This window comes from Mesoplodon bidens (assembly GCF_964165515.1).
Source record: "Mesoplodon bidens genome assembly, chromosome: 18".
In the NCBI taxonomy this organism is placed as follows: domain Eukaryota; kingdom Metazoa; phylum Chordata; class Mammalia; order Artiodactyla; family Ziphiidae; genus Mesoplodon; species Mesoplodon bidens.
Window position 1 is genome coordinate 1,733,444 of NC_138175.1, and position 70,248 is coordinate 1,803,691.

Sequence of the window (70,248 nt, forward strand, 5' to 3'; positions counted from 1 at the left end):
CTGACACCTGCGTGGGGGACTTGCTCACCTGCCGGCTCCTGGCTTCAGAGGCCGTCACTGCTTGGCTGGCTCGTGGGGCCCAGCGGCTGGGGTGCAGAATGCAGGGACAGGCTGTCACCCAAGGTGTCCTGGATTCTGGCTCTGTGTCCTTGAAGGCCGCCCTTCGGAGACTGGGAGTTCCCTCTGCACCTGGCTTTGACCCGAGGGCAAATCAGATAAGTCTTGAGAAATTGCCCAGACACAGTACTGAGGCCGGTGACGCAAGAAGCATCGCATGTGTGCTGTGCTGTGGGGCGGGCGTGGACTGCACTGCAAATAGTCCACGCAGGAGGCCCCACGGCGTGGCACTGGCTCCCAGCCGGCTTTCCTGTCCCACAGGTCAGTGGCTATGCAGCCTGGGGACAGAGCATGCGGTAACTGAGGTAACTGAACACAGGCCTCAGGGTCATGACCCCAGGCCAGAGCCCCACGCTGTGGCCTCCTGACTGCCCAGAGCAGGGCTCTGGGAGGCTTATCGTCTGCAAGGGCTCATGGAACTTGGTTTAAAGTCAGTCACCCGAGAGCAGAGGTGCCGATGGGGGGACTGGGCGGGGGCACTCCCAGGCCCTGGCACCACTCTGCAAGTTCAACCCACAAGAAAGGGTCCCCCCCCCGCCGTGGTCTTGGTCCCGCTGGGAGGAGAGCAGGGGCTGAGGAGGGCATTGTGGGCGGTGGCTCTCAGACTCAACGACAGCCTTTCCCAGCCTGCAGTGAGTGAGACGGCACCGTGGTCCTGGCAGGGGCGTCTCATGCTCAGACTCCTGCGTGTCCGGGTGGGGTCCAACTGCGCGTTGAGGCACTGAATGGAGAGCTGGCTTTCGGGCCGGGGTCACCTCTCTGGCTCAGGGCCCGCTGCTGGGGAAGCTGGGCTCTCGCTCAGGCGGAGATCTCGGTGTTCAGGAAGACCTGCCAGCCCAGCCCCCGCGAGGAAACCAAGGTGAGCGCTCCACAGGGTGGGGCCTCCTTCAGCCAGCAGCCCAGTGGGCATTGCCAAGCGGAGGGCCGAGGCGGGGGCCCAGGCACAGGCAAACATCACCACCAGGGCAAGACAGCTGTTTATCAAAATATTTTATTTTAGGAGACCCCTCAAAAAAAGACCCTCCACATCTGACAGATGCCCAACAATACCCTCGGCCTTTTTTTTTTGGTCTTTTCTGTATTTTTTTTTTTCTTTTTAAATCAACTAAAACAATTTGATGCTTAAAATAAAAGACAGGAGTATTTCCCAATCAGACTTTAGTCAAGAATATATATATACTTTTTGATCCTGGGGACGGCAGGGGCGGGGAGGACGCTCGGCAGACTTGGTGTTCCTGGCGACAGTAGGAGGGCGGGTGCCGAGGGCGCGACCGACCGGGTGGTGAGGGCGCCTGACTGACGAGCAGAGGGAGGACTCATCATTTACATAAAATCGAGCCGGTCCTCACCGCGCTGCCGCCCGCCCAGCCGGCTCGCCGGACTTCTGCTCTGGGAAGGGGCTGCTTCAGTCTGGGATTCAGCGTCATCTTCGTTATGTGTGTGGCTTCTTTTCCAGCTGAGAAACTTTTTTTTTTTTTTTAATTTTTAAAAAGAATCACAGCCAAAATAAGACATTAACTGCAAAATCCAAAATGGCTGCGCTTACCCTATTTATAAAAACAAGTGAGTCTCTGCCTCGCAGAGCAGAGCCCGGGCTACACCTTCCCGGGGATCTTGGCCCGCTTGCGGGCAATGGCGTCCTCCACGGCCTTCAGCTGCTTCAGCAGCTCCTCCCGCCGGGACAGCGTGCTGGCCTTCCCTGACTTGGTGCCCGCGGACGCGCCGGCGGCAGCACTGGTGTCCGAGGCTTTGCCAGGCACACTGGTGACCTTGCTGGAGCTCTTGGACTGGGGGGACAACGGGCGCTTCCTGTGGGGGTGGGGAGGCAGTCAGAGGGGCGGAGAGCCTCTCTCTATGAGCCTCGTGCCGGGGGCCTAGACCCCAGGAGCTGTACCTGCCAGGTGGAAGGCACCCCTCCCCACTGGACGAGGCCCCCCACGATGGGTAAGCGTGCGGGGCCCAGCCCAGCCTCCTGCCCCCAGCCCGGGTTCTGGCCACAGTCGAGGTGGCCTCCCCACGCCGCTCCCACGCCCCCCGATCATGGAGCAGAGACTGCGCGGGCGAAGGGGCACAGCGTCAGGGCTTGCCTGGAGCCACGCTATCCCGCCCTCCTACTCTGGTCCTCGTACGTGCCCCGCTCTGTGCTGACGTGAAACCCCACGCTGCTGACCCCGGCTTCAAGCCGTGCTGTGGGCCGAGGGCCGGGGGCTGTGCCCACCCTCCCCGCAGCCCCTCCCACCTGGCCCTCGACCCAAAGCCAGGGGTGCAGGTGTGCAGAGACTCAGCCCACTTCCTGGGCAAAGCGGATCCATGCCCCTACTTCCTGTGCCTGACGTGGGAGGGAGGAGAAGGGGTGCCACCATCTGGGTCCTGGTCCCCTGGCCAGGAGCTGCGCGCTCTGGGCCGTTCCTCATTCTAGGACCCACTGGTGGGGCAGAGTTAAGACACGGGCCGGACCGCCCTCTTGCCTCTGGATCTGAGCCAAGCGCCACACCCCTGCTGCCTCTGAGCCTGCCCCTGGCTAGTCCTGCTGGCCTCCACCTGGGGAGGGAAGCTGCGCCAGCCCTCTATGTGGGAAAGGAGCCAGCGTGCTGTGCCCAGGGCACGGGGGCCGGGGGGAGACACTCACCTGTCTGTCGGGGCCGCGGGTGCCTTGGAATTCTGGCCCCTCTGCCGCTCTGGCTTCGGGGAGCTGAGTCTCCCACCTGACTTTCGGTCCCGAGAACCTGGGTGACAGAGGACAGGTAAGACAAGGGTCCCAGTTCCACACGGGGCCAGCTGCGCAGGGGCTGGTGTGCTCAGACAGGGATGGGGTGGCCCCTCTGACCACTGGTGACCCCATGCCACAAAGCGGTGGCCGCTCAGTTCGGCTTCCTCATTTTCACAGAAAGACGTGAGGAGCAGGGCCAGTGAGAAAAAGGGAAAGGGGAGGATGGATGACACCGGAAAATGAAGCCCCAGAGAAACACGGAAGCCGAGGTCTAATTTCGGTTCTGGTTTCCTGAGCCGGCATCAAAACAGGCCACCGAGCTCTGAGCGTCCAACTCCAAGCAGACAAAACCCTCCTTCCGTGCCTTGAAGAAACTCACGGTGAGGGTCTTCAAATGGGGAACAAAAAGGCACGGCGGCTTAAAAACTATAAGCAAAACCAAGAACGGGAAGGAGTGCTTGCTGTCGTGCGAGTGTGGGGGCCCCGAGCGAGGGCAGACGGAGGGGGTCCCGCCCCGCAGAGGCATGCAGGCAGCCCCGGGGGGTGTGCTTCAGGGGCGGGCGGTGTCCACCTCCTGCTCCTGGTGGGGTTCGCGGGACCTCTCCATTTTAAGGGGGAAAGACGGCTTGGAAACACTCAGGCTTTTGCTTTACTAGTTAGAGCCAGTCAGGAAGAGGCTCTGCCTGGGCCAGTGGTTCTCTAGGTGCGGTCGAGCACCGCCGGGGCAGCAGCCAGGTGCGTCCTGCGACACTGAGATGCTGCCCGCCCTCCGCACGCTCGCGCTCACGGCCTCACAAGCCCGGGTGGGGTTTTCCAGAGGCCGAGTGATTTGTGTGACCAGAAGAGATGGGATCCCAGCCGTAAGAGGGTTGTAAAAAACCAAAGACCAATGCCACTCCTACTAACGTCTGTTTTGGAAGATAGTTATTTTCTATAAAAAATCTTACCTGTGTTATTTAAAGATAAGTATTTTATATAGTTTTAACTTCTAAAACCGTAAAGGTCGATAGACACGACCCACCCAATCAGAAGTCCCTGAGGCCCTCAAGACTTTTTAAGCGTGAATGGGGTGCCGGCTCCAGACACGGGAGGCTCACCTCGGTCCGGGGAGAGGTTGGCCCGCTTGGCTGGAGGTGGGCTCTGCCTGTCCTTGTCTGAGGGCTCGTAGCGCTTCCTGCCCCCTTTATCAGCAGCCTGGAACAACAGGGTGTGTGTGAGGAGGACCACGGCCTGAACGAACACAGGCCCTGGAGCAGGCGGCCACCTGCTCTCCGCCGCTGCAGGCACTCCTCTGGGGCTCCTGCGCCACGTGGCCCCAAGGGGGGCAGGGCCCACAGTCTCGAGGCCTCCACGCCAGGGGAGGGACTCAGGCCTTCCGGTCTCTCAGGGCATCGTGGATGTCACTCAGAGGCCAAGTCTGCTTTGCTCCCTGCCCCAGGTCCCAGGGCTGCCGTGTGGGAACCGGCCCGTCTCCCATCTACCCTATGCCCACAGGCACTGCCCACAGGGCTGGCCACAGGGGCAGGACGAGCCGGGTGACGTAGAGAGCTGCCCGCCAGCCCGGCCCTGGGCCCTGGAGCCCCAGCAGCACTGCACACGGCCTCACCTTGTTCAGCAGAGTCAACTTGATCTCCTTGTGGGCGATGAACGCGGCCGGTGGGGGCTGGCCGGGTGGCGCCTGCTGGGGGGTCGTGGGCTGCTGGGAGGACCTGCCGCCCGCGGGGGTTCTCGAGGGTTTGGGCGGCTGCGTGGACGGATCCCGCTTCCGCTTATCTGCTTTCACACCGTCTTCTTTCTTAGACTTTCCTGCCCGTGAGAAACGCCCATCAGAGCCTCTGTTCCGCTGAGGCGGCCGCCCGCGTGCCGTCTGGGGGAGGCGTCATCACTGGCAGCGTGGGGCCGCTGCACGCCCCCTCCCCTGCACACAGGCTCTACCTTTCTCCTTCTTGGTCTGGGCTGGGGTGGGGGACCGCGAGCTAGCCGAGGACACGGGGCTTGCCAGGTCCGCATACATGTCGTCCGAGTCCACGCTGTGCGCTGAGCTGCTGCTCGACGTGGCGCTGGACACGGAGGAGACGCTGCTCACGCTCAGGGACCTGCACGCACAAGCACGTCTGCACCGCGGCCCCAGCCTGAGACCCGATACCTGTTCCCAGGGAAGGGGAACCCACCTAGCCCGAGATCTGGGGGGCTCTGGGCACTCTATAGGTGCCACCCAGGGAGGGGATGCCCACGTGGCTGTGGCCAGGCCCTCGTGCTCCCAGGTGACTGTGCTATTAGCTGGGCAGGGACATATGGCTGAGTGTGACCAAGAGCTGGACACCCACCCTGGCAACGGTGCACAACAGAGGGTGGACATGGGCCGCAGCGTGAGCAGACGCTGTGCCAGACAACCCAACGGGCCCACTCAGGAGGCGCTGAACATGGCCGATATCCTAGGCCCTGGTCCCCTCACAGCCCAGGCTCCACAGGGACTCCCGCCCTCTGAGAAAACCGGCAGCACTGCGTCCTAAGGTGTGTGGATGCTGCAACGGGGAAGGGAAGAGCCCAGCCTTTTTGAAAGGTTAGGTCTTTAACACACCCCAGACCCACTCAGACAGCTTTGGGCAAATGTATACACCACCTGCTGCCCGCAAATGAAAGAGAAAACCGGATTCGAGGAATCTAAGGACTGATCCGATACTGTCTGCCTTCTAAACTAAACAGCAGCATTCTCTTCTGCCTGCTCTTTCCTCAGACCTTTTCGATCGGCCGCCCCCAGCTGCCTCAGCCCGTTACCACCTCCTCGCCGGAGCGGCTCGGGAACAGCTCCTCGGACCCACGGTGTTGCTACCCGAGAGAGGAGGGTGCTCACACCTGAGGTGGCCTCTCCCGGGGTTCCCTGGACCCTGACTGGGGGACAGAGGCAGGTGCTGATGGGACTGGGGCCAGAGAGACGTGATAATGACCTGGATCTGGAACTAGAGCCGCTGTAGCTGCTGCCGCTGCCGCTGCCGCTGACAGTCCGCCTACAACACAACCAAGAGTCCGGCTGCTCACGTTTCTGTGGCCTTGACGTGCGGGTGCTCCTCCAAGCCGGGGCTCGCTGGCCTGAGACCAACGCGCCCCCAGTGATTCGCCACCGACCGGGCAGCGGGCGGGGCTCTGATTCCCTCAAAGTGAACCAACCACAGCCCTGGCCAGCTCCCCTGACACTGTGCCTCCAGCGGGGGGGAACTTGGCACCGAGTGAGCACCTGGGTCCCTCACAACCATCGAGCTCCTGGTGACACCGAGGCTCGGTGACGTGCTGCGGTCCCCGGCCCCCGCTGCCTGGGAGCACCCCTCTGCCAGCCCTGGAGGCCGGTGCGCTCACCTCCTGGGCGGGCTCCTGGCCTGCCGCTCCCTCCTCCTGGCTTCCCGAAGGTCTCCGGGCTTGGTGGGCTCGGGGGCAGGAGCGGTGGTTTTGGGGGCCTGCGGTGGGGCTGGAGGTGGGGCTGGCTTCTTCAGCAGCTTCTCTCTGTGACGTGGGACAGAGGGAGGGTCAGACCTGGCTGGGCAGGTGGAGGCGGCCCTGCCGGCCGACCTTGGGGCGCGTGCCGTGCACGCACACACTCGCCTGTGAGGAGCTGTCTCCCGCAGACCCCACCCCACAGTGAGCATCCCTCGGCCTCCCCCTCCAAGAAAGGAGAGGGAGGAAGACGGGGCCGTCTGAAGAGCTCCGGAGCAGTGCCCAGAGCGGGGCTGTGCTCCCTCAGTAATTGGGGACCCCACTGCAGTCAGGAAAACGGCCCCCAAGCTGTTCTTCACTGTTGCGTGGGGAAGATACCCTGCCAGTTTGTTCAGCGCCCTGAACACGCACGGCGCAGATGGGCCACAGAGCAGACCCTGCCAGCAACGCTGACACCAGCAGGAAGCAGAGTCTGGGTTAAAGGAAGCTGCTCAGCACAGCAGCAGGGCTGAGTCCAAGCCTGTGCCGACCAGGAGGCAGACCCGCACTTACCCCCGCCCGACGCCGTCCGCGTGAAGCCCGGGGGCCCGAAGCGCCTGCACCGTGACCGGGGTCCCCACCCAACAGTACAGTTTAGGTGGATGCGGTGCCTGGGGCCTACGTTATATGCCAACACACCGCTCTCTTTCTAACAGTGAGCCGCCCAGGACTCCCTAAGCCTGAGGCCCGGGAGCCGACCCCGTTCAGGAGGAAAACCTGCCATGGGGGCTGGGGCCAGACGCACGTGGGGACGGCCAACGTCAGGATGGGCCTCGCCCTCGGCAGAGCTGCAGGAGCGGAGCCCACTCTCACCCGGTGGACCATGCACCCCAACCCTGCACGCCAGGTATTGTAAGGTTTGTGTGCTAAGTCCTAGATGCTTCTAACCCCTCCCATCGTCACATCTGTTGAGAAGGATCAACGCATGGATGTGGCCCGTGGCCCCGAGGCCCACACACAGGAAGCGCGAGGCCAGGCCTGTGCCCCGCGCCCCTGCCCACTTCCCGGGGCCGTCGCAGCACTCACCCTGCTTTTGCGGGAGGCGGAGCTGGCTCCCCCTTGGTTCTGACAGGTCTGTGCGGTGAGGGCGTCGGGGATGGGGACGGGGACGAGGAGAAGGACCGGGACCTAGGGAGTGAACAGAGGTGAGAGGAGGTGCTCCACCCAGCCCGCACCCCCGCAGGGGCTACCGATCGGCCTCGGACGGGTCTTGGTCGTCTCCTGAAATGCATGTCAGAGGGGAAAAGAGGTGCCAAGGGGCAGGCAGCGCCCCATCAGCCGTCACCTGGGAGCCAGCGGGGAGGCCCTGGAACAGTCAGTGGGGCTCGCAAACACAACCCAAGGGGAAGGTTAAGTAGCGAAGTAAGCATCCCCGACTTTGTGAGAACAGCTCACAGACAGGGCCTTCTTCCGTCTGTCCCCGTGTCATCCAGTGCTCACAGAGGGGAGACTGCAGGTAAGCCCCCCACACCCTGGGATTTCCAGAACCCCCAAATTTATCAGCTGGTTCCAGGCTTCTTCCCCACAGCTCACCAGCCTTATTTTTCACGTGAAACCACAGAAGGCTTCTCCTGCCATTGATGATCGATACCTTTGCTGTCTTCCTCTCAGCCTCCTACAAGCAGCCTTCCCCGACTGTCCCATGACAGCAGCCTTCCCCTGGACACCCAGGCACTGCCTACACTTCTGGCAGGAAGGCCGTGAGGCCACAGTGCCCACAGCAGGCCCTCTGGATACCCTTAGCAAAAGGCTGGCTTTCCTTTCTCACAGCTGTCACTCAGCACAAGATGACATTCAGGAAAAGCAGGTCCAGCTGTCATCTAAGTCCACAAACACAGGAACGTGGCCTTCAGATACAACAGCTTCAATGATCTCCTTGTGCTGCTCCCACCCACTCTACGCTGTCCTAGGGTGAGACAGCCTGCCAGGAAGGGGCACCACTGGGGGCCACAGACCCCGCAGGAGGACCCATCAGTTTACCCCAAGAACACTTTGTGACGGGCTCCCCAGGGAAGCGGTGGGCACGTGTGTCTGTGTGGGTGTGTGTGTGGTTTGAGTGTGAGCGCATAGGGGTGGGTCCACGCCCCGCTGCGGCCCTCTGGGAGAGCTGCGCCTGTCTGCGACTGCGGGGACAGAGCCACACAGGCGGCCCCCTTCACTCGCAGCCTCCCTCTGGTCCCAGACCTGTCCTGGGTGGGGCCCCACCTGCGCGTCTCAGGCTGGCAGGAGGCAGAGAGGGCGGGGGAGTGACTCTGGGTCTGTGTGCAGGTGGCACTGGGGGCAGAGGCGCACACAGCAGCCTGCACTGGTTGAAAAGGCTGAAGAGGCAAAAACGGTGTGAGCCGTTTCCTATTCCTCATGAGAACCAGTGACTCCTCCCACCCAGACGATGACCAGAAATTCTCTAACATTCCAAGCAGTTTGCCTATTTGCAGTTTGCCTATTTTCAGTGGGGAAATACTCCCGATCTTTCTGGAATAGGGCAGTAGCACCTTCTGTGAAGATGGAAACATTCTGTATCTGAGCACCCCAAACGGGTTGCACCCACTCCAAAATTCTAGTGTGCTGGAACGTGACCCGACCCACCACGTGTGGCCAGTGCAGGTCCCCAGGAGGTCACCCGAGCTGGCGCTGACCCTGTGGCTGCCTCGTTCATGGTATGAGCACGGCCCCCAATCAGACCAACATCGGTGTGGCTTGTGAGCCCTGACGTGCACCCCTGTGTTGGTTCCTTGGCCCCTCGCTGTGTATTCTTCAGAATTCACCAGGCACCTAACTTAGCGAGACTCCTCCTCAACCAGTGAGGACCTGGAAGGCGCCCGTCAACACAGAAAGCCGCCGTCACGCAGGAACCCGGAGGAGCTGGCGTTCTCCACACCTGCTGGGCCTCAGGGACGTACCTGGACCGGCTGCCTGAGAACGAGCTGTGTCTGGAAGAGCGGCTGGAGTAGGAGCTGTAGGACGAGGACCGGGACCGGGACCGGGAGGAGCCGGAGCCAGAGTAGGAGGATGACCGCGATGACGACCTGGAGCCCAGGAGAGAAGAGAAGGCGGAGTCTCCTTCTGCCCGCCCGCCCGCCCCCGGCTCACACACACACGCCCGCTCTCTGGCTGCCTTGCGGACACGCTGCACTCCAGTCCCCCTTCTCGTGGGAATGGTGCTTAGAAACCAAGACCTGGGTGCTGGGTGTGCTCACTGTCGCTGGTGACACAGCTCCAGGCCCTCGGGGGACAGAGCCAGAATACGTGTGTCCGTGTGTGTAGGTGAGTGTGTCTGACCCGGGCAGACACACGTGTGTGCATCTATGTGTCCACCAGTGCAGGCAGTGGAAACCCTGAGTCCATAGACACGTCCAGTCCCCGTCCACCTCCGCAGGCCCCTCCTGGCCCTCTTCAGGGAGAGCCCCCGCTCTCACCGCCCACAGCATCCTCACTTGTTTGTGCAGACCTAGTACACACACAGATTTCACAGCTGCCGACCCAAACTCACAGGTGACAGGTGGACCGACTAGACACTGGGGCCAGGCTGCTCTTCTGGTCTTCCGCCAAGCAGTGTCTCTCCCCACACTGACCCCTGCCCAGGTCTGTGCTCCACTCTGGGTGGCCTGCACCCCGGCTGACCTTGTTCCGGGGGGTATGTGAAGCCTCACCAGGTGTGAAGTGTCAGTTCTGTTACCCAGCAATGCTCTGGAACCCAGCCACGCCACAGCCCCACTGAGCACACAGATGCCGCTCAGTCCCGCTGACCTCCCTGCCTCCTTACCTGGAGGAATTAGAGGCAGAGGCCGATGAGGCTGATGTTTTTCGACGCCGTCGTGCCCGGCTAGGGGAGACCGATACCCCAAGTTTCTTCTTGGGAGACTTGGACCGGCGCCAGGGGTCCTTCCACTCGTCAGCTCTCTTAACCTGGGGCCCGGCAGAGGCCGTCTCCTTCTTTGGTGGCTCAGCTTGACGGCTGAAATCACAGAGGGGTTAGCAGGTCTAGGGCCACCTCCCAGCAGACAGCAATGCCGTTTGGTGAAAGAAACTGAGTCAGAGGAGAGACTGTGACCTGACGGCTCACTCCAGGAACGCCGGACACGCAGGGCAGCAGGCGCTCTGTCTACGGGAGACCTCACCTGGAGCCAGACACGTGGGGCTCTCTCCACGCGCGGTGCCTTCCAGGGCAGCAGGGCAGCTGGCCATCCGGCGCCATCCTCCCCCAGAACCCCCGCCTTCCCCGCTGCATGGGCTCCGGGAGCACAGGGAGGAAGGGGCCTGGCACGTTCTCTCTAGAGCTGGCGCACAGTGGCCACACACCAGCACTTAGGAAGCTCAAGGGGTTGAGGAACTCCTTGTCTGCAAATGAGCTAAACCCAAGCCTTGAACATTTCCTTTGTTCTCTTAGGTTTAATTCACTGAAAGAACATCATCTCCCAGCGAGAGGGACGAGAGCAGGACAAGTCAACGCCGTGACGAAGCATCAAGACCGAGGGCCAGCGGGTCAGCGAGAGCAGGGCCTGCTGGGCCCCGTGAGCAAGCCACCGCCACGGCAGGCTCCCCACGTGGTCACCACCAACTGCGAATGCAACAAGGCCAAACCGTGCAGGAGAGTGGGGGCAGGGGGCCGGCAGCAGCTCGGCAGCGCAGCACCACGCCAGGGCGCCCCGCACCCCACACCAAAGCACCCCTGCTTTACAGTGGCCAGAGCACAGGGTCCCACAACTGGCAGCAGTTCAGTATGAAGGTATCTGCTGGCCTTGTGATATTTATTAATTAAAAAATCACACAGAAAGTAAAAACAGAGAAATAAAAATCCCCGTATCTCACTCTCTGGGGTCAGCCACCATTTAGCAGCTCTGAATTTCCTCTCTGCCTTTATTTCATTCCCCACGATGAACCCTGGAGGCACAGCTGAGACCGCCTGGGGACTGCTCCACCCGGAGATGGCCTCTCTGACGGTGCAGGAGTTCACTGTCAGGTGTTACATAATTTAGACATTTCTCTACGGTTAGCTGTCTCTGTGTTTAAAAAACACAAAGAACAATAAAATCACCCTTTATATAAATCTTTATGGACACCATGCTTTTCCAAGGGCAAATTCCTAAGATGGGGAATCAGTGGCCCAAAGGAGGTGAGCGTTTAACAGGTTCTTGGTAAACCGTCACGTGTTCCCTGCAGTTAAAGCAGCTTGCACTCAGCACGGCGGGGGTGCCTGTTTTCCCTCCCTCTCATCAATTCTGGGCCCCCGTGTAACCGGCGGGGGGCGCCACAGCACAGCCCACGCAGAAGTAAACCTGAGTCCTGGCAGCTCCACGCACAGAAATGGGCTCCCATCTGTGCAGCAGCACCTGGCGGCGGGGAGGCCACCTGAGCTCTGGCTGTGCCTTGTTCTTGGCCAGTTTTCTGGGAACGCTTTTGCGTCCTGTATTTCTCCCAGGCCATTGGCTTGCACTTGCACTGGTGGTGCTAACCCTTGTTTCAAGTGTTACAGCTTCTTCCAGGCTCACAGAGCCTTCTCCATTCTAAGCCACACTCGCTTCTAGATGCTCTAGACCTGCTATTTTAACCCCCTCCCCCTCTCTGGTGCACGTTCCTGCCCACTAACCCGCAGGCCAGTGGACCCACTTCCATTCCAGAATGGCTTGTGGGCGATACCGTCTCTGGGGCATATAAATTCTTACTCCGAGGGGCTGTGCTCTCCCATTAACCTGTCTTCCCCTATTCTAGAATCTTGTCTGCACACAGAACCACAGTGTTGTCACAATTCCAGATACTCTGAATTTTCAGAGGGTTCTGGGCGTGTCCTGTCCGTTGCCCTAGAGAACAATGGTAGCCCTGCCCCCAACCTGCTGGGCTTCGGGTTAGAGCACTGTCAGACTTAAGAACTGTGTCTTGCCTTTGATTCCCACCTTCCATGGGTGCCAGCAAAACATCACAGTTTTATTCAAAAATGGTCCTGCCTTTTGAGACTAGATTTTTGGAATTACATACATTTTCTATCACCAGCGTCTACTTACATTACATCATAACGTACAACAACCAACACCTGTTGATATTTTCAGGACTTTTCAATCAATCCACCAACGAGCAAGTTCCATGCCTACTATCTGCTAAGAGTCCCACACCAGGAACACCACCCAACATTTAAAATCGCCCCAAGGGCACACTAAACTGAGGCATAAAATCCCTGTAATCTCAGCCGCAAATGCTGAGGGCCACTGCCCCATCAGCTCCTCAGTGAGTCCTCCTGGAAGTGTCCAGGAAGGGAGTGAAACCCGCCTGATGACCCTGGCCTGGCCCGGGCCATCCCAAGCTGCTTTCACCTTTACACTTCCTGTGTTGTTCTCATTCTAAAAATGCGACAGGAAATGGAACACCTTGGTCACTAGGTTTTTCATAAGTCATCAGAATGTCCCAGCTCTGTCAACCCGTGGCTCTTCTAACTCAGGGAAACACAGACGGATCCCAAGGGCGTGATTCACGATGCAGCCGTGTCAGTACGGGGTGTCAACAGAGTTCATTCACAATCCCGTTTTGGGAAACTGTTCCTGTACAACTGCGGAACGGCGGGGAAGGGGCAGAGCGGGTCTGCTCCCAACTCAGGCTTCGGGGCAGCCGTGACGGAGGATGGGGCCTAGGTCGGTACCCCTGACATGCAGCCTGTCCCTCTGCTTTCTGACAACACCCCAGAGGAGAGCCGAAAGAGACCTGGAAAGCCTGGCAGCCAGACAAGCAACTATACTGGACTGCAGTAAGAGCAGGCGTGCCAGGCTCTCCCCACGGGCCAGCCACCGAAGGCTGGCACACGGGCCGCTCCACGACGGGAAGCTGGGGATGCACGGGAGGAAACCCGAGGGAGTGGGGACAGCTGGGAGGGGGACGACTGCCAGCCATGCTGGCATCGAACGGATCTGGAATTTGCACAAACCCTTCTGAACAGAGAGGGGGAAACACCCTCTAGACAGCATGGCCACACAACAATCTTATCTTCCAGGCACCTGATCCTTTGTTCAAGGCCACAAGAGAGGGACTCTGAGGAGAAAGGGCCCCCGAGGCCCCTTGCGATGCCAGGGCGGAGGTGAGAGGCACGGCAGGCCACAGCGAGGGTGTGTGCAGACTCCAGCCTGAGCAGCAAGCCCAGTTTTGGGTCAAAGATAAGAAAAGATAAAAAGGAGGAAGGGGGCTTCCCTGGTGGCGCAGTGGTTGAGAGTCCGCCTGCCGATGCAGGGGACACGGGTTCGTGCCCTGGTCTGGGAAGATCCCACATGCTGTGGAGCGGCTGGGCCCGTGAGCCATGGCCGCTGAGCCTGTGCTCCCGGAGCCTGTGCTCCGCAACGGGAGAGGCCACAACAGTGAGAGGCCTGCGTACAGCAAAAAAAAAAAAAAAAAAAAAAAAAAAAAGTAGAAAAAGGAGGAAGGTTCTCTTCTAAGATGGAAGGGTTAAAGAGCGGGAGAGACACAGGGAGAGGGAACGGGCAGCAGCCAGGTGGCTTTTTCCCGACTGGACTCGCTCACGCCTCCCAAGGGCCTTCTCTCAGCCCTTCCCCTCGAAACTGCTGGCCTCCCAAGCATTGGACGAGGTCACCCCGGGGCCCGGTGGACGTGGAGTCGGCTCCCAGGGCCCCAGCCAGGATGGCCATCAGCCTGCACGACCTGCCCGGCTATGAGCAGCCCTCCTCCAGCCTCCGCCAGGCTGGCAGCACCCAGGGTCCCGCACGCAGATGAGCAGGGGTGGAACAGGTCCCACCCCCTCACTCCTACTCACTTTCCCCAGGGGGCCTGGGAAGGTGAGGGCAGTGCCCAGTGAGTGGCACCTGGGACCACAGACCTGTTGCTTTAATCCTCAGATTCTGAAAACATATTTCAACTCCAACGCGAGGTTGGACTTCAATTTCTGGGTGGGGTCGTGAAAACTTTGTTTCCAAGGTGAGGCCCTGTCATTCCCAAGCCCACTCCCAAAGTGCCTTCTGTTCTGTGCTGACCCCAGGCCCCACGCCGTTCCCACTGTGAAGTGCAGCCACGGCCTGACTGCTTTTCATATTCACCTGCATTACCCAGTTCCCAGCAACCCGCACGTGTGTAGTTAGGTCAGAACACGTGAGAGACCACGAGGCTTTCCATCTTCTCAGTCGGGCAGCCTCTGTAACTCAGTGCGTTAGGCAAGAAGTTGAAACACAGGTACACCTTTCCTCGAAAACACCCCGGGCACAGTGACTTTCTCAGAGCAAGTCAGCAGGTAAGCCATGACCAGGATAGATTGGAATGAGATGAGAAAGATAAAGAAAGGTTTCCAGAGCTCTCAGGGAGCGTCTTTCTTGCTAACAGAAAGGTCAGTGCTGGGGATCTAACTCCTTAAGCGCGAGGACCGAGACAGAGTGGAGTGGGAGGTGCCCGTGGCCCAGGGACAGCGCGGCAGGTGTGCAGTGCGAGCGTCTGACACCCTCAAGGTTAGCAAAGGTAGGCGACACCACCATGGGGGTCTACACAGATCACAACTTGTGGTGTTCAAGTTCATGAAACCCATGAATTCCACATATAAGACGGATGGTGCTGAAGGTGGAGCCACGGTGGCAGGAGCTGAGGCCGGAGGAGGCGCAGCACTCAGGGACACAGGGAGGGAAAAAGCACCCAGAGCAGAGGGAAACCGAACATGCACTTTTTGGCAAAGACAACAGAGTCCCACGGACCAGTCACAGCAGACCTCAGCGACCATAACCCTTGTCTCCAGGGCAGCAAAAGGCCAGGCAGCCTCAGCCCAGGGGCCAGCGTGAGCCGAACAGAGACGCACGGGCAGGGGTCCAGCCGCTGCTTGGTCAACCGCACACGCACAGTAACCTCCCCGCCCCCAGGGCCTGCGAGAACAGTGGCTCCTCGCCTGACCCCAGACCCCCAGGTGGGCACGCTCGGGCAGGGCACCTCCCTGCTTTTGAAGTGAAAGACTGACAGGCTCCAGAGAGTGTGAGGAAGCGGGGACGGCGCCCCCTCACGAGGACTACTGGTCTCCTAGGAAATGAGAAGCGGGCCATCGCAACCAAGAGGCACCAAACCTCACACTACACCCAAACATTCAGTAAACAGCTTTAAAGCTAACAGGCAGTCTGGGCAATCCCCGCAGGAGGGTCCTGGTTACTGTTTCTGTCTGGAATGAAACTCCTCTGCCTGTGCCGAGAACATCCTAATTACCACCGGCGCCCCACCCGGCAGAGCACAGCCCCTGGCCTGGCTGTAAAGATCAGGAGGGCACTGCACAGAAGGGACTTCCCCATCACAGACATGAGCTCCACAGAGCTGGCTGAAAGGCTCTGCTCTGGTCTAGAAATAGCCCAGCTACAGAGTGGGCAAAATGTCTCCAGAGGCCTAATTACAAAGGCAAACCTGGACAAAAAGAGTGGTGCCATCTCCAAACACAGCGACACGGCGTCCGGCCCGGGGGTCTGGAGAAGAGCCAAAAGGAAGTAGGCAGCTCACCAACCACCTGTCTCAGGGCGACAGCTCGGGCAGGTGAGGCGCAGGGGTCAGAGGTAGTGTAAGAAGGGAGCCCCGGGTCCTGCCGGCGCCGGGCAGAGGCAGTGCCCACCCCGCTGTGCACCCGCCTCCCTCCCCCTCCTGGCCGCAAGGTGGGTTTCGGGAGCTCGTGCTGTTGCAGATGAAATGGAAGACCCAGCACCACGCTCACTCTGTCATCATCTCCCCCCACGTACACCCGCAGGAACCACAAGTGAGATCCCGGCACAGACTATGCCCCACTGTCCAGAGCCCCTCACACAGAGGCTGGAGACAAGAGCTTCCCAAGTGGTGTTTCTGGATGAAGCTTTGTCAGTCTCTTGTCTCAGGTGAGAAAAGTTCTTTCTATTCAGCTGTTGATGAAAAATTCCCGGGGCTTCCCTGATGGTGCAGTGGCTGAGAATCCACCTGCCAATGCAGGGGACCGGGTTCGATCCCTGGTCCGGGAAGATCCCACGTGCTGCAGAGCAACTAAGCCCGTACGCCACAACTACTGAGCCTGTGCTCTAGAGCCTGCGAGCCACAACTACTGAGCCCACGTGCCACAACTACCGAAGCCCACGCTCCTAGAGCCCATGCTCCACAACGAGAGAAGACACTGCAATGAGAAGCCCGCGCACCGCAGCGAAGAGTAGCCCCTGCTCGCCGCAACTAGAGAAAGCCCGTGCGCAGCAACGAAGACCCCATGCAGCCAAAAATAAATAAATAAATCTATTATGAAAAAGAAAAATTCCCAACCTGTCGAAGGCTAAATAAACAAGCTCTTCTATAAAAGGGAAGTCATATAAAGGAATCACGGCCGGGAATTTGGCCACCTCCTAAAGAAGTGCTCACTCCAGCTCTGGCTGATCAAGGGAAAGGAATCAGGAGGCCATGTTGGGAATTCTGCTCTGGTGAAACCCCACCCTCCAGACTGGTTGCAGGGCCGGCGGGGCCCCAGCCAGGGTGATCAAAGATGGAATTCAAGACTCCAGAGACCAGTGAGCCAGCCTAACCCGAGTGATGGAGCGCCCCCCGCACCCACCGCGAGGGTAGTAGGTGCTGGGGGTGGAGACCCATGGGAGCAGAACTGAGCCCCACAGAAGGAAGCAAAGCAGGTCAGAGGCCGGCAGCAGAGCAGATCGGCCCACGAGAAAAGCTGCATCTGATTTCAGGAAGACCTCACGACGTTTCCTGACCCCTAACCCTAACCCTAACCCTAACCCTAACCCTAACCCTAACCCAGCCACTTGCTCACTGAGCCCTTCCTCATGGGGACCCTGTGGCTGTGTAAACGCCAGATCTGGGGGCTGTTCTCACCGTGTTCCGCTGCTGGGGGCCGGGCCGAGCCATGCTGCTGCCTTTAAACAAAAGCCCTCCTTTTGGATCTCCTTGTACTTCCCTGTGGGGAGGCCAGGCGGCCCTGGAATGTGAACACAGGCGTCTGCCCCATGAGCTCCAGATGGTCGGCCCCTGGCTTGCGACGGCTTGACTACAATTGTTTGACTTTCGGTGGTGCAACAGTGTCATGCCTCCGGTAGGAGCTGCGTCCTTTGAATTCTGCATTTGGATCTCTTCCCGGGCAACCAGCCACAGAGTCTCCATCCGCCACGTGACCACAAGAGCAGACACCCATTACACCAAACAGCCCTTCTGGACCTAGACAGCCATTCCGCTTCACCTTCAGTACAGTGCTCAATAAATTACATGAGCTGTTCCACACTTGACAACGTCTGGCAGGTTAGGTGCATTTTCAATGTACAACGGGTCCATCGAGACGTGACCCCTCGTAAGTTGGGTGGACCTGTGGTCACACACAGACACAGCTGGCCTGCCCTTCCCCAGGGTCCCCAACGCTACACCCGTGTAGAGACGCCCCTGAGCTGGAAATACAGACATCTACCCGGGAAGAGTCAGCTGGCTCCTTGGAAACAAGCAGGACATCCTAGTAGGGCTGGGGAAGGCGGCCTGTAGCCGGAGGAAATATGCTCAGAAACCGTGAAACCACAAGAGTGGACTTGCTACCGTGATTCAGGAGTCCACAGAGTTACACGCAGTGACGCCCGAGCTATCACCTGCCCTTCTTCCTTGGGTCCCTGCTTCCAAGACCAGGCATCTGGGTACGCGTGAAAACAGAGCCACCTTTTGAACCTGGAAAGCAGAACGCTCTCTTGTGTCACATTAACCCAAAACTCACGACGGCATCTGTCAAGTGCTCATGAGCGCCCCCTCTGTGCCGGGCCTGGAGACTGCAGTGCCCTCTGGGGGTTCCATTCTACGAGGGCCACAGATGACAACAGATAAATAAGCGAGTAATATGAGGTCAGGGGGTGATACGAGCTGTGAGGACAATAAAGCAGGGTGAGAAGACAGGAATGAGTGGGGCAACCCCTCTGAGCAGGGGGTGAAGCCCTGGAGTCGGGGGCAATGGCAGAGCAAAGACCGGGGCGGAGGTGGAACAGCTGGCGGGTGCGAACTGAAGGGCAAAGGGCTTCTACCAAAGAGGGGCTTCAAAGGGACCAACAACAGAAAGATCAAAATGAAGCTCTTCAAACACTCAAGTGGATATATAAATTTCAGATAACTTAAAGAGCGATTACTGTAACGTAAAAAGATTCATCAAAGTAGCCTTTTAAAGAAAGAACTCTCTCTGGGTTTCCCTGGTGGTGCAGTGGTTAAGAATCCGCCTGTCAATGCCAGGGACATGGGTTCGAGCCCTGGTCTGGGAAGATCCCACATGCCACGGAGCAACTAAGCCCGTGCGCCACAACTACTGAGCCTGCGCTCTAGGGCCCGCGAGCCACAACTACTGAAGCCTACATGCCACAACTACTGAAGCCCGCGTGCCTAGATCCTGTGCTCTGCAACAAGAGAAGCCGCCGCAATGAGAAGCCCGCGCACGGCAACAAAGAGTAGCTCCCGCACACCGCAACTAGAGAAAGCTCGTGTGCAGCAACGAAGACCCAACGCAGCCAAAGCTAAATTAATTAATGAAAAGAAACAAAGAACTCTCTCAATGCCTCTAAACTATGATCCACTCTGAGTGTTCTGTAAAACCTCACTCTGCCCAGTGTTAGGAAAAAATACAGGAAATTCAAGGAGGTCAGCTCATTGTAATCTAGAGGATGGAAACAGTCAGATCTGACACTGACCACAAACGAAAATGAAAGATTACAGTCCTGACATTTACTTTCAGAAACAGAACTGCACACAGGACGGAAGTTTGTCCAAACGAAAGGACAAGAATGAGGGATGAGAGCCTTGTTTCACCCACCAAAAAACTGTTAGAACTAATAAACGTATTCAGTACAACTGCAGGATACAAAATCAACATACAAAAATCAGTTGTGTTTTTATACACTAAACAACAAACTATCTGAAAGAGAAATAATCCTATTGATAATCGAAAATAATAAAATACCTAGGAATAAATCTAATGAATGTGGTGAAAGATCTGTACACTGAAAATTGTAACACTGATGAAAGAAACTGAAGAAGACACAAAATACTGAAAGATGTTCCACACTCATGGATTGGAAGAATTAATACTGTTAAAATGTTTGTAACACCCAAACCAATCTACAGATTCAATGCAAACGTTACCAAAATTCCAATGGCATTTTTCATAGAAATAGAAAAAACAATCCTAAAATTTAGGATTTAGTTATTCTAGTTATTACTTTAAAATGTATATCTCAGAAATAACTAAATTTCCTTGTCAATTGCATTATGATGAACTTTCATCAAATCTTTAACCGTGGTCATTTTTAAGTCTTTTGTCATTTACAGACAGTTCTGGGTGTACTCTGATGCTTTTGCAAATATGTTCCTATAAAAGGGTTTCATCTTCGAGGAATTCATGGAAAAGACTCTGACAAGTACAGGTTTCTGGTGACTGACTATACTGCTGAACTGAATGAATAAGCATTTTCAGAACTCTAATGGAAAACTGATGAACTCATAAAAGTGCTAACAAAAGATCAAGATGAAAAAAAATCAATTACATGGGACTGAGTGAACTGATGATGATGATTATAATTTTTGTGACTTTCTGTTTGAATAATAATAAAAAAAATCCCACAAGGACTCAGAGGCAAAACATATACAAATCAATTTTCACTGCAAAGTAAAGGAGCTGTTACAGTGGAGGATTACTGGACTGAATGTCAATATTATGACATAGTGTGAGTGTGTTTCATGTTTGGTAATTGCAATCATTGTTGCTTTTGTTGTGGTCATCCGTTTACAATGCTTGGTGTCAGTCCATTAAAAAAAAAAAAATTTGTATGGAACCACAAAAGACCCCAAATAGCCAAAGCAATCCTGAGAAAGAAGAACAAAGCTGGAGGCACCGCGCACTTCCTGATTTTAAGCTGTACTATAAAGCCATAGTAATCAAACCAGTATGGTATTGGCATAAAAAGATACATAGACCAATGACTGGAATACAGAGCCCAGAAACAAACCCCTGCATACCCGGTCAATTAATATTTGACAAAGAAAAGGCAATTATGTGAGGCTGGTGATAACAAGCCGTATTGTGGGAATTGTCCTGCAATGTGTAAGTATATCAAATCACCACATCACACACCTGTAACTCACACAATGTTATATGTCAGCTGTATCTCAATAAAGCTGGAAAAAATAAGAGGCCTTCCTTTAAAAAAGAAAAAAAAGAAGAAGAAAAGGGACATCATCAAGAAAGTGAAATGACAACCTACAGAATGGGAGAATATAGCTGTAAAGTAGATATCTGATAAAGGACTTGTCCCTAGAAAATATAAAGAACTCTTACAACTCAAATTAAAAACCAGGCAAAGTATCTAAATAGACATTTCTCCAAAGAAGATACACAAACAGGCAACAAGCACATGAAAAGATACTCCACGTTGTTAGTCATTAGGGAAATGCAAATCAAACCACAATGAGATACTGTTCCACAACCTCCAGGATGGCTAGGACCTAAAAAATGGGTAATAGTAAGTGTTGACAAGGGTGAGGAAGAAATCCAAACCCTCACATATATCTGGTGGGAATGTGAAATAGTGCAGCTGCTGTGGAAATTTAACAGCTCCTCAAAAGGTTAGGCATATTTAGCACGTGACCCAGGAATTCTACTCCTAGATATATAGATATCTAAGAGGAATGAAAACTATGTCCACACAAAGACCTGTACATAAATGTCCACATTCCCCGTCGCCAAAACGTCGGGACAGTCCAAGTGTCCATCGACGGACGAATGGATAGACAAAATGTGGTCCACCCACATAACGGGACTGTATTCGACTATGACGAGGAACAAGGTACTGATAAACGCCCCAAAGCGGCCGACCCTGGAAAACATCATGCTAAGTGAAAGGAGCCAATCACAAAACGCCACACATTGTATGTCCCCATTTATATGCAACAACCCACAGAGACAGAAGTGGATGAGCGGCTGCCAGGGGCTGGAAAATGAGGAATGACAGCTAATTTCCTTCTCGGGGACAAAAGTGTCCTAAGGGGCTTCCCTGGTGGTGCAGTGGTTGAGAGTCCGCCTGCCGATGCAGGGGACACAGGTTCGTGCCCCGGTCCAGGAAGATCCCACATGCCGCGGAGCGGCTGGGCCCGTGAGCCATGGCCGCTGAGCCTGTGCGTCCGGAGCCTGTGCTCCGCAACGGGAGAGGCCACGGCAGTGAGAGGCCTGCGTACCGCAAAAAAAAAAAAAAAAAGGGTCCTAAGACTGTGGTGACGGCACCACGACTCTGTGACTCTGGTATAACCCACTGAAACTAGACACTTTGAATGGGTGCACGGCATGATATGTGACTTCCATCTCAACAAAGTTGTAAGACACACAGGACGTACACACTTCAGCCAGTGCTCTGATCTTCTGGTGAGGACCACGTGTCCTGGTCTGGTACTCAAATACGTGTTTGCGCTTTTGTTGCCAAAAGGCTGCCCGAAGCCCCAGAGCCGGGCCCCCTTCTCAGGCCCTGGGCCCAGGGCCTCCTGCCGGCGGAGCCAGTGGGGAGGACCAGCCCTCCACCCGGGCCTCCAGCTCCGGCATCCCAGCTCCTGGAGCGCCACACAGTGGCCGCCCCCCGCCCCGCAGCCCCCGCCCCTGCCTCCAGGCCCGGGGACAGCAAAGGGGCGCGCCTCACCTTGGTGGCTGCGGGGAGCGGGCCTTGGGCTTCTCCTTCTCCTTCTCGCGCTCCTTGTCGCGCTCGCGGTGCTGTCTGTCCTTCTCGTCCCGCTTGGCGCGCTCGCGCTCCCACTCCTCCTTCCGCCGCTGCCGCTCCTTGTCCCGCTCGCGCTCCCGCTCCCGCTCGCGCTCCCGCTGCCGCCGCTCCCGCTCCCGATCCCGCTCCCGTTCGCGCTCCCGCTCCCGCTGTCTGTTCTCTCGCTCTCGTTCCCGCTCCCTTTCCTTCGTGGAAAAGCCAAACACACGCACATGCCGCGATTAGCCACTCGGAAGGGGAGGCGCGGGGAGGACACACGAGAGCAGGAGGAGGAGGCAGAACCGCCGGGGTGGGGGTCTTGTTTCAGCGCTAGAAACGGACTTGAGGCCACATGGCGGGGGGTGCCCTGCAGAGCCTGCCCTTCCAACATCAGCACCCAGGCCGCTGTGAGCTGGGCAGACCTCTCTGGCCTTAGCTCTTGTCGAGGGATGGAGATGACTGAGCTCTGCACAGGCAGCCTGGCCCTGGGGCACAGGGGTACATGGTGGCAGGGACCCCAGCAGGTCCTGCTCCCTTCGAGGCTGCCCCCGCTGTCAAGAGGCACCTGGAACCGCAGGCCGGCCCCAGCGAGGAGTCTGCTTTGCCTGCCGGGGAGAGGGCACAGCGTGGTCAACCAGGGGTCCCTTCTCACCACAAGCTCGCCATCTGACGGGTTCCTGGACAGTCAGCTCCCTTTGCTCCAAAAAACTCACGAATGTGACTTAAGTCGTGGCACAAAAACTGCTAACCTGCTTTTTTTTTTTTTTAAATAAATTTATTTATTTTTGGCTGCACTGGGTCTTTGTGGCTGTGCGCGGGCTTTCTCTAGTTGCGGCGAATGGGGGCTACTCTTCATTGTGGTGCGCGGGCTTCTCACTGCGGTAGCTTCTCTTGTTGCGGAGCGCAGGCTCTAGAGCGCAGGCTCAGTAGTTGTGGCGCACGGGCTTAGCTGCTCCGCGGCATGTGGGACCTTCCCGGACCAGGGCTCAAACCCGTGTCCCCTGCATTGGCAGGCGGATTCTTAACCACCGTGCCACCAGGGAAGCCCTGCTAACCTGCTTTTAACGTCTCTTCCAAGTGGCAGCTTCACGCCAAAAGCATAGAGTCAGGGACTCAGAGACTGAAGCGTATATATTCACAAATCTACTACATCTCAGAGAAGCACCAACAGCAATGGCTGGAAGTGGCCCAGGCAGCCAGCGCATGAGGCCGCACGACCCGTAAAGGGTGGTCTTAAGGAGCCTGAAAGGGTGATGTGCTCAAGAGGGTGGGACACACCCTTTGCCGCTGGCATCAGTCACCCAACCAGCAGCTCCAGTGAGAAACAGAGCAAGAGCACAGACTAACCCAAGGAAGGATCTGTTCAAATCACCACAAAGTTAGTCCATGGACCCGAATTAGTTCTCCACGAACAGCCAACCAGGGCTTGAAATAAGTACACCACGCCCACACAATTAAGCTCATATAAAGTCCTATAAATAAAAAAGGGATGATTTTAATGGGTCTATCAGTGAAGTTCTGACCTACACACCTAAGCCCCACATACCCGGTAGTTATGGTACGGCTCCGCTTCTGTGTACTGCACCCGGAAATTCTCGTACTGCCCGCCACGCCAGAACCGCTCTATCTCATAGTCGTAATAAGGGTCTGCGTAAGGCTCAAGTCTGGAAAAAGAGCAAGTAAAAGTCAAGGTTATTGCTTAGGAATATTAATGCAAAAACATCACATAAAATATTTGCAAAGATTCAGACACCACATTGAAAAATATAACACACCACTATTGCAAGGCTGAGTCAATATTAGAAAATGAATATACTAAAGAAAATCACAAACCTATAGAGAAAAGTCACAGGATTACACCTACAGATGTAGGTGTTTGTGACAAAAATCCAATACCCCTTTCTCAATGAAAATAGGAAGTGATCCTTTCTTAACGTGATAACATGTTTTTATAGACTTTAGAACTAAAGCCAGCACCTTACTTATCGGGAGGCATTCCCGTTAAGATCCGGACGGGCTGAGGAAGCCCAGTGCCTCTCAGGCAGCCCACCCGTGTGCTGCAGGCACCGCAGTGGTCAGACTACAGGAGACCCCAGAACCACCTCAATCTGCACATCAAATGATGCTGTACACAAAAAGCCAAGACACGATGGGGAAGCCGATTCAAGTGGCAAGAGGAGCCCAGTAAGGCAGATGCAGAGAACTTAACATACAGAAACCAACAACCTTGTGTACACAGGTAATAACCAGTCAGGAGACAGAGGGTACAGAAAACCCCTCTTACCCTAGCAAAAAAGAAGGAAACTTATTTAGGAACAAAATTCATTTAATCAGAAACGTGCAGAAGCTCTTTGCAGAAAACTTTAGCACTCTTGAAAGACACAAAAGCACGTGTGAATAAATGAGACCACGCCCTTTGTCTTTGGAAAGGACAACTGAACATCACCAAGAAGCCAGTTAGTTTACAAAGCCCTTTGTTACTTTACAAATTTAGGGCAATCCCTGTAAAAATGCTGATGAGATTTCTTTATGCAGCTAGACAACTGATCCTCAGGTTCACATGGACACCAAAACACGTGAGACCAGCCAAGAAACCATGGGAAAAACGAGATACACCCTCCGAGGGACTTCTCTGGCAGAACAGTTGTTAGACGCCGCGCTTCCACTGTAGGGGGCACGGGTTCGATCCCTGGTCGGGGAACTAAGATCCTGCATGCTGCACGGCGCGGCCAAATAATAGAAAAGGAAAAACAGAAAAAAAAAAAAAAAACACACTCTCCGCGACCTCACAACATCACAGACGGCCTGGCCCGTGAAGAAACAGACCCGATGAATAAAACAGGAGGTCTGGGAGCAGACCCCTGTGCGGCTGATAAAGGTGGGCCTTTAATCACAAGGACAGGACAGCTGACTAAGCCCTGGGAAGAAGCAAGAGGAGGCCCCAGCTCCCACACACACAGACCCAGAGGACCTGCACGGGTTCCTGACTCAAACCCTGGGTGGGGTGCAGGGAAGGGAAGTGTACACCCGGCAGCAGATGGCCCTGGAGGCTGTTTCAGGGACTTCTTGGCTCCAGACTGACCCTTCCGGTTGGGTAAACTGGCGGGGGAAACAGAGATGCCCAGAGCTTGCAGAGGGCTGAGGCCCCGGCCAGGCCGCGCTGCGTCTGTGTGGCCTGCACTGGCTGCTTTCTAGGAAATCTCTCCCCCAGCACTTGCGGGGTGCTGGCGGGGTGACCTGGGCTGCTCTACCAAGTGACACAGCTGTTTCTCATTCCCAACAGCCAGACGCCTTCCTAACGCTCCAACCCTCACAGTGCTCAGGCAAGCACTGGTGATCTTGGAAACACAGAGCCAACCCTACAGCCTTTTTCTCAGCCTCTGCCTGTCGTTTCGGTCAGAAATCAGGGGTTGTGCTTTGTAGCAGCAAATCACGCACGGTGTCACTGTGACATAAGACGATGCTGGAGCCGGCCTGCTCAGGAGAGGCCTGGCCCGCTCGGTCCTGAGGGGAGCGCAACGAAGCGGCGCCTGCCCCGGAGCCGACGTGCTGGGAGCCGAGGGCTGTCCTTGGGACGCTGCGCAGCTCCTCAAGAGGTGACAGGCGTTTCAACCCCGTGTACTTCTGCATTTGTTTTAAAAGCCCCGTGATAAAGTGTCTGGAGGAAACAATGAAGAAACCTGCCATACTCATGGGTTTTAGGGACAAATTTCACAGCTTTTCCTGGTTCCTGGGAACTTGGGGGAAAGTGGGGAGGACACTCATGGGGCCCCAGGGGCTTTAGGAGCAGCTGTAAAGCCTCTCCGAGCTCTCGTAGGCGCGCACACGGGCATGAGGCCCCCTGAAGTCACAAGGCCCAGGCACGGAGCTAAAACGTGTCCTCCCCAGAAGCAAAACAACAAGGCAAGTCAGCAGCAAACTGCCTGAATCGCTCCTGGGGAGGCCGTCCTCAGGCTGGCGGTGGACAGGCCCCGACGCGCCCCGGGTAAGCTCGGCGCTGCTGCTCTGCAGAGTCCAAGCCCCACGCAGCTGGGGACACGGAGTGCTCCGTCCACGGGGAAGGAGGAGGCGGAACCGCTCCTTACGCTGCCGTGTCTCTGACGTCTCTCGTGACCCGATAGCTCCAGTCCCGGAAAACTTCGTTTTCTTTGTCAAACTCCCGTTCATCCTCACCAATGGTCACCGTAAACCTTTTCTCTTCAAAGTCAGGCTCTTGCTCTTTCCGAATGGTTGCTTTTTTTAAAACCTGCCATTGTAAGAAGAGAGAAGCCAACACCAGTTACTGTTAGGAAAACAAAGGGGATTCTGTCCCGAGCGACCCCAGAGGCCTGGGCTGCAGTGGCAGGAGAGCGCGAGCGAGCACTCACTGGGGACATGCCATGCTCCGCGCTGGGGGTGGACACGGGACCCCGCACACCCTTCTGGGGAACGGCAGTGCCCCGTCCCTGCAGACACAGTGAACCCTGCACTCAGGAGCTCACCCAGGTCTGGGAAGAGGTGACCGAGTGGTGACTCCCTGTTCCCAGTGCTGGCACTGAACCAGGGGGCTCTAGACGTGCCCTCAGTGGGGAGGCAGGTAGGTGTGCTCCGGACGGGAGGGGCACCGGGAGCGGGTCAGGGCTGGGGGCGGGGAGCGTGTGCCGAGGGCAGGAACAGCTTTGCTTCAGTCTGCCATCTCCCTGAAGGGAAGGCAGCCCCAGAGCCAAGAAGGGCAAGCCCGGGCACCAGGGCCGGCTGCGGCCTAGAGTGTGGGGGGAGAGGGGAGGCCGGCGTAACACCACTCCTCCAGGGACAGGATGGCTTCTCCAGACGCAGAGGCCGCAGGGGGAGCGGGAGCACTAACTCTCTGGGGAGTGCCTCCAAGGGGCCAGGGGCTGCAGCCCTGGCTCAGGCACGGCTCGATGCACTGCAAGCCCCAGGAAGACCGTGGGCCGTGTTCCTGGTGGGGCCTCCCTGGCTGCCTGGGCTCTGTCATGCCCTAGCAGGCCTCGGAGAGACAGAAATGCTAGTTGTGTGCAAGGACCGCCACTAGTTTTCTTCCCGGGTTTTCTGCTGATTCCGTTACCTCCTTTGCATGCCGGAGTCCTCGTTCCCAAGCGCTCTCTGTAGGGGGCTCTGGAGGGGGTGGAGGCAGAATTTCATCCGCTCCTGGCCCACCCTGTTACACAACGAGAGGGAACAGCTAAGAGAGCAAGCGAACCTTAAAATCTACACAGAAACGGGGGGGCAAAAACACCAAGCAGAACACCAGCCGGCTACTGCCTGCTCTCTCCTCCAAGCCTCCCTCCGCCCAACCCAGCTGCCCTGAGCCTGGGGGGCCTCTACCTGGAGACACCAGAGCAGCCAGAAGGCGGAAACGCCTGCCATACAAGGTGTATTAGCACGCTTTGCGTCGGAGAGTCACAAACAGAGCTTAGGTGTGATTCGCTAGCAATGAAAGAGGTGTTCACGCACCCACGGGTTGGCAGGCATCAGAGGGTGAGGTCCGAGAGGCGGGGCACCGTTGGGCGGGAAGGGTTCGGCTTTGGTGATGAGGGAGTAGTTGCCCTTGTCGTTGACTCCAGGGTGTATAAACCTGCAGTTCATGCCCCAGGTACAGTTCCCTATGGAAATAAAAGCCAGGTCAGAAGGGGCGCCCGGTCCAAGCGCACAGGTCAGCTTCCCCCTGCTCCCCCAGTGCCGGGCCAGGCAGCCAGGCAGCGGGCCGAGCACGGTCCTGGCCACCCCACGAGGCCACAGCAGGCAGGCCTGGAAGGTCTGGGACTGTCCTGCGCGCGGCACCTTCTAAAGGGCTCCCGCAGGGCCCCTGTCCCACAGTCACCATAGGAACACTTCATTTCCCCTGAAACAGAGAAGCCCGAGAGCGCCCCGATCACCGGGACGGCCCTGCCTTAGGGTTTGCTGCTCAGGACACGCGCCCTGGGGAGCCTGTATGTGCACCGACAGGGTGGTTATTCTGACTCAAAAGACTGCCCGTACTGAAACAGAAATCAACCAGAAGCACAAAAATGATCAGAATTTTGCACGTTCACGCCAGGGTGGTCTTTACCAGCTCTGTACATTTGCGTTTCTCCTACCAAACCACTTCAGGCTATTTCTGGTACTTAAAAAAATGCGTTACAGAGAAAACACATAGACAGCAATGATAAATTGGGTGTTTATACTTTACAACAAAGAATTAAGAAGGTCAACTTTTAGCATTATTCAGCAACAGAACACCAAGATTATTCAAGAAAACCACTTGACTTTTCAGCACAGGAGACAAGAAGTCTACATTTTAATATTAATTAGTGAGTGAATCACTTTTTTAAAATTTAATTTTTTGAATAGGTAATACATACATAGGCTTAAAAAACAAATATGGCATACAATATCTAAGTGGTTTTAAAAAACATTTTCAATTGGTTAGCATGTAGTTAAATTGTAAGCCATCTTTTAATGTATATTCACTTCTAACCATGATATTCCATTTGAATGTTTCTGTCAACAAAATACGTTTTTTCTTGTACCATGTAAATTAAAGAGAAATAATCATTTGATATTTAGAAACACTAAAGTTTACCTTTTAAACATTATAAATATTTAAACTTGTATTAAAACCAACTTAATAATACAATGCTCCAAATTAAATATGAGATAAAGTATGCTTAAAAAGATTGCTTCTCTGAGAATGCAAAAATAACCAATTAACTTTTTAATTTCTAAAAGTGTTGGAGAGATCACATATAAGTATGAGGCTGGGACATATATACTACAGGGGGTTCAAAATCCCAGAGACTCAGAGAGTTTCAAAGAAAAAAGACTATGCAGTCATATCTCTAAATAAAGAATTCCAAAACGTCATATACTTCTTCAATGCTTGACTCCTATAAACTCATGTCATAGTCCACACTGCTTATGTAGTTAAAAGTAACAAAAGCTCATTGTAGAAAACTGTAAGCACAGAAAAGTATTAACAATATAAACCACAGCATTTCTATAATTTTTAAAAATCTAAAATAAATATGTGGGTAGCAGAGAAATGAGTATTTGTGATTCTCTGTTCTTCTTATATTTAAAAAATTTTCAAAACAAAACAAAACAAAAACATCACCCCTGAGCCCACTGACAAAAAAAGCTTTCGTTCCTCATGCTGGCAGGGGAGGGAGGAGGCGCAGGTGGATGAGTAGAGCTGAGAGAGGAGGGTGAGAGGCAAGGGCAGGGGCATCGCCCCCGAGACGCCCGCCCCCGGGCCCCCGCTCCCAGAGTGCTAAGGTCCACACTGCATGTGTCTGGGCCCCTGGCCTCCAAAGAGAAGGAGGAGACTACTCCAGGAAGAAGTGTGGGCCGTCTACACACGGCCAAGGACAGACGTCCCACACCTGCAGGGAGGAAGAGCAGCAAGAATAGTGTAATCCCACCAGCCTTTTGGAAAGTGAGTTTTTAATTGTGTAGAAAAAAGTCTGGAAGGGTACACCCCAAACTGTTATTGTTTTGACTCTGTCAGCACATATTACCTTCATAATTTTAAAAAGCAATTTGTTTGGAAAAAAATTTCTCCAGGAAATTGAAGCAAAAATAGATCTACTGGTTTAGAAATTGTATAGCTTTCTGCTTCTAAATGAAACTTCACGAACACAAAATTTATGTGGATCGCGATTGTGACTGGATGACTAAATAGTCTTACTATTCTGTAAGGACTCTGCGTGGACAGGGATATGAGCCCAAAGGGAACAAGGAGAAAGGATCTGGGAGTTCCCTGGTGGTCCAGTGGTTAAGGACTCAGCGCTCTCACTGCCGGGGCTCGGGTTCAATCCCTGGTCCGGGAACTAAGATCCTGCAAGCCTTGTGGCACGGCCAAAAAACCAAAAAAAACAAGAAAAGGATGCAGCGTGGCAGTGTGGTGTGGGGCGTGGTGAGGCACGGGAATGCAGGTCAACAAAGGCATCCAAGTACTCAGAAAGGTACTCAGTGATGTTTCCCCATCTCCAGGGCCCTGCACCAAAGGCAGTGATCCATTTGTGGGGGATCGATTCATCAGTCAATCAGTATATCCATCCCCATTTTTTTCCTGGTTGTATGATACGCTCTGTGTTGAGCCCTGCTTTTCTTCACTACACAATAAATATACCTACAAAAAAGGAACCTGCAAGCTCAAAAGTAACAAACCCGAACTCTACCAGTGAAACAGACACATACAGAGAAAGCCTACCTGAGTCTCAGCAGAAACCAAGGACCTGAACACAGAGACGGCAGGAAAGGAAAACACACCACACACAGCAGCCCAAGGAGCCCATCTCGCTCGTGGTGTAAGGGGAGCATGTGTGAGTGTGGCTGCCGGTGGGTCCAGAAACACTACAGACCTTAAAATTCTGACTGCTGGTCTGACTGGCATCAGTGTGGTGCCTCCAGATGGCATTTATAAGCCGCATGTCACTGCATTTGCAATGCGCCCCACCGCAACCGCGGAGATAATTTTACAATCTCTCTCTCTAGTTTCCATACAAAATGCTTGCTTCACACTAGAATTTTAAACAAAGACTTTCTTATTTCTAAATAAGACACAGTGGTCTTACCTAAATATTCCTTGGTCCCATTTCTTGTTAGTCTCAACAACTCAGAATAAGTAACAAATATAGGGATTGTCAAAATAAAATAAAGAAGTTTAAAGTGCTTCATGGTTTTTAAAAATTACTTCCTAAAAGGAAGGCAGAATATATAAAAATCAAATAATTAAATTCTGATTTTCACTTGAGAGCCTGAACCTTATCATTAGCACAGTCACTGTCTTGGTCTCCTGGGTGTCCTGGAGGAGACTTGGCCATCTGGGCTCACAGCCACACCTGGCACGCCCTCCCTGGAGGCGACCCTCATGCCTCAGTGTCAGCAGAGGAGCTCCGTGAGCACTTGTAGTTTCGTCAGATGGAAGAGTGAAGAGACACACACTGAGGGGCTGTGGTGGGGTGATGGAAATATTCTACATCTGGACTGTGGTGCTGGGTGCACAACTTGGTAAATTAATAAAAATCATTGGACATTTAAAACAGGCAAATTTTATGGCATTTAAATTATACTTCGATAAAGTTATTAAAAAAAAAAAAAAAAGAAAGACCTAGACCCAAAAATAAAGTTTAACTATGAATCTTCCTGCTCTATCCCGGATGTCATTTCTCGGTGCACATACAGTGGGCGACACCTGCCGCCTGGCGCAGTGTTAGTGTCATTAGAGCACTGACCTCAGGGCGCCCCTGGGTCTCAAGAACACACCTTGGGACCTGCTGCTTTAAACACAGGAGGATGCAGGGATTAAAAAATGGGCAGTAGGGACTTCCCTGGCGCTGCAGTGGTTAAGAATCCACCTGCCAATGCAGGGGACACGGGTTCGAGCCCTGGTCTGGGAAGATCCCACATCCCGCAGGGCAACTAAGCCCGTGTGCTACAACTACAGAGTCTGCACTCTGGAGCCCACGAGCCACAACTACTGAGCCCGCGAGCCACAACTATTGAAGCCCGTGCGCCTAGAGCCCGTGTCCTGCAACAAGAGGAGCCACCGCAATGAGAAGGCTGCACACTGCAACGAAGAGTAGCCCCCGCTCGCCATAACTAGAGAAAGCCCATGCGCAGCAACGATGACCCAATGCAGCCAAGAATAAATTAACAACAGAAAAAGGGCAGTAAACATTTCTCAGAAGATACACAAATGAACAAAAAGCACATGAAAAGATGCTCCACAGCACTAATCGTGGTGAAACGTAAATCAGAACCCCACCGCACACCCACAATGATACCATCACAAAATCGGAAAACAAGCGCTGACGAGAAGAACCGGAACCCTGTGCTCAGTGGTGGGATGCAAAGTGATGCTGCCATTGTGGACAACAGCAGGGTGGTTCTTCAAAATGTTAAAAACACAACTACCACCTGACCCAGCCATCCCACTTCCGAGTATATACTCAGAAGATTTGCAAGCAGGGCATCAAAGAGATGTTTGCACACCCATGTTCACAGCAGCATTATTTATAATAGCTAAAAAACGGAAGCAACCCAAATGTCCACTGATGGATGATGGGTAAGCAAACTGTGGTTCATCCACACAGCAGAATATTATTCAATCTTGAAAAGGAAGTAAATCCTGACACCTGCTACAGCCTGGATTAACCCTGAGGACACTGTGCTGAGTGAAATAAGCCAGTCACAAATGCACAAATCCTGTGAGACTGTACTTCTATTAGGCACATGGCGCCGTCAAATTCATAGAGACAGAAAGGAGAAGGGCAGATGCCAAGGGCCGGGGAGCTAGTGTTTAACGGAGACAGTTTCAGTTTTACACGATGAAAGGGGTTCTGAAGACGGATGGTGGTGATGGCCACAACGTGAATGTACTGAATGCCAATGAAATGTACACTTTAAAACGGCTAAGATGGTAAATTTTATATTGTGTATTTTACCACAATTTTAAAAAGGGAAAGAAAGAGGGAGGGAGAGAAAAAGAGAGCGGGAAGGAGAGGACACAGGAGGCCTGGCCCACAGAACGGGCTGGGTGCTACTGACAGCTAGGTAACCAGAGACCCAGAGCAGAAGACAGTTTAAAGAAAATGCTATTTATGCCTTTGTGGATAGAACTTCATGTCTTGATGACTTAACCTAAATATAAGACAGGTAAAAATACACCATAAACAAAGTATTGGTGTTTTAAAACGTTTCAGTTTGTATTCCGAAGTACATTTTGTTGTCAATGGTCACAAATATCAATGTGTCCATTTGGGCAATTTAACAATAAACCTGCAGATCACAATAACAGCAGAAATATAGCTAACAAACATTTTTTAAAAAGCATTTTCAAAGATATAATTTACATACCATAAAATACCCCCATTTAAAGTGCACAATTCAGTGGGTTTTAGTACATTCACAAAGTTGTGCAACCACTGCCACCCCCTAATTCTAGAACATTCCATCCCCCAAAAGGAAACCCTGGACTCAATGGCTGCCCATCCCTCTCTGGCCTAGACAATGACTAACCTACTTTCAGTCTCTATGGATCTGCCCACTCTGGACAGTTCCTGTAAGTGCAACTGTACAATATGGGGCCTTTCGTGACTGGCTTCTTTTACTTGGCTGTGTACTCAAGGTTCAACCGTGTTGTAGCATCAGGATGGACCACATTTTGTTTATCCGTTCATGAGCTGATGGACACTGGGGGTGTTTCCACATAGTCACATAGCTGTTGTGTCTATGCTGCTAGTACGAGTCTTCGCGTGGCTTATGCCTTCATTTCTCTTGGATAGACACCCAGGAGGGGAGTGGCCGGCTCACAGAGCAGCTCCGTCCATCACACTGAGCAGGCTGTGCCCAGGGCAGCCACACCGGTTCACGTTCCCACCAGCTGGATATGAGGTTCCATTTCCCCACATCCTCCCCAAACATGAAAAACTTCATTTCATTTTTAAAGTGACTCTCTTGCTACTGGAGAGAACTGAAATGCATTCATCTCAATTCAACACCAATCTTACAAACTGCAGGTAAGCAAAAACATTTACATCCAAAACCTTTCTCATAACTAAGAAAAAGCAGGGTATGTTCCAGAACACCCATTTCCTTCTGTACTCTATCACATTATTCTGTAGAATAAACAAACAGTATGGGGGAAAGGTGACTAAATATTAAAAAAAATACATTCCTGAAACAAGTTACGGAACAGGCCCAATTAAACTGCAAAAAAGGCCACTTACCACTAGCTTCAGATTTTTCCACTGCGAAATGGCTGACCCACTGGTCTCACTCCCCGAAACCCCAACTGGGCGTTCGGTGTGACCTGGCGGCACCTCCCCTCCTACTGTGACGTGACCCCCGCCGACGTCCCTGGAGAGGGCACCCTGTCCAGGTACCTCCCGGTGATGCTGACCTGCAGTACCACCACCAACTTCGCTTCATGGTGGTGTGCTTCTGGGGCTAAATTCTGGGAAGCACTTCAGCAGTGGGAACCCAAGCACCTGGACCAGAGCCTCTGTGGCCTCAACAGTGGATGCTTCTGCCTCCTGCCCTTGCTGCCACGGGGGCCTCCGGCTGGTCTAGATCCATGGCCAGGTTTCTGAACCACAGGGTTTGTGGACAGTGCTAACTGGAAATGACTGCAGTACATATATGTGTATGCATGCGTGTTTGTCTCCATCATTTTACTGCAGAAATTCCAGAGATGGGCTGACGTCATTATGAAAAAGAAGTCTTCGGCTTAAGTTTAAATTTTCTGAAATAATGACGCTTAAAACACCAAAGCCTTTGAAGACCTGTAACAATTTACCTTCTACAAGGTACTGCACACGTATGTGCATCCCGAGGGCGGCTACGCTCCCGTTCCACGGGCACAACGCACACGGAGCCGTTGCGTGGCCATCTAACTCAGACGAGCCGGACTCCCCCACTCGGCAGAAACCAGCAGCACGGAATTAGCACGGCCAAGAGGACACGCCCCAAGCACACGCTGACCGGGGTCCCGAGTGTTCCTGTGCACCCTCATCCTTGGGTCACCTCGGGACAAGGGACAGGCTTGTTCGAGGCCACTCACAGGACGGGGCTCCACCGCCCCCATGCCCCCACCCCCCGTGCAGGCAGCACGCAGCTCCCGTGAGCCTTGTCATGGCCGCTCTCTGCCCTCAGAGTCTCCCCCTTCCCCTGGCTGCACGGCAGTATTCTGGATCCAGGAGAAAGAAGTCTGGCCTCCGGAGCAGAGGGACTGTGAGGTACTAAAGAGATGAATATCGTATATTTTGTACCTTTAACCTGGCCTCTGAATGGTATGGAATTTGATATTGGTGAAGGAGGAGTGGACAATGGTGTCACAACATCTGGAAAAGAAGTACAGGAAGCTCTTGTGAATGTTAGGCTGCATGGGCGGGCCGGTCACTGTGCGAGGCATCTAGGGTCAGAGCAAAACCCAGGGCAGGGGAAGGATACCTTCCTGCCGTGCCAGGGAAACGTTCAATCACAGACGCACACCAGACGGTGCTGTGACACGTCTTCCCGGGCTTGAGTGCCCGCTGCTCATCAGCATTGTCACACTGCCACTGTCACAGCTATGTGACTCACTCCGTCCACTTTTCAGGAGGGAGGGGCCTTGCTGCCTTCAGAGGCCGACCCTCTCTATTCAGAAGTCCCTTCCAAATGAAAGATGCCTCTGAGACATCTTGCAGAAAGTGGCAACTCCCCTTACAGAGGTGGGAAAACGTCACAATTGGTGGCTGGGGCATTTGGCCTTATAAGAAGGACCACTTAGAAAAAGAGTTAATATTGTCTACAGTGAAGATACAGGTCTGTGCTAGGCAGGTGGGCCTGGCATCCCAGGGTGAAACGAGCAGGCTGGCTCCCCTCCGAAAGAGGCATTAGAGCGACCAGGAAAGGCCCACAGCTGACATCGATGCACCGCCACTGCCGCCACAGACCGTCACTGCCGGCCCTGAGAACTGCCCTGCACAGGCCCAGGGCTGAACCACCACCGCAGTCCCAGGAAAAGCCGAGGCCACACAAGCGGGCCGCGCAAAGGCCCCTCACTCAGACAATTACCTTTCATGAAGAATCGGCAGGTGGGGCGAGGCCTCACCTTCCTGTCACTGGGGTCCTTCACTTCACCCTCCTCCAGGTCATCATCCTGAAACAGAGGACAACGTGACTTGAAGAGAGACTTGTCTTCATGAGGGGAAGAGGCAGGAGGGGCACCTACCACCACGCACGGCCTTCACTAAACCAGAAAGGGTATTGTCACAAGACTCAGGTCTTGGCCACTCACGTGGCCAAGTTCACGTACATTTTCCAAATCTTAGGCTCCTCATCCACACAATGGGGCTCTCTCAAAGCTTACCCACCAAAGTGTAGCATCACACAAGACAAAAAACATTCTGTGAAGTACGTGATGCATGACAAAAAGCAGGGTGTCATCATGTTTCTCTTAATTAGCAATTCTGGGAAGGAAATGGCTACACTTCAGGGTTTTAAAATTTTTTACATTTAAACAAAATTTACAGGACAAAATATTTTATGTCCTTTAAATTAGACACTTTCTCTAATTTAAAAGTCTGGGGGCAAGGAGGAGGGAAGTTACGCGACTCAGGCCAGCGAGCGTATCCACCTTTAGCTTAGACCGGGGCCCTGCTCTTCTGGTGCTTGGTCCAGAGACCCTAACCATGGCTTTGGAAGAACGCAGGAGGGTTTAAAGACCACAGCCCAGGCGGGCCTCTCCCCCGGGGATTCCAAAGAGCAGCCTCGACGTGGACCCCGCTCTGCACCCTCCGCAGTCCCCACCTGTGCCCCTGAGACCCCGCGCCGGGATCGCCCCCAGCTTGGGTGGGTATCCAGCGCCCTGCTAACATAGTTAAGGAGGTAAGTCCAAGATGGAGCTCCTCACTGCCCCCCACCCCTCCCCCCCGGGTCCCAGCGCATTCCAGAGCGCCCTCATGTGGTCAAAGCAAGGGATCACAAGCAGGGCAGAGGTCTGGGAGTCACCTGGACCTTTCTCTCCCCATCTCCTGCAGCGCCACCCTCGTCCAAACTACTGCCCAGTCCCATCTGGCCTGGGGACTGCTTCCTGATGGTGTCCACACTCCTGAGCCCTTCCACAGGCTCCCCACAGTGCCGTGACCTCTGCAAGTCTAGCCTGACCATACTCTTGCCTCTCTTCCCCAGCATGTAACTCATCTCATGTCCAGATCGCAGCTCGAGTCCCCTTCCTCAGGGCCCCCCATCTCTCTTCACAACCGGTCCCACAGCCCCCTGCCCCTGGAGCATGGGTCCCAGCCGTCGTGGCTGCCCGACTGGACCCTGCCTTCTGCTCACCACGGGTCACCGCTCCAAGCACAGCGTCAGGCTCAGAGTAAACAGCAAGTAGATATTTACCGAATGAAGAAATACTGAAGGCAAACCCTACATTTATGATGACTTATTTTAAAGCTTAAATATTTGGGGCTTCCCTGGTGGTGCAGTGGTTGGGAGTCCGCCTGACGATGCAGGGGACGCGGGTTCGTGCCCCGGTCTGGGAGGATCCCATGTGCTGTGGAGCCGCTGGGCCTGCACGTCCGGAGCCTGTGCTCCGCAATGGGAGAGGCCACGACAGTGAGAGGCCTGTGTAGTGCAAAAAAAAAAAAAAAAAAAGCTTAAATATTTGTATAATTTTTGCCTTAAAAAACCAAGTTATTAAAAGGCATTTTATAACAAAAAAGAACAGATGCCTCAGTTATATCCCTTAAAAGAGAGAGTCAGCAGAATTTCTTTTAGAGAGAAAGATTAAATAAGTTATTCAAGGTTTTTTTTTTTTAAAGGTCCCGAGAATTTATTCATCTTATAACTGAAAATTTGCACCCTGTGAACAACACCTCCCCATTTTCCCGACCCCGAAAATGATTTCAGTTTGAGGAAAATGTGCTGATTTTATGCTGTATGGCAGAAGACTTGGCTGGAACAGTGGGAATATGACGATCTGCTCCTGTGCATTTACACTAGAGCTTCGAAATACTGCCAAGTGCTCCACAGCAGCCAGACTTCTTAGTGGAAGTGCCCTCAATAAACATTAGTAAATGTGCAAAAAAAAAAAAAAAAAAAAAAAAAAACCGCCCTTCTGGTCTCCCAGCCGTGTTTTCCTTTGACTACTTCCCTCCTGGCATAACCTCAATGTGCTATTATCTATCACACAGGAGCTCACATCTAAGTTGAGAGCAGATTCTGTTTGTTCTCATTAGAAAAACAAAACTCTTTTGAGAGGTCAGAACTCATTCAAATCTTCTGCTTTGTTTGGGAAATCAATGCACAGGAGTTGAAATGAGCACAGAGTGACTGCTTTTCAGAAATCAAGATTCAGTTAGTGCACTAGATCGGGTTAAAGAAGTGTTTCTGCAAAGATGTCACCCTCCACATGCACAGGAGCAACGAGGAGCCAGCCCCTCAGCCCCGACGGGCAGCGTCCCCTGAGCCACGGGCCACGAGGGGGCATGCTGCGGCTTCTCGGATGCCAAGCAGACGAAAACATCAACACATCACTCAGCAATCGAACACCCTCAAATGTCAACTAACCTATTCATTTAGTACAATGGCCTTTCAAGTGCTGGACAAACAAAAGGAGTTCTTAAATCTTATAAAGAGTTTCCCGCAATTACGGCTCAGGAAGGAGGTCTCTGAAGCCAGACTCCCAGCGTTCAGCGGCTCGACGGCCGTCCTGTCAGGTCAGGGCTGTAACCGTCAGATGGGAATTCTGATGGGCAGCCCCTGATCCCAGAGCCAGCAGAGAGCAGAGGTCCAGCAAGAAGCAAACTGGTGGGTCTATAAACAGCTAAAATGGCACCAACAACTAACTCAGGGGGTGAGTGCCAGGCCCTCCACAGTTTACAAATCTAGGAGAACCATAGCAGCGTGTCCTTGGGGTGAGTGTGCACAGGGCATGGGGCACAGGGCAGCCTGGATCACACCTGCCGCCATGACCGTGGACACGGCCCTCCGCCCCAGCCGTGCTCTCCCCCACCGACCTTCCGAGCACCCAGAGCTCCCAGCCGGGGCGCGAGTATCATCGTGATAGAAAAACCCCTCAGAGGTATCACGTCAAAACGTGAGTGAGGGGAGCATGGGTGACTCACTTTCTCCTTTGCACAGGTTTTTATTTTCCTTAAAACGAAAACAAAACCACAAAGCCTGTATATGACCTAAATAACAAAAAGAAGTCATTTCCCACCCATCATCTCCGCAGTCTCGGCAGACAAGGAAGCAAGATGCGGCACGTGCCCTGGAGCAGAGGCCCAGGCACCCCCCGGGCCACCCAGGGGCTCCCCGAACCCTCAATTCTGCACCTGCGAAGTGGGGTAGCAATTCGGGTCTATAATCCCGCATTCACACCCTTTGGGGCCAGAGGTGATGCTCTGGCCTCAGAAAGGTGATCGGGTGGGTGGAGCGGCACCTGGGACGGACAGTCATTCCCCTGTGAGGGGACCCGGGACCAGCCCACAGCGGGTAAATACAAAACCACAAACGGCCTCCATGGGCTCTGGCCAGGTCAGCCACTGGCAGAAGGAGAGCTTTCCTACCCCAGAGCTCTGGGCTGCTCAGCTGAGCAGGGACGGTGGCCCGGGCCCCCCAACCACCCCGAGGGAGGTGGCAGGCCTTATTTAGTCCCTTGTGACCAGGCCGCCACGGCTGCTTCCCCGGCTCCCACCAGGGGACAGTGCTGTGGACGTCCCCAGATCCCTAAGCCCGAGGGCTCACCCGCCTGGAAGCCCTTTGGCAGAAGATACTGTGTGTCCAGACGCGAAAGGAGCAGGTAGATGTGAACAGGAGAAAAGACAAAAGACTGCCTGCAAAGAAGACGCCTCCAAGTGTGTCTGTCTGTGGCTGGGCCCAGAGCTACCACTTCCGCCCAAGGAGTCATGTGGCCCGTCCACTAGGGGCGCGCCCACCCCGCCCCGTCCCTGAGCGCGCACCCTGTCAGTGTGACAGTCACTGACAAAAGGAGGAAGGGCACAAACTACGCTACGCTTTCCCACGGGGACGGCACATTCCAGGTGGCTGAAGTTCTGCCGACCAGATGACAAGCAAGACATAAAAAAGAGAACCAAGTCCATAAGCGGAGGAGACAAAGGATGGACCAAAGATGGAAGGCCTTGAGTCTGTCAAGGTGAATCACAGGGCCACGAAGGAAGGGGGTCTGTGTGCGGAACTCAGCGGGGGTGCAGGAGTGAGCCAGGCAGGCCTCACACGGCCGCTTGCTCTGTCTGCCTGTCCTAAGTGTGGCTTCCGGCACAGGTGAGACCGCTGACGAAGTCGAACTCACCCGCGCTTCAGCTGTCGGGGACCCTCGGCCCCCCTCCACAAATAAGCCGGGTGCTATAAATAGTTGGCCCACAGTCCTGTTTGCAAAATCCCATCCCCACTGCAGCAGGGAGTGGCACTTCCAGAAGGGCATTTGTATCTGAAGGTAGCACACCAAAACATACAAAAGTAATTCAAGGCCTGAGTTATAAACTATGTGGTTCAGACAAGAGAATGTCAAAGGTTTATTGTACAAATTGATGTCACTATCAAGGAAACCACTAAGAGAGCAGAAAAGCTGGGGAGGGTGGGGGTGACTCCCCCCCCAAGTCAATTCACCTGTCCCAGTGACCCAAAATCTACAAGGGAAAAAAGAGGGACAGTGTACCCCGACAGGAGAGAAAAGTGCTTCTCAGTTAAAAGGAGGATAAATCACAAGGCCTTTTAGACGCTTCCACTCATCTGGCCATTCCCAGCAATTCCAGGCCTGGATGCTGAGGGGAGACGGGCAGCGAAGTGCAGGAGGGGCCCTGGGAACGGTGAGCCTCTTCAAAGAGTCAGCGGGGCTGCAAGACCCCTGCCAGACGTGGAAAAGCTCAGGGGCCTCAGTGAACGCAGTTTCGAGGTGTGAGCCAAACTGCCCTTTTCTTCTGCATAAAAACATCCAGGTAGTTCACTTCTGATACCAAAACTGTGCTTGAAAGCAATGGGGAAAAGGCCCCCCGGGATGCATACTTTCCACTTGGACCAGAGGCTACTTGGCAGGGATTTAAACTAAAGGGGACCAGGCCAAAGGCCTGTCAGAAGCAGGCTGCTCATGGACCCAAGTGCACACCTCTGGCTCCCTTTCCATCTTGGGAGAGGAAGATACAGGAGTGTGTGCTTGCGCGAACGTGGGGCAAACTCTCTCGCCGAGATTCTGACAAGGAAGGACGGACAGGAACTGGGATGGAGAGAGCAGGAGAAGCGAACCAGCAGTAGTTTTTCAACACGAGCTAATGTGTATCTACACTGGGTTCTTCCAACAGCGGCTAGTGCTGGTGCTGGTCACCCACATGCAGTGCTTGAACTGCCTCTTTATGCGAATGGCTCTCCAGTGTAGACCTTCCACCCACTGCCACCCCCATCTCAACGGCACTCAACTTCAACACGCCCCAAAGCAGCTGGAGTTCGCCCGTCTGCTTAGAGGGCAGTTATTGGCTGCCTCCAAAGTGCCAGGTCCTGGGAATAGAGGGGGAAAGCCACACAGGTCCCAGACTTAGGGAACTTGTGTTCTTGGAGGTGTGGGCACGGAAAAGCAACAGAAACAAACACACTAATGACCCAGTCAATTCAGACTGTGGAAGCCCAGCAAAGGCACTGAGCCAGATGTAACAGAGTCAGGGGCAGGAGGCAGAGCCTGCAGGAAGGAGGAGACATGGAAGGAAGCCAAGGGTTAACGGATGGGGAGGAGCCCGGAAGGCAGGTGTGCTCCTGCGAGGGCCCAGGTCTCCACTCACAGTGCCCGCTCCCGTTCAGGCCTACCTATCCCCGGGGGGTGATGGGCTCTGCCCTTCCCAGTTACACCCCCAGCGTGTCACAATGAGCCTGACACACTGCAGGGTCCGTGGGGCTGTGTGTGGGAAGGGCAGGGCCACCCCGTGGCTGAACGAAGCTGTGCTCTGGTCCCAGCAGCCTGTGGGTCCAGTAGGGCTGTGAGGCCCTTGTGAGAGGTGCCAGGCAGGCACAAGCCAAACCAAACAACCATCTAAGATCAAGTGGGCAAGAAAATCAAACTGGATTTCTATTTCACCTGCTGTTTCTGGGGGAAACCAGCAAACCTCCAGATGACGGGTGCTTTCCTGGGCCAGCTCAGTTCAACCCAATGTCCCACGGCACCACATCTAAGTGCGGCAGGAAAGCCCGGGGGTGCGATGACGGCAAGGCCCCCCGGGACCTGCAGGGAGACATATACCTGTCCACATATGATCATGGAAAGGCAGGAAAGTAGATGAATTTTCCCGTACAGCTTATTCAACAGTTGAAGCAAGAAGAGCTTGCAACTGGTCCTTTCTTAATGGAAACAGACTGCCCAGAACCTCTGGCCACAGCACCCCAGTCATCAGGAGCTCCTCAATCCTTGGTGGCAGGATGCAGACGTAGCTTTTCTCTTTGTAAACTGAAAAACCAAACTCACGGGCAACCTCAACCAATGATTTCATCTTCTGCCCAAAATGTCGTCCAAACTGACTAACTGGAGTCTCATGGCATCTCCTTTTCCTCTGGTAAGCCTGTGGCCAAGGTGAACTTTCCAGATGGGAAGGGAAGCATAGCTGGCGAAACCTAAGAGTGTTCATAGATAATGTCCCGACAATATCCTTTTAAATGAGTACAGTATTAATAAGTAACGGCTGCTAATTTAGGATACCATCTCCCACACTTAGTTGCGAGAAGATAAAAGATCTAAAATTCTAAGCTTGTAACTACATACTCAATCTTGTAACGCCCCACAAAGTTCTGCTCTCGTGAGCCAAAGTTTGAGAAGCACGGTCTTTGGAAACCAGGCCGCAGCCACGGCCACCGTGACGCAGCGTCCATGCGAGCTGTCACAGGAGCCTGGCGCTTCTGGCAAGCCGGGGCTGTGCACTTAACCAGCCCCTCCCCTCTCGGCGACCCAGAGCGGTTCTGAGGCGCTCCTCACACCTCTCGCCACAGCAACTCTCCAGTGAGCAGAATCTCCTTTCCGGGATATTAAAAGCCCCAGATCTTGTCAATCTGCTCCGTCCCTCTCTCAACCCCTTTTAGTAAAAGCATTTCTCAGCAGGACTTCAGGCTCTTCCCCCCCCAGACTCAACTTCTTAAAAGATCATGACGGAAATTCTTTCAACAGAATCATCTGTCATAAGAACCCAACCTGCGCACAACTAAGATGATTATTACTGGGTACCTTGTCCTTAATCTGAAGGCCAGATTAATTTAAATAAGTTATAAGAATGTGATGGCTTGGTCAAAAGCCAAAGCGTTCTGACACACAACCCCATTTTATCCAGTCCTGAGGGTCTTTTTAGGGACCCTCCCAAAGAAGCTTGGCCTAGCTGTGACCCTCAGCAGAGAAGAAGGGCAAAGATAAAAATGCCTAAAATAGTACAGAAAGCTGGAAGGAAGTGTTTTCAGGCTCAAGAACCTAACAGGGGACCTCCCTGGTGGTGCAGCAGTTCAGAATCCGCCTGCCAATGCAGGTGACACGGGTTCGAGCCCTGGTTCGGGAAGATCCCACATGCCACGGAGCAACTAAGCCCATGCAGCACAACTACTGAGGACTGCGCTCTAGAGCCCGCGTGCCACAACTACTGAAGCCCACAGGCCTAGAGCCCGTGCTCTACAGCAAGAGAAGCCACCACAATGAGAAGCCCACGCACCGCAACAAGAGTAGCCCCCGCTCGCCACAACTAGAGAAAGCCCGCATGCAGTAACGAAGACCCAGTGCAGCCAAAATAAATAAATAAATAAATTTATATATATATAAAAAAAGAACCTAACAGGAACTGAAATCCACAATGGTTCTAGTTGAATACTAACTCAAATATTACTTAAAGACAGCAAAGAAAAATGCAGAAAATTACTGCTTGTTTAAAATATATATATATATATATATATATATATATATATATAATTTTAACACAGTCCAACCAACAGCACCAGATGAGTGCGGGTCCATGGGACTTCTGCCAGCTACCGACTGGAAGACAGTATTCTGACTGTAGCCCCCATCCCCTGATCTCAGCGCTCCCTCATCGCCACGGCAATGGCTCCCGGCACACGCCTCCTGCCCCCTCCTCCGGGGGCGCTGCCGCCCCGCTGGGCAAATACTCACATCGATCTCCCCGTCGTCGATCTCCCCGTCGTCGTCCTCTTTCCTTTTCTCCTTGGCAGCCTCCACGGGCTCCCTGTCCTCCACGCCGCGGACGCCCGCCTTCCCGTCCTCCCCGGGAGCCCCTTCTCCCCTCTCCTCGTCATCCTCGGGCCCGGCCTTCTCGGTATCGTCCTCCTGCGTGGCGGGGGCTGGCTCCTCGGGGACCTCCTCGTCGTAGTCTAACTCGTGCTCGTCCAGGTCCCTGGTGACCGACGAGGCCTCGTCCCTCAGGTCGCTGGTGCGGTCTTCCTCCCCCCGGTCCCCCTCGGCCCGCGGGGGGCTGGCCGGGCCCCCGCTCAGCTCCTGGGCCTCAGAGTCCCGGTCCTCCTCGTCGGAGCGACTCTCCTCTTCCTCCTGGCTCAGTCCTGGGGCGACGTTCTCCTCGTCCTCCACGTCAGAAGCCCGCCCCCCCGCTCCATCCAGATCCTGCTCAGACCCACTTTCCCTCAGGATGTCATCGTCCGAGAGCCCCTGCTGCTCCTCCTCTTCATCCTCTGGGGAGCGAGGGTCCAGGTCAGGGCTCTCGGCCACATCCATCAGTACCCACGGTTCTGCAAAACAAAGAGAACACACACTCACAGCTTCCAGCAAAAGGGCCAGTCAACCCCGCGCTGCTTTGCTGGGCCCCAGGCTTGCCTCCGACCTGCAGGAGGGCTTGGCCCTGCCTGGCTCCTCCACATCCCAGACCCCAGTCCGCAGACCACCGGCACGGCATCCCAGGCCTCCGCGGGGCCGGGCCGAGCGCGCGGAGCTGTGCGCCAGGAGCCTCACGTCTGGAGCCACCAGCTAGCAAGAGAGCCGGCGTGCCCACCTCCACACAGGGCACCCCGACTGGTTATCAGACAGTGGGCAAGAAGACGGGCATTGCAAGCAACAGCTTTTTGGGTTCGTAAAGTAATTACTTGTGAAATTCAGGAAAACGTGCATTCGGAAGGAGGTGGCAACACTGGAGGCAGCGCCGGGCCTCTTCCAGAGTCACCCCGCAGGGTCTGGAACAGAAACCCGGCCTGCCTTTGAGAGCCCCCAGGACATGGGCCATCTCCTGTTCCTGCACGTCTCTCCAGGTCCAGCCGTGATGGCCGCATCAGACCCTACTGGAGCAGCAAGGGACGCCCGGAAGGCCTTCGTGCGCTGTGATTCTCAAGAACCACTGTTCCAGGACAGGCAGGTCATGGGAAAGAACTCTGGCAGAGAATCTTACATATTTAAGTAGTTTCTTATATAAAAAGGCCAACAGTGTCATTTTAGAAGATTTCATTTCTATTTTTACTCACTAGATTTAATTATAAAGTGACTATTTTCTGGTTTTCCCACCCCAATGTGCAAAGATAGGACATTGTTCCATTGGTTCTAAACGCAGGTTGCAGAAGGTGGGTTGAGACGATGTGTGCATGAAATCGACAGCAAACAGCCTACAAGCAAACATTTACCATCCACCACGCAATGGGTGCGAGTAACCACTAAGCTGGTGTGAAATAGCAGGAACAGCGAAGGGTTTAATGTTCACGTGATTCTTCAAAATTTTTTATTTAAAATAATGTATGCCCCAGTCATGCTACTTGGTACCTCAGTGAGATCTGGAAACGCACAAGTGTGTTTATATACGTTATATAAAATTACTTTATGCATTTACATAACTAAAAATTTAAAGTGTATCTTTTAAATTTATACCTTCAACAGGAGAACCTATGTTTAAAGATGCACATACCAAGAGCTGGTATCTGAACCCACAGTTAAAAACAGTTTTGTTTTGTTTTTCTGCTGTTAATGGAAATTATTAAAATTCAGCAAACATGAGGACAAGTTACTTAAAATTCATCACTTTATAAATAAATTAAATGGTTAGCAGTAAAAGAAATTTACAAACCAACCAATCCATTCAAAGTCACTTAAAAGTAGACAGCTTTGAAAATGATTCACTTTTCAGTCTTCTAACTACACTCTCCAGAGGTAGGACTACTGGAAAGAATTATTAACAAGTTAGCCCTAAAATGGTGTATTTTGCTGCCCCGTGGCTTCCTGGCTTCCCTGTGCAGGGCAGAGCCTGTCACCACACACATCACCCCTGCAGCCCAGGGCAACGAGCAAGGCAAGAAGGCTACAAGGCTACTGTGGACAGGGCCCGGCACCCGCACCTCTTCCAGACAGAGCATGGGGGCGTTAGGGCAGCCAGTCAGGGGCCAGTGGCAAACCGGCAGCCTCTCCCTCCTTAGCTAATGACATCAGTAAAAATTGGAGATTTTCCTCTGTGTATGATGTCCTACGCCTACCCTTGTACAGTTTTTATTACATTGTATATAACAAAACCTCTCCACAGAAGGGCAGGGACTTTCATTCCCCAGCTGCTTAGGCTGGCACCTGGGACCCTGTAGGCAGGCAGTCACGCGCAGCCGGTCACTGAGCCTCAGACATATCCCTACTGGAAACCTGACAAATTCTATTCTCACATCATACAGTCTAATGGCAACCCTGGGAACCAAGTCACCTCTGAAATCAATCAACTGGTGATCAAAATGAAGTGTCCCCTTCACTCGTTTAAAATCCACACAACTGGGCTTCCCTGGTGGCGCAGTGGTTGAGGGTCCGCCTGCCGATGCAGGGGACGCGGGTTCGTGCCCCGGTCTGGGAGGATCCCACGTGCCGCGGAGCGGTTGGGCCCGTGAGCCATGGCCATTGGGCCTGCGCGTCCGGAGCCTGTGCTCCGCAGCGGGAGAGGCCACAGCAGTGAGAGGCCCGCATACAGCAAAAAAAAAAAAAAAAAAAAAAAAAAAATCCACACAACTGACACTCTAGCTTTGCAACATATTATCCTGTTCATGGCACAGAGGCTCCCTCACTGGTAACTTGATAGCAGCCCCTTCTTGGGGCCCAGGTGCCAAAAGGTTTCTCTGTCATGATCAGGTCCAACCAAATTGCTCTTACATTCTGGCAAACTTCGATTTAAATCCTAGGGTAAGAAATGGGAGATAGAATGCCTAACTTCAACGATACGAACTCAAGCAAGTGGGCCATGTCTTTCTGGGACACATGGAACAGGGCACACAGTGTGGGCTTCTGAGTCAGAACCTGAATCCCGGCACTGCTGCTTCCCAGCTTTAGGGTCTTGGGCAAATTACGTAAACTTGCCAGACCCCAGTTTCTTCATCTGAAATACGGGGAAACAGCATCCACTGCAGAAGTCGTTGCGACACCTAAATGAGATGAGCCTGATGGCTTCCAACACCCACATCCCTCTCCCACCAGAGTGCGGTCAGTCTCCTGGGTGCTCAGGAGACAGCCATCCAACACGTGCCGGGTGATCAACTCTGCATGACCACGTGTGCAATAAAACCAAGTCCCCCACCTGCTGAGGGACTTCCACTGCGCCAGGCACTCGACCCACTTCCTCACATCAACCCTCCAAACAAATGCTGCTCCGCTCACAGAGAAGGAAACTAAGGCCACGTGGCCACTGGGCGCAATCGGGGCTTGCATCTCCGAGTTGCTGCCGGAGCAGGTGCCCAGTGCCGGCGCCTGCCCGATGCAGGAAACGAGCTCCTGCTATCTGCCCAGGGACTAATCCCCACTTACCGCCATTGTTTTGACAGGAAAATGGGACCTGAGCTCTAATTGACTTTACACATTCTTTTTTGGAACAGAGCCCTCACGTAAATCGGGGACTTCTACCGAAGCAGTAGATTGTGCCTGTTGTTCTTTTCTCCCTTTTAAAGTCTTGTGCTGATCCATCTAGGTTGCTATCTTAGCCCTTCTAGAACCAAAAAGACACATTTTCACAGAGATGGAAAAGTAACTATATGATCCATACAGACTATTAAAGAACAGTGATGACCATATGGGAATCAAACTTGTGACACCAGTCACTTATTCTTTTATTTTATATGTGTCTAAAGTTTGAACCTTAGGCACTTACACTAAAGGTGAATCTCATAAAAGAAGCCCTCACAAAGGTGCACACTTCTACACCGACACCACAGGAAATGCGGCCTCAAATTAAAATCCTGAGACTGCTGTACTGCGTGTAAAAAAAGAAGTACTTGCAGAGCCTGCATGCTCCCCAAAGTTTGTATTATGGAAATCACTTCAACCTTCCATGCACAAAGCTAACTTCCCTCCTCTCACGGGCAGTTTTCAGTGCTGACCAGAAGGTGGTAGAGTGAAAGGCCCTGTGCACCTGTTCCTATCGGGGGAGGACTAGCGCTGTCAGTCTTCTGGGCAGCACGGATTGCTCTGAGAATCTGAGGAAGGGGATGGCTCCTCTCCCTACAAAAACCTGGACATACCCAATTTATCCCCCACTTTCGGAGTTCAAAACCTCCTGAGGTCCACCCGCTGAGAACTCCTGCCCTAAGTATGCTGTACGTTATTCTACTACATACCCAAACTCACCACACTGTATACCACAACTATCTGTTTGCAAAGTCTTTTGGGAGACCCCCCGCCCCCAGCCCCATGAAGGGCCTGAGTGGAAGGGCTCAGAATCACCTGGCTTCTCCGAGCTCAGCAAATGGCTGGCACTTGGTAGCAGAGCTACCATATAACTTATTGTCTGAACTTGGGGGCGTGTTTGAGACTGAAAGGGGGCACTGTTAACCATTACAGCCTGGCTGTCCTAGGCACACTGGGACACACAGTCACCCTTAGGAGGCCCTGGCAATCTCCTGAGCAAAGGGGTCCCATCTCTTCTCTCCCTGTGGAACCTCCTGGGATTTTCCAATCTGAGGCTACACACAGGTGAACAGCTTGCAGAGGAAAACATGCCAAAGAATCTTCCTGCTTATCAGAAGCAACCTGAGTCACACCCCGCTGCACAGAAGGGGTGTGTCGCTGGGGATCAGAAGACAGTGTGTGTTCCAGGCCCTGCTCTGGGCGAGTTAACTGGCTCTCTGGGCATCAGTGTCCTGTTTTGAGATTAGTTCAATTTGGCAAATATCTGAGTACGTGCTCTGTGTCGGGAGCCAAGAAAACCATGTGGTCTGTTAAATGCACACGATGAAATGGAGGGTCCTCTGCACGTCTTCACAACCCCCAGGCTCACTATTCTTCCTCAGTCTGTTCTTCTCACACAATCACCCTGTCATCGAGCGTTCTTGGCAAAGTTTAGAACTCTTTAGTCCTTTGACCCACAAGACAGTGAACTTGCCTGGAGAACAGAATAACAATGTCCATCACTGTGTCTGCACAGCACACTACACAGGCAGACGGCGACTGAGAGACGCTCGCTGAATAAATCACAAAGTCTCATTACTTGATAAACTACCTGTTGCACGCCAGAAAGAAACTTGAAGTAACTGCCTACTTTTTAGAAGACTGTTCTAGAACTGAGACACAGAGGGGGTGCCACCTCGTTTCCCAGAGGTCATTCTGGAAGGCTGCGCCCTGACTGCAAGGACACTGGTACAGTACACAACGTGTGGGCACTCTTCTTTCTCAGCAACCTGTAGAACCTGCAGAACACTGCCCTGGCACTCTCAGGGGCAGCAAATCTTCCCTCTCTCACGGTGGGTCACTCTGACAAACCGCAGGAAGCTGTTCAGAGCCTGGTCTGGTAAGTGAGGTGAGTTCCCAAGCCAGGTAAGATGGGTTTTGGTCAAACATGGGGTGTGACTATTGAATGCAACTGATTTTTCTCCTACGGCTTGTATATTTACTACGGCTTGTATGTTTACTACCAAAACAGGAGTTCCAAAGAGGTTTCGGCAAAGGAGCACCAATGAAATACAAGCCTAACCTTCCAGGATAATAAGTTTTCATGGAGCAGTCCCTATCTGAATGCCCAAGTTCTGGTACATCTGGTTAAAATTCAGACGCATAACTTCATGGATTTACAACCTCCAAAGGAAGGATGCCAGGGTTGGTGACAGACACCATCCCCAGACTGACTAAACCTGACATCAAACGACTCGTCAGGGAGGAAGCACTCCCCTTTTGAGATGATCTGTGAAAAAGGAAAAAACCTCTTCAGTGTTTGATCGTTTCCCACCCAGAACCGGAGACAAGTTCCAGCCTCTGGGACACACGTGATTGGTTTCCAGAGCTGGCTGGGCTCCACACATGTGCTCAGATTGTAAAATCATCAGGCAAAGACTCCCCTGCCTGGGAAGCGGGAATCAGCCTGGGTCCAGGCTCACCCTGAGAATCCCAACCTCTGCTCTGGGACAGGGCCACTCCACAGGCAACAAGAAGGAGATGAGAATCAAAGGAGAAAAGATGACAGCGCTGCTATGTCTCTAAATGCCCCCTTCGTCCATTCTCCCCAAACTAATCTGAAGAACTGACCTGCTCTCACAGATACAGAGCTGAACAGCTCATTTAAGACGATCAACCACTCTGGCCGGCAAACTCAGCTGTCAGGAAGTAGTCAGTAAAACTGAAGTTTTAGCAGGACGAAGGCTGAAAGTCTTTAAGTCTTAGGTTCTCCCAGCAATGGGGCCGGCATCCTTTGGGCTCTTAACCAAAGGGGCACAAGGAATTTTATTCCAAAGAGTGGCGCGCGTCTTGGGACACAGCCAATAGGTCCTACCTGTGCCTCCGAGAAGCCGAGGGAGCAAGTTCCAGGAGGCTCCGGGGAGCTCAAAGCTCCCGAAGAGCCTGTCCCCAAGCCGGAGGGCGAACCTGTGTGCCTCCTTCCGCCCCCCACCCCATCTTTGTGGGCGGAAAGCAGTGCCACGCGAATATCCCGGAAGAGAAATGACAGCTTCGGGAGATCAACCCCACTGCAGAGAGCGGAAGCTGCTGTCGGGCGCTCGAGCTGAGGGGGTCCAGGACCCCCAGGCCGGCTCGCCCGGACGGAACGTGGGATCGTGCCTAGCTCAGCTTCCCCTTCCCGAGGCCCGAGAGCCACGCTTCGGCCGGGGTCAGCCTGGAGCGCTCCCCGGAGGCGGAGGCGGCGGGGCTCCCGGGCCTCGGCTCCGCGCCGCCGCCACGCTCCCCGCCCGGCCGCCTCGGCCTCCTCCTCCCGCCGGCCCGGCCTCTCGCCGTCGCCACCACTTACCTCAGCGCAAGGGCAGAGAGGGGGCCACGGCTTCGCAGGTGTCGGGGCGGCGCGGAGAAGACGTCCCTCAGCCCTTCCGCTCCTCACAGGCTCCGGCTTGAGGCGCGACGCGGGCGGAACAAACGGGACCCACTACCCGCGGGGGCCGGCCATTGTGCGACGTCATCAGGCCGCGACGGTTGTCTGCGGGCCGGCGGGCTTCCCTCGCTTGCCACGCCCTCTATCTGCTTCCTTCCGGCCTCCGCGCGGCCGCCTCCCCGCGGCCGCGCCCCCGCGGCGCGCGCCCGCCCGAGCGAGCACGGCGCAGGCGCGGCCGGGACACCGCCCCTGGGGCAGGTCTCGGAGCCGGCGCCCCGCCCGCCTAGACGCAGGGAGGGCTTCCCGCGCCGCGCGGTCTCGTGACCCGCGAGCGCCGGTTCGCGCCTGGCAGTTCGCTGTGCAGGCGGTGTCGGACCCGCGGAGGCGGGTCCTGCGACCTCGGGGCTCGGAACTTACCTGCTAAGTTCCGGCTGAAGAGGTCCCAGCCAAAGTTAATCCTTTTCGGGAAATGAGTTTAAGTAGCAGACCTTAAACATTTTAAACTTCTTCCCGGGGACTAAATAGCTCCCTCTCTGTTAAATATAATCAGTGCAACGCAAAATTAATCGTTTTCGAGAAACTGAGTTTAAATGTCAAAGACTAAACATTTTTTTTACAAAGAAAATATTTTTATTTGTATAACAAATATTATAAGAAATGACATAATAAAATTAACAGAGTTGATGTGATGTCGAGATACAAATAAGTACGTAATGCTATTGATGATTAATCATTTTGTTTCATCCAACTTCCCACCGATTATTTTAGAGAGCATCTCTGGTGTATTTCTTTTTTTTTTTTTTTTAGTTTCTGCTTTATAACAAAGTGAATCAGTCATACATATACATCTGTTCCCACATCCCTTCCCTCATGCATCTCCCTCCCTCCCACCCTCCCCATCCCACCCCTCCAGGCGGTCACAAAGCACCGAGCTGATCTCCCTGTGCTCTGCGGCTGCTTCCCACTATCTATCTACCTTACGTTTGGTAGTGTATATATGTCCATGCCTCTCTTTCGCTTTTCTGGTGTATTTCTGACTGAATCTTAAGCATGATGTATCCAGGTGATTCAATTAGGAAATCTCTGAAAGAATGAAGCCTAAACATTTTTTTAAAACTATATCTGTGCGACTAAATAGCTCCTGCTTTATCAAGTATAATCAGTCCAACACAAAATTTAATCATTTTTTGAGATATTGAGTTTAAACGTCAAAGCTTAAACATTTAATTTTTATTATTATTTTTTGTAGGCAATCCAGTGTTGAAAAGTTTGCTTCATCATTTTGTGGTGTTATCTTTGGGTTAAGAAACAGGATCAACTAAAAAGAAAATTTCATAGAGTCCTAGTGGATTTTACCACACTGTGGCTTGTAACCTATTTGCTGGAAGCACCATAAAGTTCTCAGTAGTAAAAATCAACCTTAATTAGCTTTTAAATTGAAAAGCAAATATTTTTTTGGGTGCTGTCTTAGAATGAGAGGTCCAGGGTGGGATTTTCCCCATAGCAAATAAATAAAAATAGGAGTCCCGGCTGGCAAAAGGACACAGACCACTGAAAGCTTAAACATTTAAAACTATTCCCAATGTTGTTAAAAAGTAGCAACAGGTCCAAAATGGAGTCACTTATGCTAAGCCTATCAAGACTTAATACCTAATTTAATTGAAGTTTTAGCCTCTCCCTAGAGTGGAAATTTAAACCCATCAGTCAGCACTAGGGAGATGATCTGCCTAAGACCCCTGCATCCCCTAAGGGAAGGTGCCCTTGCTGGAAGTAACCCACCCTTTTAACCTCCTTGTCCCACCTTCCTGTGCCTATAACAACCTCCATTTTGTACAGCTTTTAGAAGCCTTTCTGCTTGCTAGATGGCATGCAGCCTGATTCATAAATTGTTGAATAAAGCTAATTAGATCTTCAAGTTTACTCAGTTGAATTTTTAATACTGATTTCTTAAAAATAATCAGCTCAAAAAAACAAAAACAAAATAATAATCGGCTCAACACAAAAGTTAATCATTTTTTAAAGATACTGCGTTTAAACATCAGAGCTTAAAATTTTACACTCTTTCCATGTGGATAAACAGCTCTGTATCTTATTAAATGCAATCAGCTTAATGTCCTTGACCAGAAGGACATCATGTGGCATTGGGAGTATTTTTACAGCTTACCAACTGCCTTCACAGCCATCAGCATGGAGCCACACGAGCCTACTGCAGAGCATCAAACTGTCCATGTTACAACAGGAACCTGCACTTAGAGGGACCCTGGGCTTGGTTGAATGCTCTGCTGTCCTCGCCTTAAGATTCTTAAGCATTTTTTAACAAGGGGCCCACGTTTTCACTTTGCAGTGGACCATGTGTGAATGAATGAGCGAGAGAAGAAATTGAGGGCATTGACATGGAGCTACCATTTGACCCGATGATGTCACTCCCAGAGAAAGGAAATGTGCGCACAAAAACGTGTACACGAATGTTCCATCAGTGTTATTCACAACAGCCCCAGAGTGGAAACAACCTAGGTGTCCATCAACTGATGATGGCTCAGTAAAATGTGGTCCAGGGAATTCCCTGGGGGTTCTGTGGTTAGGACTTGGCCCTTTCACTGACAAAGGCCCAGGTTCGATCCCTGGTCCAGAAACTAAGATCCTACAAGCCGTGTGGCAGGGCCAAAAAAAAAAATGTGGCCCATCCATACGGTAGAGTACTACTCAGCCATACAGAAGATTGAACTCTGTCTAAGAAGAGATGCCATAGTCCAACCGTAAGAGGACACAAGAAGGTGGAAGGGGGCTCTTGCCAGAGCCCGGATCCTGGACTTCCAGGTTCGAGAACTGTGAGAAATAAATGTCTGTAGTTGAAGCCCCTCCAGTCTGCGGTATCTGTTATGGTCGTCTGAGCTGACTAATACATTCTATTTACATGGAATATCCAGAAGAGGCAAATCCACAGAGTCAGAAAGTAGGTGAGAGGTTACCAGGGGCTGGGGGAGATGGGATGGGGAATGACCACTTAATGGGGATAAAAGTTCTTTTAGGGGTGATGAAAATATTCCAGAGTCAGGTAGTTGTGATGGTTGTACAACTTTGTGAATATACTAAAAACCACTGAATTGTGCACTCTAAAAGGGTAGATTTTTGGGGGTGGGGGGAATTGGGAGATTAGGTTTGACACACATACACTATTGGCAGTAGGTATAAAATAGACAACTATCGAGAACATACTGTATAGCACAGGGAACTCTACTTAATGCACAGTGGTGACCTAAATGGGAAGGAAATCCAAAAAAGAGGGGATATATGTATATGTATAGCTGATTCATTTTGATGTACAGTAGAAACTAACACAACATTGTAAAGCAACTATATACTCCAATAAAAATTCATTTAAAAAAGGGTAGATTTTATGTCATATGAATTATACTTCAATAAAGCTATTCTTTTTTTAAAAACAGAAAAGAGCAACTAAGCCTGTGCACCACAACTACTGAGCTTGTGCTCTAGAGCCCGCGAGCCACAACTACCGAGCCCGCGTACTGCAACTACTGAAGCCTGTCCTCCTAGAGCCCGTGCTCCGCGACTAGAGAAGCCACCGCAAAGAGAAGCCCGCGCACTGCAACGAAGAGTAGCCCCTGCTCGCCGCAACTAGAGAAAGCCTGTACGCAGCAACAAAGACCCAATGCAGCCAAAAATCAATCAATAAATAAATGAAAATTTTTTAAAAAAGGAAAGAAATGAAGGGAGATGGTAGAGGAGAGGAGGAGGGTGGGAGCTGAGAGGCGGTGGGAGAGGCTTGGGGGAGGGGACTCCTCATAGGTGAATCTCTGAGTGTCCTCCTGTTTCTCCCTCCCCTCGCCTCTGGATCCAGCCACATCACCACCTGCCAGGATTAAGACCAGAGCTCCAGCCCCTCCCCTTCCTGCTCCGCTCCGTCACTGCCCCAGCCCTACCCTCTCCCAGCACTCAGAGCCACGTGTCTAAATCTCAGATTGGTTCCAATCTCATCACTCCGGCCTGAGACCCCTCCAGCAGCTCCCTGTGCCCTCAGATAAAACCCACCCCTGAGTGCGCTGCCCCCGCTCTGTACCCCCGGGCCGCTGCTGGCCCCCCCGCCCCCCCACCTGGGGTTACTAACCCCAGTGTTTTCAACATCTGGAGTGTGCATGTCTGTATGGGGGAGGGCGGGGAGGGGCATTTAGAAAGACAGAAAATGGCCAAGGTGGGATTAGAACCCAGGTCTCTCTGAATCTAAATCCCCGACCTTGAGCCACTGAGCCCCCAAGTGTAAGGATGCAAGCAGTGCTCTCTAGGCCTCAGGGTTCCGGCTCTAAGAAGTGGGGCTATTCACCCCTGCTGCCTCCCTCGGAGGAGGGAGGGAAGAGACAGGAGGTGACAGGCACAAACGTCTGTCCTTATATGGACTCACAGCAGGCCTGGTGCCCCGCGATCTCGTGGAATCCTGGGAGGCAGCCCCACCCTTCTCTCCGTTTTATAGTCAGGGAAATAGAAACTGTAATGTCTAAGAGCTGGGATTCCACCCCAGGCAGTTGGACCACAAAACCCAAGTGACCTAGTGAATGAGGCTGTCTCCAGATTAAGGTACTCTGGCTGTGGCTGTTACGTAAGAGAAACGTAAACATCTGTTTCATCCAGCCCTGGTCATCTGGGGTCACTGTCACCGGCAGCCACTGTGACATTAACTGGCACATCCCCCCACGTTTTGTGGGACAATAGGTGTGGTCCCATCAGGCAAGGGCCTTTGGGTCAGTTGAGCCAATGGGCCTGCATTAACATTACTTATCGTATAAAATAGCTGTGGCCATGGGCTGTGGCAGACATCTTCACGGCCATAATCGTGGAATGCTGGATGGGAACTTAAAGGTGTGGTAATCTGCATTGGGCCACGACCACCTTGGGAAACGGCGTGACATTAGTGAGAGCAGTGCCTGGGATCAGCAGCTCCACCCCAGACAGCGGGGTCCCTGGATCACCAACAGCAGCAGCACCTGGGGATTTGTCAGGAGTGCACATTCTCAGGCCCCGCCCCACTCCTGCTGCTTGAGAATCTCTGGCTGCGGGCCAGCGGCCTGCAGGTTAACAGGCCCCGGGGAAGAGTAAGAACCACTGGCCTGGGCCTCTCTTGCCCATCCCAGCAAGGATGTTCATAGGTCTCTTCGTAATAACCGAAAGAAAAAAGGCAAAAACCAGAAATGGCCCAAATGTTTACAGGTGATTGTGGTATCTCACAATATTTACAAGATTGTAATTGTTTAGCATTGTAACATATGGATCCCAAGCTTCTGTGTACAAATCTATACACAAATCTTTACAGGGGTGAAGCGAAGCTGCTTCCGAGGTGGGAGGGGGCGCTGGGTGCCCTGCTGAGGAGCCATGGGGCCATGGGAGGCTCCTAGGCAGTGACAAGAAGGGCGCGGCAGGCGGTTATGTTAAAACCCCCGTCTGACTGTTCTTGCATCTGGATCACCCTGGGGTCTGCCGCGTTTCCTCTGGTTTTCAGCGATCTGGTCCTTTTTCATCTCACGACTTGTATTTTCAATTTGCTGTGGGACATTGTGGATGAATTATCTACTCCCGAAGAAGGCAAGGCTTTCTTCTCCCCGGCAGGTGGTTTTAGCAGATCACTGGGCCCTGTTAAGATTTGCTTCTAGGCGTCACCAGGGCTGGTCCGTGCTCCCGGGGAGGGAGCCTTCTACGCCCACCTCCCCGTCCGCAGGCTCCATCTGCAACCTGTCTCTCCCAATGCCACACACGGCTGGCTCCGTGTCGCGGACCACCCCCCCCCCAGGTGCTTTCCGCTGGTTCCTGAGGTTTTCCCCAGGGTGGGAGCTTCCCCTCAAGCCCCAGCCGGTGTGTCCCACCTCCTCAGCTCAGCAAGGCTGTGCTTGCTGCTTTCTGTGCCCCGACGCCAGGGTGGGTGCAGGGCTCACGTTGCCCTCTGCCTTCGTTCAGGGCTCATCCCCTCAACCCCGCCCCAAATGCCTCGACGTATGCGTGTGTGTCTTTATGAGTTTGTCCAGGGGCGAGGGTGAGCCCCGCACAAGGGCTTCTGTCTGAAGCCACATGTGCGAAAATGAATCTGCTGGACGGATCCACCAGGAGGAGAGAACCAGGAGTTCTCGCCTCTCCAAGTGACCGGATGCCTCGGGCTGTCACCAGAGGGCGCACCAGTACGGGCGTTTGGGGTCCCATGCTGGGAGGGCCTCAGGCTCCTGGACGTTCAAATGCTGTCCGTCCCCTGCACTAGCTCACGGTCACGTGGTGAGGGGCACAGGTGGGCGCAGGCTCATGTGCGGGCCCTGACGTGCACACACGTGCACACTCCCCCATCTTCATCCAGACCCCACTCACATCGCAGCCCCTACGCAGACGCAGTGAGAGGGCTCCACTCTCAGGAAAGGATGGGCTCCACCGTCAGGGGTGCTGACCCCTGTGGGACCCCTGGTCCCTCCAGGTTCCATCCTGGCCTCATGGGGTTCCCAGCACTGACCCCACCTGGCTTCCTTCCCTCCCTGGAGACATCCAGGGAAGACCCTGAAACCCAGCCAACAGGTGGCTGCCTGCCCCTGTCTCATTAGGTTCACAGGCCCCGGGGAGGTTGGGGGGAAGGGCTCCTGGGACCTCCTTGCCTAAAGCTGTGTAGTTTCTGTGGCCCCAGGGCCCCTCGCACGGCAGGGCCTGGGCAGGCTGGTTCTGGTGAATGAATGAATGAATGAATGAATGATTATTATTTTTTGGCCTCGCCGCACGGCTTGTGGGATCTTAATTCCCCCACCAGGGGTCGAACTGATGCTCTCAGCAGTGAAAGCGTGGCGTCTTAACCGCTGGGCTGCCAGGGAGGTCCTGATGAGTGAATACTGAGCTAAGGGATGAAGGTCAGCTCAGTTCCCACCTCGAGGCCTTTATCGAGGACCCTGGGTTCCCTCCCACAGTGGACAACCCGGGTGCGGCAGTTTCACACTCCAACATCCTCCTTCACTTTGGCCACCAACAGAGCCCATGTGAACCCGCAGGCCATGCTGTGGTCCAGCCGGCAGCTTCCTGTGCTGAAGACAAGTAGACTGTGGTGGCCGGGCTCCAGGACGGCCCCAAGGGACCCTGCCTGCCTGCCTGCCTGCCTGTGGGGACTGAGCTCCCCAGCAGCCCCTCAATCTGGCTGGGCCTTGGTGACGCAGGGGACAGGGTGCTGAGCTGCCGTGTAGGGAGCCCAGTTGTCTGCTGGTCTGGCTGCAGGGAGAGGCAGAGGCCCCGTCCAGCCGGCCCATCCTCCCTGTGGGCACCAGCCAGACAGCCGGACACCATCCCAGCCGTCATCACGTGCAGAAGGGCCGCCGACAGAAAGGCAGGATGACAAGGCAGCTGTAGTGTCAGTCCTGCGCTGGGGGCGGCCAGTCACCCAGCACCAGAGGACCAAGGCGGCAGGGGCACTGCCATGGCGGGGACCAGGCGCCCCGCCCACAGGTGCCCAGCCTCTGTGTGAGCTCACTGCCTGAGTGTGACTTTTCCCCTTTCAAGCACCAGCCTGCCTGGTCTCTTTACGCCTACAGCCTTCTGCCTGTGCCTCCGTCTTCTTTTACACAGACATCACCTCATCTCCAGGAGCACCTCCCACCCCACCCCTTCCTCCCCTGGCCTGGAGCCATCCACTCCTCTCTGCCCAGATTCCAGCAGAACCCATGGCCAAATACCCAGGCGTGCTGCTCAAATATCCATTAATAACCAGACAGTGTGGCCACCAACCAGCCAGAAGGGCCTCCGACATAGGACCAGACATTTACACTTTGGATCCTGGGCCGTGGAGACGTCTAGACGGTTCGAGGGAGTAGCAGGGCAGCAAGGTGGAAGGCCTTGGGACCAAAAACAGGAAGGATCCCATGAGACAGGCAGCCTTTCAGTGGGGCATTTCATCTCCTTTTCTTTCTTTCTTTCTTTTTACAATGTATTTTTTAAATATTTATTTATTTATTTGGTTGCACCTGGTCTTAGTTGCGGCAGGCTGGCTCCTTAGTTGCAGCTCACTGGCTCCTTAGTTGCAGCTCACTGGCTCCTTAGTTGCGGCATGTGAACTTTTAGTTGTGGCATGCATGTGGGATCTAGTTCCCTGACCAGGGATCGAACCCAGGCCCCCCACATTGGTAGCTCGGAGTCTTATCCACTGTGCCACCAGGGAAGTCCCTTGTCTCTTTTCCTAACTACAGAATCAACCCACATTTATCAATGCAGACAGAGAAACAAGGTGACCCAGGTGCTGGGTGTCCCTTTTCTCCAGACATTTCTGGAGCCTATGGCCGAGGACACCAACTTTGTAGAAGGAGAGATTTGGTTTCAGATACCAGCTTTACCATTGACTAGCTCTGTGGCTTTGAGCTAACCAACTTGCGCCTGTGAGGCTCTGCTTTCTCTTCTGAAAAACGGCGACGATAACAGTTGCCACCATGAGGGGATAGTTGTGATGGCCACACAAGATGCCCAGGGCCGGGCCCCATGCCTGGCACATGCCAAGCTCCTGGAGGATGGCTGCTATGAGACACGAATACATTTTGCAAACAGGTGAGAGCGCTCACCCACTATTTGCAGCCCGCCCTTTAACTCAACCGATCACATGCCAATCAGTTTTTCTCAACCACATCTGTTTTAGCTGCCAGACATCCAGCTGTGGGGACATAGCATCAAGTCCTAACCACTCTGAGTGGACATCTAAGTTGTCAGCGAGTTGTCTTACCGTGAACAAGAGGTCCGTAACTGCATCATACCTGGGAGAAGCCACCGAGGATTTCTGGGCTGCTTGGGCGGGGTGTTGCTGGCTGCAGGACTCCAGGGGCACCCGGAGGGTGGAGACGCGGGAGAGTCTGCGGGCTGTGGTCTGTCCACAGATGAGCTAGTGGGTGAGAACTCAGGGCGGGTGAGGCATTCTATACATCGGTGCTGGGTGGCGATGCCTCTGCCCCTCTGGCACCTTTTTCCTGTCCGAGAGAGAGAAGGAGGAGCCCCGCGCCCAAGAGCAAGGCGAGTGGTGTAGAGTGAGGGCCAAATGTGAGGCTTAAGACAGATTCGAGTCCAGCCTGGTGATTTCAGCACCAGCCAGGAGGACAGCAGTCGAGAGCTGTCCTGGGAGCGGAATTCCCAGGGGAGGGCCACCCTGGAGGAGAGGGGAGAGGCGCAGGAGGTGGGTTAGGGGTGGCAGGGAGAGCCAGGGAGATCCCCTGCCCACCGGGTACTGCGGAGCCCTCCTGTGGCCCTCCCAGTGTTCCAGGCAGCCCCAGTGGGGAGCTGGGCTGCCATGTTAGGGCAGTAGGACCACAGCCTGCCAGGCACGCTGTCTCTTCTGCCGTCCTGTCTCCTCCCCAGCAGCCCTCCCCCGCCTCCGCTCATCTCTGTGTCCAGCCAGGTCCTGGGAATCACATCTCAGGGACCAAGCAGATGAAAATGCACTCAGCGAGGATTCACGTACAGGAGTGTTCACAACAGTGGCGTCTGATTCCCCCAAACTGGAAACAACCCAGAAGTCCACTGAGAGTCCATCCTGCGTGAACATACTGCAGCCCAGCCCTACGGCGGAGAATCACACAGCAGGGGAGACGGGTGAGCTGGTTACACACAGCCAGGCGAGTCCCCACCTGCCGGTGCCAGCGGAATAAGCAGGACACAGTTGCAGTGGCTCTGGTTATAAAAAGTTCCGTGACGGGCACAACAGAAGACAGTGATGGGGACGCCCCCAGGGTGGGGGCGGGCGATGGCACCCACGTGCTCGCTTTATTCATTCAACCGTTGTTTCACGTTTCGGGCACGTTTCTCTGAGCATATTATGTTCCAAAATCAAAACGTAAAGAAACAAGCAAAGACACTAGGTGTCGCTGGTCTTTCTGGGAGACAGGTATTCAAGGGCACTTCGCCTGGATGCTCGATTTGGTGGCCAGGGATCCGCACGCTACCCAGGTCCCTCCAGCCTGAGGCATCCGGGCCTGGCAGTGCAATCTGCACTTTAAATGCCTTGGAAGAGCCAGGCCGCTGGCCATTTGGGGGTGACAGCTGGGATTCCTGCTTTCTGAGCCAGCTGAGGGGCCCCTTCGGGCTCTGTTCCCGAAGGCTAGCCAAGAGAAGGTGTGCCAGCCGGGGGGTGCACAGCGGCAGTGTCAGCCCAGCGGGAAGGGTGGGGCACCCCTGCTCCCTGGAGCCCCCAGGCCAGGGCCCCAGTCCTGCTCCTGCACCCCTGCCCGGGCCTCAGCCTCCCAACCAGCACGGCGCTCCTCAGCTCAGTGTCCCCTCCTCTCCAGATCACAGGGGAAGGCCCTCGGGGGGCGGTCCCCACACCAGACTCACCTTCAGATTCCAGACGTCTGAGCCCCCCGCCCCCCGCCTCAGTAATCCCAGCCTCCCGGGTAAGGGGACCAGTCCACGCCCTCCCCACCTCCTCCCTGGGTCTCCGCCTCTTCCTGTCAGGCTCTAGGGGCTCAGCGGGCTAGCGGAGTCCTTCCCAGCCTGGCGAACCTGTGGCCTGGGGAAGGCAGGGGGCTTGGGCTTTCTTCTCACAGGTGTCCCTGCGGGGAAAGCTGCATCGGCTGCGTTCAGCCCCGCAAGGATGGCAGGTGGGGGGAGGGCGGGGAGAAGTGGGCGGGGGCTCGTGCGTGTGAGCACGCAGCACGGCTGTGGGCGGCACTGCAGCCTGCGGAAGCAGAAGCCTTGCTGTGCGATCGGCTCACCTCTCCTTCTGTCCCCCTCTGGGAGGAGGAAGGTGCTGAGTCTCTTCGCTGGGTAAGTTCTCAGCTGGGAGACGGTGGTCCCGGCTGCCCGCCTGGTAGAAGGCTTTGTTCAGACAGGCTCACGTGCAGGCAGGAGGGGGATGGAGGTGAGGAGGAGGGGGGCCCCCCCGAGACACCGCCGGGTGAGCGCCGGGCCGCAGGGGGCCTTGCACACGGGGGTGGGGGCTGCTGGGAGAGCTCTGGGTCTGTCCTGACCCCGGGCCGCCGGCTGGAGGGAAGTGGAGCCTTTGGGGTCGTGGCGGCTGCTGTGACCCTGGGGCCATAGTCTCCTCCAGCTAAACGGGAGAGAGGCTCTTTTCCAGCAGAGCGAGGGGCCTCAGGCCGCGTGGACCCGTGTGTGGGAGTGTCTGCAGACGCCTGTGGGCACAGGTGTGTGGCGTGTGTTCTGCGTGCTTGTGCACCTGGGTGTGTGAGTGTGGACAGTGTGTGTCTTTAGCTACAGCACAGACGCCTGGGTTGTGATGTGCATTTGTGTACTTGTGTGTGCTTTTGGGTCCCTGTGTTGTGGGTACAGGTGTGTGTGGGGTGAGTTAAGTGTGTGCGTGCAGAAGTGGGTGCATGTGTGTGTGTGTATTGTTGTGTGTGGCGGGTATGCTGAGCAGGGGGGTTTGGTTCATGTGTGTTGTGTCTGTCTGTGTGCTTGTGTGTCTGCATTTCTGCGTGTTGCTGTGCACAGGGGCAGTTGGGCTGTCTGTGTGGGCAGCATGTGTATGCACGTGTGTGAACACCATGTGACTGTTGCGTGCGTGTGCGGTGCAGGTGTGCTGTGGGTATGTCGTGTGTTGTGTGTGTATTGCGTGTGTGCGCGGGTGTGTGGCCGGCATCCTGGGGCCACCAGCTCTCTCCCACACCTGCCCCGTGGGCCACAGTGGGGGCCGCCCTGTGAAGCTCTGGCGGTGTCAGCCTTGGATCCCTCTGCTCAGCAGAGCTCCGGCTCCGCTCTGGTCCTGGGTCGCCTGTCCAGCGGGGAGGCGGGGCTGCCAGGGGCGAGGCTGTGCTCTGAGGGAGCTGGCACGCGGCACTGCTGGCCGGTGACACCTGCGGGGTTAACGGGTGGAGGTGGGTGGTGCGTGGTGTGCGTGTGTAGGTGTGCGTGTGTAGGTGTGCTGTGCGTCGTGTGGCATCAGTGTTGTGTGTGCCCTGGGCCTTCAGCCGTTTGCCCCAGTCCCAGCTGTGACCTCACCCCTCGATCAGCTCACGATACAAACCCTTTTGCCATCACTCCAGGAGCTGAGACGGGAGAGAGGGGCGCCTGTGAACCTCGATGGGTGGAGGGGGGCTGGCTGACCCTGGCGTTTCCAGAGCAACAGGGAGCAGAGGCCGTGTAGCCGCGGCTGGGGCCCTGCGGACGCCCTGGGCGCCCCCGTCTCATCCACTCCGCGCAGCCCACCCGGGATCGAGCTAGGGTCCCCTGAAGGATGGGAGACTGAGGCCCAGGGTGATTAAAGCCTCAATTTTAACATGAGTAACGGACATGAGACAGGTGCCAGGCTCCGGGCCCAGAAATTTCCGAGCCTCGCCGTTTTGTGGGACTCTCACCGTGTCCCTGAGAAGCAGGTGTCTTGATTCCCCCAGTTTCACAGACGAGCCGCCTGGGGCTTGGACATGCTGTGTGGCTTCCTAGTGACAGGGGGCAGCTGGCCGCTGAGCACTCAGGAGGTGCTGGGCTGGGGCTTGACGTGCGTACCTCCAGGTTTAACCTTCGCTCGGTCTCACATCTTAGGTATGACGGTTGTCTGCATTTACGTCCCAGGGGACTGAGGCTGGCACAGCAGGCGGCTCTCTGACTGTATTTACGGCAGAGGCCAGAAGGAGCATCCCTCTTCTGTCCCTCGCCTGGCCAAGCAGTCACGTCACGAGCGCCGGGTCCCTGCGTGTCCCTGGGGCCGGGCTCTCTGGAGAGGCAGGTGTTCATCCAGCGGCGTGAGGCCCGGCCGCTGGTGTGGACGCCTCCCAGAGTCCCCTCCCCCTCCAGCGCCTGTGCAGCCACCGTGGAAAACAGGAGCAGGCCGGGCAGCCCCAGCACCGTGTCCCTGGTTCCCAGTGATGCCGTCCCCAGCCCTGAGTACAAGATGGTCTCGGGTCTTCCCGGTGCTCCTTGTGTGCATGGTGGGCAGTGGGCAACACCATGGTGGTGCTGACCACACGGGACATGCACACGCCCACCAACTGCTACGTGGTCAGCCTGGCCTTGGCAAACCTTACTGTGCTGGTGGCTGCCGGGCTGCCCAACGTCTCCAAAGCTTGGCTGGGCAGTGGGTCTGGGGCCACGCCAGCTGCCTGGGCATCACCTGCTTGCAGTACCTGGGCATCCGTGCCTCCTCCTCCTCTGTCCCAGCATTCGCCGCGGAGAGGGAGGTACACTCCAACCCCTCCTGCAGGCCAGGACTTCCTGGCCACGATCCTTGGTAAACTGAGTCTGCTCCCCACTTACGGAGGGGGCGCTGTGTGGGACCCTGCAGGAACCCGGCAAGGGCGGGGGCAGGCGCTGGGAAGCGGGCTTCTCATCTCACCTCTGCTACTGACTTGCTGCGGATGTCAAGGTAACCCTGCACTTCTCTGGGCTTGGTGTCCCCACCGGGAACGTGGGCACTGGGACCGGACAGTCTCTTGGGCCTCTTCCAGCTATGAAGTTAACACCTGAGAGGCCATCTAGCCTCTAAGCATGTGGACGCTGAAACCCACTGACCGGGTTCAAGCCCAGCTCTGCCCCTTCCCAGCTGCGTGGCCTTCAGCACATTGACCCAGAGGGTTAGGATGTCTCGTCCAGGGCTACACAGAACGGGGACATAACCGAGGCCTTCTGACATCCATACCCTGGCCCGGTCCTGGTTCTCCCCTGCTGTGCCCATCTAGGGTCGCAATGTCCTTGACCCCTCAGCCTGTGACCTTTGGTGGTGGACAGTAGAAAACCCATCCTGGGATTTGCACAAAGGTCAAGGTCTTCGCAAGGGCACTCTGAACCTTGTGGGCCTGGCCGGACCTCGAGGGGCTGCACCTTCCGACTCGGCCCTGCCCTTCCCTCAAGACTGGCACCTTTGCTCTGCCAGTCCCCGAGGCTGCCTCCACACGGCCTCCCAGGTCCCCTACGAAGGGGGCAGTTGCACCATTGCGCCCACATTTGGTTCCCCATCGGGGAATCTGATTAACTGAGCGGACCACCCTCCATGGCCCAATCCCAGGGGTCGGCGGGTGGGTCACGTGACTGCCTTGTGGCCCGCAGGTACCTCGCCATCTGACACCCGATGCGGGCACAGGCCGCGTGCATCGTGGCCGGCGTCTGGGGGACCACGTCCACCTACTGCCTGCTCTGGTTCTTCCTGGTGGACTTGGACGCTGGCGGGCACCGGGGGCCGCAGCCTGTACCTGCCCATCTGCCTGCTGGACGTCACCGTCTTCTTCGTTATGCCCTGCTGGAGGCCACCGTCCTCTGCAGTCTCGTAGGGAGGGTCTTCCTCCAGAGCTCCCGGCCCACCTGCCACAGCTCAGGGATCAGCTTGGGGGCCAGCATGGGGGTGGCGAGGACTGGCCAGAGCCCAGAACCCAGGGGAGGCAGCCCCGTGGGCCAGGCGGGGCGCAACAGGCAACTGCCCCGGGGCCAGAGGCTCCCTTTCTTCCAGGAAGCAGGTGGGCAGGGGTGGCCGGTGGGGAGCAGGGGTGGGCGGGGTTGGTTTGCAGAGAGGCAGGGAGATGCGGCAGAGGCGTGAATGGACAGAGAGGGGGTGCTGGCTCCACGTTCGTCCACCCACTCACTCAGCAGGTGTCCCCTGGGCACCGACTGTGTGCCAGGCGAGGATGCAGGGACACAGGGGAGAACAGAAAAGATAAACATCCTGCCCCCGGGGCTCACGGCAGGACAAGTAAACACGGACCCTGTCAGAGGAAGAAATGGAGCCCGGAGGAGTGGGAGTTTAGGGGAAAGTTCGGGAAGACCTTGCTGAGGTGATGACTGAATAAAGATCTGAGGTGACCAAGCAGACACCCAGGAAGTGGTCCAGGCGGCGGGGGAAGGGGGCAGGGGGAGGGCCTGGTGCACCGAGGGTCAGCAAGGATGGGGGGCCCGGGAAGCACTTGGCTCTGACTGGAGGGGGCCAGGGCTCTGAGCGGAGGGGCCGCACCCCCCTCCAGTTTCAGGGGGATCCCCATACATTTGGAGCCTCAGACAGGTGTGCACATGTTAACCACGACGGGCACTCGGAGAGGCTGAGGCAGGGGGAAGGCTGAGCAGAGAGGGCCCCTGTGGACGAGCAGCAGAGATGTGAGTGGAGGGGGAGACACAGAGCGGGAGACACAGAGACAGAGAGACAGTGAGAGGGAGAGATGGAGAGATGGAGAGAAACAGAGAGAGACAGACAGAGAAGGAGAGACAGAGGCAGAGAGAGAGATGGAGAGACAGAGGGAGAGCCAGAAGCACAGAGCGGCCAAGGCCTGCTGGCACTAGGGGTGTAGCATGGCCCCAGAACAAAACTATGGACACAGAGATGTCAAACTTCCTGGGGCAAAACAGTGATGACTTCATGGGGAGCCCTCTCCCCCCTACCCCTCCACAGACCCGTGAAGGACACTGCTATTCTCCTGGTGCCACAAGTGGAAGAGGGGGGCTCAGAGAGGTTAAGTGGGCTGCCCAAGGTCACACAGCTGGGAAGTGGTCACACAGCTCACGCCTGCCGGCTCCAGCACCCATGCTCCCACCCACTGCCCCTGCATCCTGAAGGCGGCAGCAGGGAGGGCCCAAGACTAGAGCAGATACTAGGCCCCCCGGAGACCTCCCCTCAGTTCTGGGGCCCATAGGGAGCTCCCTGCATGGGTCAGTGGAGGCTGCCCTCGGAGGTGGCCGGGACACATGCCCCTTCCCCTCCCACTGACCCTCCTTCCTCACAGAGAAGCCGGGACCCTGGGCTGGCAGCTGAAAGTTAGGTGGAAGAGCCCAGAGTATCCCTGTCCTCAGCCCCCCTCCTGACAGGATTGTCTTCTGGGCCTGGCGACTCACTCCTGGGCTGAAAGAACAGATTGGGGTGTAGAAAGGGGATATGACCGTGGGTGGCTGGGCCCCTTGGGACAGCGGTGAGCACAGGCGGGCTGCAGGAGAAGCTGGTTCATGGCGCGTGTGCTGTGTCATCCTTCACTCTGAGCCTCTGCTTCCTCTCCCTTTTTTTTTTTTTTTTTTTGTCTGCGTGGCTTGCAGGATCTTAGTTCCCAGACCACGGATTGAACCTGGGTCCTGGCAGTGAAAGTGCCGAGTCCTAACCACTGGACCACCAGGGAACTCCCTGCTTCCTTGTCCTTCATGTGGAGATGATAACGGAACCACTGGAGGGCCCGGTGCAGGGGACGTAACCTAAGTGCCAGCAGCCACAGCGTCCACCTGGGGCCTTCCTGTGTCATCCCGGGCCCGAGGCCCCGCTCCAGGCATCCGGTCTTCACTTGCTGGGCGTCTGAGAGGTCTGGCGGAGAGGGTGCGCCAGGGGGCTCAGGGCAGTGAGTATTTACCAGCTGAAGTGGGGCTATTTCATGAGCGTATCAACCAGCACAGCTCTGAATGCCGGCCCTGGGCTCCTGCACAGGAAACGTTTAGCACAGAGCCATACGTAGTGGTCGTTTAAGTGATTATCGTAGTTAATGTTCTCATCACTTAGCGAACATGCCCTGAGGCAGGAGCCACGTCCCTCGGTCACTCGGTGTGCCGGGTGCCAGGGGCTTCCCACCCCTGCCCTCCCGCCCTGCAGGTCACCACGATGCTGGTGGTGGTTGTGCCCCTCTTTGCCGCCCTGTGGATGCCCTGCCGCACGCTGGTGCTGTGCTACTCCTTTGTGGCCCAGCCTTTCCCGGACCCCTGGGGGCTCCTCTTCTGCCGCACCTGTGTCTACACCAACAGCGCCATCAACCCCATCATCTACAGCCTCACGTCCCCGAAGTTCCAGCTGCTTGCCAGCGGCTGTGCGGGGGTGGGGTGGAGGAGGCACAGAGGCGCACGGCTGGCCTCAGCTCCACCAGCTACAGCGTGGACCCCAGAAGATGCAGACCCGCGGGAGTGAGGCCACGGGCCCTCAGGCAGCTGGGCCCCCACTCCAGCAGCAAGGGCCTGGTTTCAGCACCGTCTGAGGGCTGCCTCCCCCTGCCCAGCCCCTCTTGCGTCCCTCGGTTTGCTCCTGTGCTGGGTCCTGTCCGCTGGTGGCTGGCAGGGCCAGGAGAGGGGAGACACTCCTTTCCCAACGGCTCTTCTGGGTCCCTGGTGCCTTCCCTCCCCATGAACGAGGACTGGTCACGTGTCCTAGTTCTGGCCCGGTGGCTGGACTCCATTTAGGTAGCGCTCTCCCCTCCTCTGGAAGTGGGGGGGGTTAGGAGCAGGAAGAAGCTGGGAGGGGGCCAGCCTTCACTGGTGTAAAATTAGGACCCTCCGTCTGTTATTATTCATTCATTTAAGCACTCTGTTTTCCAGGGCAAAAGTCCTGATGGGTATTACAGGAATGCATTTCCAGTCTCTGGTGACAGCCTGTGTCAGTCTGGCTGTGGGTGGAGCCCGTGTGCGACGTTTTCCAAGCGGGACGGTGCCACCTGGGGCCACATAGAAAGGGTACCCAGCCCTGGTACCCAGCCCTACCGCTGACACCCAGAGACACCGCTGGCAGACTCGCCACTCACGTGTGCTGAGGCTGGCCGGTACCCGGGCCTCCGGCCTCCTCCCCTTTGAGCTCTGTCCCTGGACCACAAGCCCTGAGTGGTGTTGCCTCGGGTCATAAACAGAGCAGAGTGCTGTGTTTCTTCGGGCCCCTCAGCCAGAAACAGGAAGCCTTCCTGAACCCCCTCGCCCGAAGTGTTCAAGCTCTGCTCTCGTGGGGCCCGCTTTGCTGACCACCGCCCTCTACACCCAGCACCAGAGAGGGAGGTCGGCGTGGGACGGCCAGGCCCCAGGCTTCTTCCTCTCGGACTTCATCTCTTTTCTGGGTGGAACACTGCAGCCAAAGGCATTGACAATTCAGGCGTCAGGTGGCAGAAGAAGCCCTCCGCGGGGGAGCCAGATGTGTTTCTGGGCCAGCTGGTGCGTGGGACCGTTGCCTTGCCCGGCTTTCAGAACCTCAGGCTTCAGTTAATTCCCGCCACTTCCCAGGCGAGACTCTGTATGGAAAGTGCTTTCAAAATCATGGGCAGGGACACAGATCACCGATTGTCACCTCTGCTGTGACTCCAAGCGCCAGCGGAGGCTGGGCCGAGGGCCACATGCGAGCGGCCAAGACCTGGGACCCCAGAGCTAGCCCTCAGGTCAATGGCCCTGCGGGCGGCCTGCTATGCTTTGAGCCGTCCGGGCCCCAGGGGAGGACGCGGCCTGTTTACAAGGGCCGGAGGGTGTCGGCCAAGCGGGACGAACTGATGCCCGGCCTTCCATTGGTGCTCACGACTGTCCATCCTGCTGATCCACCAATGAGGGGAGAGCGCGGGTGTGAGTGGGTGTGGCCGTGGTCACGTGACAGCCGCAGACAGCGGCGCCCCCCTGGCCCCTTGCCTGCCGCCTGTCCACGCCGGACCCTCCTCCAGGTGGTCCTTACTGACGGTAAGGGTCTCCAGGCCAGCCCGCTACAAGCAGCCCTTCTAACCCATCAATGACCCTGTCAAGGGGGACATCCAGTTCTCCCGGTTTTACTGATGAGGAAACTGAGGCCGGGAGACCTTCAGGCGGTCACCTGTCCCCTGTGGGTGAGCCGCTGAACTCCTGACCACAAAGCTCGTTAGGCCAAAGGCACAGGACCCTGACCCCATCCCCACCCTCTCCGAAATTAGTTTCCTCTTGGGCCCCTATGATGCTCATTAAAGCAGATTTTCCATGGACACTTGTTTGGGAGGAGGTCTGTGTGTCCAGAGGTCACCCAAATGTGACTTCCAGGATGGAAGGAGGTGGGAATGGGGAATTACTTCCGTCAGGGAGGACGGGCGTCCTGAAAGCTGGGGCCGTGGTGGGGCTCTGTCCCCAGAGAGAGCCGAGGGACAGATGGGGGACGATGAGAAGATGGGGCCTCACTGGAGGGAGGGCGCCCTCACCTTGACCTGGCTGAGCTCAAGGGATGGAGGCTGCCTGGGCGTGAGCATCTCCTGTGGCCACTGAGGGTGTGCGGGGCCCAGGTCTGGGCACTGGCGTTAAGAAGCCAGCCCCGGCCGCGTTACTTACGGTCCCGAGACCTGAGCCGTGGCCCCTTCTGCCTTCATCTGTGAAAGGGAGGCGAGCTCTGCAGGCCTTCCTGCGTGGGCGCCGACCGACGCAGCACAGCTGGGACAGCTTGTCCTGCTTACTCTGTTCCTAGCTTCAAGCTTTGTTTCTGGTACCTTCTGGACGGTCTCCTGACGCTAAGGTTACCTCTCCAACCAAACCGAGCCCCTGCTGTGAGGCTTCGGGTCTCCTCCTGGACTTTTTTTTTTTTTTTTTCGGTACACGGGCCTCTCACTGCTGTGGCCTCTCCCGTGGCGGAGCACAGGCTCCGGACGCGCAGGCCCCGCGGCCATGGCTCACAGGCCCAGCCGCTCTGCGGCATGTGGGATCCTCCCGGACCGGGGCACGAACCCGTGTCCCCTCCATCGGCAGGTGGACTCTCAACCACTGCGCCACCAGGGAAGCCCCTGGCCTTTCTTGATACCCTTCCCGTCACTCCGTCACACACCTGGGCTCAGGTGCCCCTGCACCCAGTTAAGACCGGGCCAAGGGAAGGTACTTGTCACGGGAGTTCTGGCCTCACCGCTGTGCTGGTCCTGCTGTCTGAACTGCTCTTCTCTTTTCTCTTGGCATAGGGACATGTCATTGACAGGGAGGTTGA

General features: G+C 54.9%; 1 protein-coding gene and 1 pseudogene across 2 annotated transcripts; one reads left to right on the plus strand and one right to left on the minus strand.

Moving 5' to 3' along the window:
* Positions 1-1,092: 1,092 nt before the first annotated feature.
* ZC3H18 (zinc finger CCCH-type containing 18) lies at positions 1,093-50,774 on the minus strand. Its single transcript, XM_081215916.1, has 18 exons — positions 50,601-50,774; positions 43,571-44,160; positions 35,500-35,584; positions 27,415-27,563; positions 27,026-27,118; positions 26,046-26,206; positions 23,507-23,624; positions 21,904-22,166; positions 10,059-10,250; positions 9,196-9,321; positions 7,322-7,423; positions 6,182-6,325; positions 5,776-5,835; positions 4,763-4,923; positions 4,434-4,633; positions 3,925-4,021; positions 2,747-2,843; positions 1,093-1,926 (listed from the first exon to the last, which is right to left on the minus strand). The coding sequence occupies exons 2-18, from the start codon at positions 44,144-44,146 to the stop codon at positions 1,713-1,715; spliced, it is 2,838 nt and encodes a 945-aa protein (XP_081072042.1). The 5' UTR covers positions 44,147-44,160; positions 50,601-50,774; the 3' UTR covers positions 1,093-1,712.
* Positions 50,775-59,139: 8,365 nt separating this feature from the next.
* On the plus strand, positions 59,140-67,797 carry LOC308606701 (annotated as a pseudogene). Its single transcript has 8 exons — positions 59,140-59,237; positions 59,763-59,853; positions 62,317-62,506; positions 63,296-63,855; positions 64,168-64,198; positions 64,304-64,528; positions 64,705-65,091; positions 67,084-67,797. The product of its transcript is annotated as an uncharacterized misc_RNA (transcript).
* Positions 67,798-70,248: the final 2,451 nt, after the last annotated feature.

What these genes read in the sequence shown, in the direction of transcription:
- ZC3H18 (XM_081215916.1), bottom strand. Translation starts at nt 44,146, where the DNA reads ATGGATGTGGCCGAGAGCCCTGACCTGGACCCTCGCTCCCCAGAGGAT. An exon ending in CGCTCCCCGCAGCCACCAAG is followed by an intron (nt 10,251 to 21,903) that starts GTGAGGCGCGCC and finishes CTGTGATTTCAG; the next exon opens with CCGTCAAGCTGAGCCACCAA. An exon ending in CCGCCTCCCGCAAAAGCAGG is followed by an intron (nt 6,326 to 7,321) that starts GTGAGTGCTGCG and finishes CCCACGTCACAG; the next exon opens with AGAGAAGCTGCTGAAGAAGC.